Source organism: Oryza glaberrima, chromosome 1, assembly GCF_000147395.1.
Source record: "Oryza glaberrima chromosome 1, OglaRS2, whole genome shotgun sequence".
Classification (NCBI taxonomy): Eukaryota; Viridiplantae; Streptophyta; class Magnoliopsida; order Poales; family Poaceae; genus Oryza; species Oryza glaberrima.
This window is the reverse complement of record NC_068326.1, coordinates 15,148,196-15,220,284: the sequence shown is the minus strand read 5'-3', so window position 1 is coordinate 15,220,284 and position 72,089 is coordinate 15,148,196. Positions and strand designations below refer to the sequence as shown.

General features: G+C 45.1%; 1 protein-coding gene and 3 long non-coding RNA genes across 6 annotated transcripts; 2 read left to right on the top strand and 2 right to left on the bottom strand.

Moving 5' to 3' along the window:
* The first annotated feature begins 3,234 nt into the window (after window positions 1–3,234).
* Window positions 3,235–6,770, top strand: LOC127762168 (cytochrome P450 734A6). Its single transcript, XM_052286553.1, has 4 exons — window positions 3,235–3,690; window positions 4,315–4,789; window positions 4,974–5,373; window positions 5,454–6,770. The coding sequence occupies exons 1-4, from the start codon at window positions 3,414–3,416 to the stop codon at window positions 5,928–5,930; spliced, it is 1,629 nt and encodes a 542-aa protein (XP_052142513.1). The 5' UTR covers window positions 3,235–3,413; the 3' UTR covers window positions 5,931–6,770.
* Window positions 6,771–14,695: 7,925 nt separating this feature from the next.
* Window positions 14,696–16,064, bottom strand: LOC127760488 (uncharacterized). The gene is made up of 3 exons (XR_008015086.1): window positions 15,794–16,064; window positions 15,632–15,740; window positions 14,696–14,755 (listed from the first exon to the last, which is right to left on the bottom strand). It is a non-coding gene; the product is annotated as an uncharacterized LOC127760488 (long non-coding RNA).
* A 10,912-nt stretch (window positions 16,065–26,976) lies between these two features.
* Window positions 26,977–31,966, top strand: LOC127766402 (uncharacterized). Of its 2 annotated transcripts, none has more exons than XR_008016238.1 (4): window positions 26,977–27,497; window positions 27,575–27,687; window positions 29,522–29,577; window positions 30,925–31,966. It is a non-coding gene; the product is annotated as an uncharacterized LOC127766402 (long non-coding RNA). The 2 variants fall into 2 exon arrangements; XR_008016237.1 differs by having other exon boundaries at window positions 26,978–27,497; window positions 27,572–27,687; window positions 30,925–31,963.
* Window positions 31,967–34,483: 2,517 nt separating this feature from the next.
* Window positions 34,484–48,997, bottom strand: LOC127769880 (uncharacterized). 2 transcript variants are annotated; one of them, XR_008016855.1, is made up of 4 exons: window positions 48,514–48,997; window positions 48,064–48,145; window positions 35,398–35,462; window positions 34,484–35,002 (listed from the first exon to the last, which is right to left on the bottom strand). It is a non-coding gene; the product is annotated as an uncharacterized LOC127769880 (long non-coding RNA). The 2 variants fall into 2 exon arrangements; XR_008016854.1 differs by lacking the exon at window positions 35,398–35,462.
* Window positions 48,998–72,089: the final 23,092 nt, after the last annotated feature.

Here is a 72,089-nt window from a genome sequence, read left to right as displayed (position 1 = left end):
TGATGATACTATTATTTTTTTAGAGCATGACTTACAGAAAGCTAAAAACATGAAATTGATTTTAACTTCTTTTGAAAAATTATCAGGTCTGAAGATAAAATTTCATAATAGTGAATTATTTTGCTTTGGCCAGGCAAAGAAATGTGATGAGCAATATTCAAATATTTTTTGGTGCAAACTAGAAAATTTTCATGTTAGATATCTTGGCATTCCTATGCATTTTAGAAAGCTTAGTAATAAAGATTGGTGAACAATTGAACAAAGAATTGAGAAAAAACTTAGTAGTTGGAAGGGTAAACAAATGTGTGTATGTGGGAGATTGGTTTTGATTAACTCTATGTTATCAAGTTTAGTTATGTTTATGATTTTGTTTTTTGATATTCCTCAAGGGATTCTTCAAAAAATGATTATTATATATCCCATTTCTTTTGGCAAGGTGATGAACATAAAAAGAATATACAAATTGACAAGATGGGATATTATTTGTCAGCCTAAAGATCAAGTTAGACTTGGTGTTCATAATTTAGAAATCCAAAACCATTGTCTATTAAGTGGTTGTTTAAGTTAATAAATGAACAAGGTATGTGACAAGATCTTTTGAAAAGAAAATATCTTGGTACTAAATCTATAACTTAAGTTGAGAGGAAATAAGGAGATTCCCATTTTTTGTCGGGTTTGATAAAGGTTAAAAGTTCTTTTCCAAATATGGGCTCCTGGATTGTTAGTAATGGTGAACAAGTTAGATTCTGGGAAGATAAGTAGTTAGGTAATTCTCCTTTAAAGGACAAACACCCAATGCTATATTCTATAGTTAGAAGGAAAAACTCCTCGACTGCAAGTGTTATGAGTATAGTTCCACTTAATGTCTCTTTTAGGAGAGCATTAGTTGGTCAGAACTTGATTAGATGGAATAATTTGTGTGCTTCAATTGTGCATGTTAACATAACTGTGGAGGATGATATATTTAGATGGAATCTTCATCAAAGTGGTGCACAGAGAGAAATAAGTTTATTTGAAAACTTAAGATGCCTCTTAAGATTAAGATTTTTATGTGGTATCTTTTTAAGGGGATTGTTTTAACAAAAGACAATTTCGCTAGGAGGAATTGGAATGGTAGTTTGAGATGTTGTTTTTGTATGAAAAATGAAACAATTTACCATCTTTTTCTAGATTGCCATTTTGCCAGATTTCTTTAAAGATTTATACAGTTCTCATTTTGATTATACCCTTCTCATTTGGATTACACCGTTCACATAGTATATCTCATATATTTGGGAATTGGTTTGTGGGTGTTAATAAAAAAAATTAAGGAACTTATTCTTGTTGGAGCTTCTGCTATATGTTGGGCTCTCTGACTTGGTAGAAATGAAATGGTTTTTGATAGATCACCTTCAAAATCTTATTTGCATGTTCTTTTCAGGGTAACATATTGGCTCCGGGAATAGGCTCAAGTACAAAGGCATGATGATTATATCAAGCTAATAAAATATGTATGTCGTAAACTTGAATCGACGATCATGCAGCTCTTTGCCTACTTTGGGTGGAAATTTACCAATAGAATTCAGTAGTTGAGGATATTTATCTTGTTTGATTTTTATTAGTTTGTTGCTGCTTTTGGTTTTGTTTACTTTGGCTTTATACTCACTGTGTGAGTTTGCTATTGTTTAAACCTCGTAATAATTGGTTATAGCTAGTTGAGCAAATGCTAGGATGTTTTATTTCATTTTCTTAAAAAATAAGCCTAATTTTATTAGCAGTGATTGTGCACTAGGTAAAAAAAATGATAACAGACATTTATTTGATATTGTAATGATATGAAAAATTTTATTTGAAAGTAAAAAAAAATTATGCGTTTCTCGGAATACATCCGAACGAAGGAATATCTAAATACATTTTCAAAAAATACGTAAAAAAACCCTATTTTAAAATGGACAGGGTAAGCATCACCGTTAAACCAGTGCTTTAAATTTCTAAAGATCCGATCCGGCGATCCCCTTGTCTCTTGTGAGCTAAAGTCTCAAGGGCCCCACCCACAGGCCGGAAGCCCTTTCATTTCACTTCCATTCAATCCATCGATCCCAAAAATGGGGCAAAGCAAATCTGGCACCGTGAAATACGGGCACGTTTAGTTCGCGAAATGAAAATGTTTGGGTGTCACATCGAATGTTTGACCGGATGTCGGAAAAGATTTTCGGACACGAATAAGAAAACTAATTTCATAACTCGCATGTAAACCACGAGATGAATCTTTTGAGCCTAATTAATCCGCCATTAGCACATGTGGATTACTGTAGCACTTATGGCTAATCATGGATTAATTAGGCTCTTTGTGATGCTGCGGTGCTAATGGCGGATTAATTAGGCTCAAAAGATTCATCTCATGATTTCCTCTCTAACTGTGCAATTAGTTTTTTTAATCTACATTTAATACTTCATACATATATTCAAAGATTCGATGTGATGTTTTTGGAAAAAAAATTTTAGGAACTAAACATGCCCTACATCCAACACATAACTCGCAAGGATCTCTTCTCAATCTCGTTGTCGTCATCATCAGCCGGCGCCATGGGCGCATGACACGACACGGTCGACTCGATGGTCGATGACATGAGCCCATGACACGTCGATGCGAGACGAACGATTATGCAAAAGAAAAAAAAAATAGATCTGATCTGATCTGATCGTGAGATGGATCATACATGCATCAGGCAAAGGCATGGAACCCTCCGCCCAACAAAGGCCACTGTAACAAAAAGGCCTTCCTCCTTCGCGGGCGGCGGCTTCTCCTACGCTACAGTCTACAGCTAGGCGCTAGCTTACCTGTAGCTAGGCCCGAGAACCCGGCGCGTTGGCTGCACGTTACTATAGCCCCTACATGGCGCCGCGGGGCCCACACGCAGCACAGCATTGGGAAGCTAGGATGGCGCCAAACGGCCAAAGCAACAACAGAGGCCAATTAAAAACAGAGGAAAAAGGTTTTGGAAATTTTGGGTTGACCCGCGTCCTCCATTACACCCCCGCGACGGCGCTGCTTTTCTCTGGCTTTTTCTGGCTCGCTCTGGCTTCTCTTCTGGACAAGATAACGCATATTTACCATTTTGCCCTGTTCCACTTGCGCGTGATTTGGTGCCTAAGCGATTGATTAGTGTTATAGGCTAGGATTAGTAGTACTAATGCTTTGCCTCTTCATACACATGATGACATGCTAGTGCAGTACTGCTGGCTGGCGCCTGCCTTCCTATATAAACCAACACCCTCACCTTGATCCTTCCTCCCACCTCACCAGTCACCACACCACGTCTCTCATCCTCTCTTCTGCTTCTCACTGCCACCTCACTCACTGCAGTGCAGGCTGAGCACACACTGGTTGGCAGGAGGCACAGATTATATTGTTCTCGGCTTCCGTGGAGGTGATGGGGTGGTGGGGGTGGGCGGCGGCGGCGGCCGCGGCGGCGGCGTGGGTAGCTGTGAAGGTATTGGAGGTGCTGTGGTGGCGGCCGCGGCGGGTGGAGGAGCACTTCGCGCGGCAGGGGATCACGGGGCCGAGATACCGGTTCCTGGTGGGTTGCGTGCGCGAGATGGTGGCGCTCATGGTGGCCGCCTCCGCCAAGCCAATGTCGCCCCCCTACCGCTCCCACAACGTCCTCCCCCGTGTGCTCGCCTTCTACCACCACTGGAAGAAAATCTACGGTAATCCTCCTCCACCTCCTCTGCTTCTTAATTCAATCCTATCTCAAAAACAACAACCAAGAACAAGACGTTGGCAAGTGGCGGTGGTGGGCGAGCGATTTGCTCCCGGGAGATATGATATCGATATGATGGCGGCTTTAGGTGACATGCAGCATTAAGTGGCATGTCGAGCGGCTGGTGTTGTCTGTCGGAGTGGTTTGCCGTAGTTGTCTCTCGTTTTCGCTGTCCCCTGGTTGCAGCTTGGTTAGGTAGCCAGGGTCTATTCCCTACCCCAGACCAGACACACCTCCCTTTCTGCTCCCCCTCGCCACCCCCCGACTCCGACCTCTCTTGCAATTGCATACATCCCCCTCACCATTTACTCTAGCTCTCCCTGCGCCCGGCCCCGCCCGGCCGGTCCCCTATCTCTATGTGCGAATGATTAATTGTACTAGTATCAATATACGTATACTAATTGTAGTACTCATAGAAATACGTATGATGCCGTACGTCTTCTCCAGCAGCGGTTGTTGGGTGCTGAATTGCTGATGTGGTGGGGTGACATGACGCCCGGCGTCCCAATCATTGGGCGCTTTGTTTGCTTGCGAATTTGCGTTCGACCTCACACTAGGACTCTGTCCACAGGTTCCACGTTCCTGATATGGTTCGGCCCGACGCCGCGGCTGGCCATCGCCGACCCGGAGCTGATCCGGGAGGTGCTCCTGGCGCGCGCCGACCGCTTCGACCGCTACGAGTCGCACCCCATGGTACGGCAGCTGGAGGGCGAGGGCCTCGTCAGCCTCCGCGGCGACAAGTGGGCCCACCACCGCAGGGTGCTCACGCCGGCCTTCCACATGGACAACCTCCGCCTCCTCCTCCCCTGCGTCGGGATGACGGTCCTCGACATGGCCGACAAGTGGCGCGCCCTGGCCGAGGCCGACAAGTCCGGCGAGGTCGAGATCGACGTGTCCGACTGGTTCCAGGTTGTCACGGAGGACGCCATCACGCGAACGGCGTTCGGCCGGAGCTACGAGGACGGCAAGGTCGTCTTCAAGCTCCAGGCGCAGCTCATGGCCTTCGCCTCCGAGGCTTTCCGCAAGGTCTTCATCCCCGGATACAGGTAATTAACCATTTCTCTCTCTCTCTCTATCTCTTTTTAATTTATGATTTACCTCTGCTCTGCATGATTGATCAGGCTGATAATTAGTATTAGTATTCAGTATGCATCGATGCTGGTTGTTGGTTTCACTGTGCAATGTACTAATTAATGGAAGCAAATTGATCCCGTGTCTGCCATTGTACAGATTCTTGCCGACCAAGAAGAACAAGAGCTCGTGGAAGCTGGACAAGGAGATCAGGAAGAACCTGGTGACGCTGATTGGTCGGCGGCAAGAGGCGGGTGACGACGAGAAGCTCGACGGCTGCGCCAAGGACCTCCTCGGTCTAATGATCAACGCCGCCGCCAGCAGCAACGGCGGGAAGAGATCGGCGCTACCGGTGAGCCCCATCACAGTAAACGACATCGTCGAGGAGTGCAAGACATTCTTCTTCGCCGGCAAACAGACGACGTCGAACCTCCTGACATGGGCCATCGTCGTACTCGCCATGCACCCGGAGTGGCAGGAGCGCGCTCGCCAAGAGGTCCTCGACGTCTGCGGCGCTGACGGCGTCCCCTCTCGCGAGCAGCTTGCCAAGCTCAAAACGGTAAGCCACCTGATCACCTTGCATTTTGACATCGAATATTTTCTCAGCGTCCGGCGAGCTGACGCTGACTTGCATTGCAGCTCGGGATGATCCTGAACGAGACGCTGCGGCTGTACCCGCCGGCGGTGGCGACGGTGCGGCGCGCCAAGGCGGACGTGGAGCTCGGCGGTTACCTGCGGATCCCACGCGACACGGAGCTGCTGATCCCAATCATGGCCGTGCACCACGACGCGCGGCTGTGGGGGCCCGACGCGGCGCAGTTCAACCCGGCGCGGTTCGCCGGAGGCGTGGCCCGGGCGGCGAGGCACCCGGCGGCGTTCATACCGTTCGGCCTTGGGGCACGGATGTGCATCGGGCAGAACCTCGCCATCCTGGAGGCGAAGCTGACCGTCGCCGTCATCCTGCATCGGTTCGAGTTCCGGTTGTCGGCCAGCTACGTCCACGCGCCGACGGTGCTGATGCTCCTCCACCCGCAGTACGGGGCGCCCATCGTCTTCCGGCCCCGCTCATCATCCCAACCAACCTGTGAAAAGATGAACCCGCTAACCAGCAGCTAGCCGTGTCAGTGTCAGGATGTCGTTGCTCTCACACTCTCTCTATCCATCCGAAGAGGGAAGCAGAGAGATCGTAGGACCAAGTTGTAGCGAGAGAATGACTCACAATTAAAGAAACGAAGAAGAAGAAGCATCTTTTACTGTACTAACAATAATTAACCTGCCTGCAGACGATGAGGATCCATGCATCAGCAGCAGCAGCAGCAGCTTAGATTAGGATAGGAGTTTAGAGGCCTTGAGCTGGCTGTATGACTGTATCTCCCAATTTTTTTTTGTCTGCATTCTAGTTTGATGATTTCTTCCTTGGATTGGAGGGAGGGTTTTGGTGATCAGTTTGGTGTATGAAATGAAAGATTGCAAAGTGTACACATGCCATGTCCCCATTTGTTCCTGAATTTCGAGTACATGCTGAAGAGAGGCTCGATCGATCTGCCTCTCTATGTATGTATAGATGTGGTCCTCGTGCTTGCAGAGCAGAGGCCATTAAAGGAAGAAGAGATGGGGGCACTGGACACTGGTTAGTGGGTACTCGTATTTAAGAGTGCCTTGGAAGGGGAACAAATGGTGTGCCACAGATGGGCAAGCGGACAGGTTTGATCATCGATCCATTCATTCATTCATTGGCACTCACACACAGCATCATCTATGCTCTAGTAGTGCTCTGGCCTGCCTGGATCACAATGTCCAACATGCAGTTGCAGGCTTGCAGCACATGGATGTCCGCATACAAGGCGTGATCCGTGATGTACGGTTTCCGGGCAAGCTGTCTACTGTCACCGGCCAAGCGGCCGACCGAGGACCATAACTGTAGCTGCGATGAGCTGAGCTGAGCGGAGATGAACCGGGCCTCGATCGTCTCGTCATAAAAGCGTGGAGGAGGAGGGCTGGGGTCCTACGCTTGGCCATGCCAGTGCCACACTATTCATCTCCTTTGTCAGACTGCGCTGGCTGGCTGGCTGGCTGCCACATTGTAATCGTATTAGCAAACAGAGAGATAGGCTGTGTTTAGTTCAGCGCAAAGTTTGGATTTTAGTTGAAATTGGAGATGATGTGACTGAAAAGTTGTGTGTATATGACAGGTTGATGTGATGGAAAAGGACTGAAAGTTTGGATCCAAACTTTGGATCTAAGGCTGTGTTTAGATCCAAAGTTTGGATCCAAACTTCAGTCCTTTTGCATCACATCAACCTGTCATACACATATAACTTTTCAGTCACATCATCTCTAATTTTAACCAAAATTCAAACTTTGCGCTGAACTACACACAGCCTAAACACAGCCATGGATAAGCAGCCACACTCCCGCTGCTGGAATACTATGGCCTGGCTTGCAATGGACTCCACTGTGGGTGCTGTGCTGCTCTTGGGATCTGGATCATACAAACAACAGCTCAGAGATTCATTTCATCCCGAGCACACAAGGACTCGCTCCTCTGCAGGCTGGATTCTGCCGGCTTCCTGGTTCCATGAAGCCGGCGCTGCACTGCCCTTGTACAGGGGAATGTCTTTCATTGCCTGTCAGAATTGTACAGGGGAATACTAGTGCTGCTAGGAAAACTGTAATTTCCCGGACGAATCCCAGCAAGTATGAGTGTAAACAAACAATCATGTGGTGCACACAACGACACAAGCTAGCTAGCTGCTGCAGAATCCAGCTAGTAGTAGTAAGCAGTAGCACACTGCAAGTACTACTCCCTCCGTCTCAAAATGTAAGCATTTTTAGCTATGAATCTAGACAACCATGTGTCTAGATTCGTAGCTAAAAGTGGTTATATTTTGGGACGGATGTAGTAGTACATACACCAGCCTCAGGGTAAAATAACTCCACTAAAGATACCCTCAAGTACCTATCTGGTCTTGTTTAGTTCCAAATTTTTTCTTCAAACTTTCAACTTTTTCATCACATCAAAACTTTCCTATACACATAAACTTCTAACTTTCCATCACATCATTTCAATTTCAACCAAACTTTTAATTTTTGTGTGAACTAAACACACCCTTAAAAACTCCAAATGATTGATCAGCAGAAAGAGAAAGGAGACGGCACATACTGCTCTTTGTGCCGTTGTACAGACTGCATCTGCATGACTGCATACTGTTCCTGCATCACAAGCTGCATGATGCCGGCATGTACTAAAATGTACTCCCTCCGTCCCAAAAACCAAAAACGAAAAGACAAACCCTGGGTTTTCATGTCCAACGTTTGACCGTTCATCTTACTTGAAAAAAATATGAAAAAGTTTAAAAAGACAAGTCACGCATAAAGTATTAATCATGTTATCATCTAACAACAATAAAAATACTAATTATAAAAAAATTTCATATAAGACGGACAGTCAAACATTGGACATGTAAACCCAGGGTTTGTTTTTTTTTTTTTTTGAGGGAGGGAGTATATGCATGCTGCCAGCATCAAAGTTTCAACTGCATGCCATGCAATGCATTGCATAGATCCTTTTTTTACCTCTATCGTGAGAAAAAGGCAAAGGCGTGGACAGAGCACAGAGCAGCAGCCACTACAGCACTGACCAGGTGGTAGTGGAGCGCCGGTCTCTTCTCCCCACCTCAAGGGCTCGCCTCCATCAAACACCTTTCTCTTCATCCCAAAGCCAAGCTCGATTGGCCTAAAGGAATACCTAAGTCTAAACTAGTGCTCCTTCATAAGGATTCAACTTTTGCTAATTTACAGTAAAGCCTCTTTGTAACAAGTAATTTTTAAGGTTTTTATGCATAGAATATGTGAAAAATGACATTGATAGATTTGTCATGAAAAATATTGGTTATATTTTTAATAATTTTATGAAAATATAATTAGAAAACGTAATGATGAGACGTGTGTTGTTGACTCTGTCAATGTCCAAAATAACAAGTAAGATTGAACATATGTTGAACATATGCAGTACTTTCTACGAATTTCTTTTGTCTCAGACAGAACCTAAAGCACATATATTCAATATATTATTCTGATGTAATGGACTGTAATATATATAATGTGACACTTCATAGTTTTATACTTTTATCCATAGTGGTAAAAGTGTAGGATGTCACATATAAAAACTGAAAGTTAAAGATACATGCCACACAGTGCGGATCGAGCTACCACTTCAATGTTCTATATACGCTTGCAATTTATCATGGAATTTGGACAGGGAGAGGGAGGAGGGATGGTGATGTTATGGGCAAACAAGGCCGCACCCTTGTTTCTCTTTGAGGAGCTGAGCTCTACATGTGTAGCTCCCATGTGTTTCTGGTCCCCATAAGGGAAGGCATGTGCCCAGAGGGCATCCATCCTTGATCCTTGCCCTTAATCCTAGTAAGATGGCATAGATGATTAGATGTAGGAGTATTCTTCTTGTACACAATCCAAACAATGTGCCATAAAGAGCATGTGACACCCAATGCACCTCATGATTACCTTCACGATTAGAATAAACCAACAAAATATAGGGGTTAAGCCCTTCTGACTGTTTTTAAGAGTAGGCTATTTAGGGTTAAGTACTGCCCAGCAGAACAGTCGCTAGTGATCATAGGGCTTCTCTACACCTTCCCTCTGGCTAGGTAACCGACATACAAAGCATGCTTTATTTATGGAAATCTGGGAGGGCTAGAAACACCTTTACCATCACGATGGCTGCCTCAAATGTCGTGACAAATGAAAACAAATTGAGCAATTTGTGGACGCTTTCAGGAGAAATTAGTGCTGGGCAGCCTCAGTGCTACATTAGCTAGCTAGGGTATTTGTGCAAATCTCTTATGCAAAACATGGGGTTGAATAATGGTGGACCACACTGCTGGCATTTGCAAATGACTCCTCTGTTTTCTTGGCATATATATTCACAACATACTGCAAAAGTACACATCAAGGTTACTAGATTTCTGCATGCAATGATCATGGCAGAGCTATATAGCTTTCTTTTCCGGACTCATCATCATTCATGTGATTGAAGCATGTGTGTAAAGATGAGAGGGAACTTTGCAGAAGCTAATGATAAGAGCAAGGGAGAGATTTGGACTTTACAATGGTTGGATGCATGTTGGAGGCGGGTGATATAGATTCAATGATGGATTTTGTGAGCAGAAATGGCCATGGGGATGGGGAGAAACAGAAGCTAGTGGTGTCTTGATACCAGAAATCATCCATTGTCCTTTCTCTACTGTAGTCCCTTTTGTTTGTTAATTTGTGCAATATATCTGGTTCCCCTCCTAGGGGCAATATACACACCTTATTATGCACTCACCTATAATCAAATCAGTGACGTAGCACACCCAAAAATTTAGGTGGATTAGACACACAAGATATTTATATTAAAATCATGTGAATTATGATACACATGATATATTATATATATATATATATATATATATATATATATATATATATATATATATATATATATATATATATATATATATATATATATATATATATATATATAACAGTACGACGATTAATACGACAAGTAAACAATGGTTCCACCATATATTATGAGAAGTTGAGAACACATACGGACATCAAAGCATATAGCCCACAAATACACTTTAAATTTAGAAAAACATAAAATAAGCAAATGCATGTGTTTTCGATACATCCCATTAGCTAATATGTCTAGTCAGCAAGGTGGCAAAGGTTGGTCAGCTGACCCAATCTATCGTGTGGGCCCTCCGCCTCTGCAAATAATCTCCTATGTTGAAATTAAAGATCACCGATAATCTTTTCATTGTTGTATAGTGCGCTGTACTGCTTCCGCCTAAAAAAAGAACTTCATTTCTGACTATGCATCTAGACAGTTCTCCATATGCATAGTTAGAAATAACTTTTTTTTTGATAAAGGTAGTACTCCGTCCCTAAATATTTTGATGCTGTTGATTTTTTTAAATATATTTGATCGTTTGTCTTATTAAAAAACTTTTATAAATTATGTAAAACTATATGTATACATAAAAGTATATTTAACAATGAATCAAATGATAGAAAAAAGTTAATACTAATTACTTGAATTTTTTGAATAAGATAAACGGTCAAACATATTTAAAACAGTCAACGGCGTCAAATATTTAGAAACGGAGGGTGTAGTCAATTAAATGTCTAAATGTTTCTTCAGGAACCTTCATTTCTTGCTCAATCAATCTGAAAGATATAAAAAATATTTATTCAGTTAGCCTTGGGGAATTTAAAAATGTATCTCTAGCCTCAGTGTTGAATTGTCACTACAAAAATGGAGATCACAGGATCACTATTCTATATTAAATCAACAGTAGCTCATATAGAATTGGAATTGCCAGATAAAGCCAAAAATGTGTAAATAAGACGATGTTCCCGTACAGTCATGAAAACAATTTGGTGCAGAAGGCCTGCTGCTTTCATTTGCTAATTAAATGAAATCTCCATTATATAAAACAGTCATGAAGACAGTAGTGTACACAACACACAATTGCAGATTTTAACCTTGATTCTAAATGACAAAATGCTTAACAAGAACATTGTTTTGTATGCTGAGAAATCTATGCTTATATCCTAAAACTTCTAAAATCGAAACCGTTGCTTTTATAAAATTCTAAAGCAATACATCACGTTTGATTCTTAATTTGGGGGATTGAGTACAGAAATATATTGTCGGGTAGTATCAGCCGGGTTAACATATATAGGTTTTCCCCTTGTCATTCACTACAAGAAGAATGACTTTTGCAAACGGCCAAAACAAATTTTTATAGGAGGCCATCCATCACGTCTGCACTTAAAGGCCTGTGAAAATCGTGTATTTTTACAGGCGATGGCCGCCTGTGAAAAAGATTTTCGCAGGCGGCCTCTCCATTTTAAGCACTGGTCATGCGTCCTCTAGGCGGAAAAAAAAATCCCTCACCACCCCACCATCGGGTTTAGATCCCTTACTACTATAATCCAATAACAAATTACAAATTCTTTATCCATTAGACAAATCCAATCACTGGCATGCAGATATCCATACATCATACTCAAATCCATAGCACTGACATGCAGACAAACATAAGTCAATACGTAAACAACAAACAAAAACATTTGCTGTCATCGCAGCGTGTGCCGATGAGAGGGTCATCATCGCAGTGCCGCCCACTTGGGCCCTCTTCTGCCACCACGTGCCTCCTCTCTACCACCCTTTACTGCTGTAGCCGCCACCCCCGCCCTACCCCTCTGGCCGAATCTAGGAGGGAGAGGAAGGGAGGGAGGGGAGAGCCGTGCCGCCGCACCCTCTTCCGCTGTGGCCACCACCCTCCCCCTTTGGCTGGATCTGGGAGGGAGAGGGATGGAGGGAAGAAGGGAGGGGAATGCTATGCCACCTTCTGCTGTGGCCATTGCCGCTTCCCTGCCCCGTCCGGCCAGATCTCAGATTGATAAGGAGGGGAGGGGAGGGCCGCGCCACTACCATCTTATGTTGGGGCCACTGCTGCCGTCCTCCCTCTCCGGCCGGATCTTGGAGGAAGAGGGAGGGTAGGGGAGGGCCATGTCGCCGCCACTACCCTGCCCCTTTGGCCAGATCAAGGAGGGAGACAGAGAGAAGGTTGTTGGTATTTCTTACGTTCACAGATAAAATCTGCAAGTGCACGGATATACCGCTGTAGCACTTCACCCAGAAGTTTTCCAAGGTATCGAATTTCTACAGGGAACATGTGTGTTTAGCTATTCTTCAGGCTCATCCAAGGATACAAGATAAATGTAGATCAAAGGGTGGATAGGATCTTTTAATGTGGTGCAGGGTCGATTAGAAAGCTTAACTTTAATCCTATTGCTATGCTTCAGGCACTGGCTTGCTCATTGCTACCAGAACGCGCTCTACTCCGTACCCGGACAGGGAGGACTACGGTGATCTCAAGAGCTGTGGACACCCCGAGTATTATACCATCCAGTGTCCAACGCGACCACCACATACTATTGGAGAAGTGGGATCCATACACGCATAATAGCCACTCGTCCTCAATGTGTCCATGATCACGGTTGACAACCTTCTGTTATAATAACCGAAATGTCGAGTAGTGAGCGCAAGACATTACCGTAAGATAGCTTGCCAGTCCACTCTGTCATATGCCCGTCAACCACTTGAAGGTGGTGACCAAAAGCATACCCCAGTGACTCGATCCAAAGCGCTATCCCCGATTATCTCAAGCGATCAAAACCCGTTACTCATGCTTAGCTAGTCCCCAGGAATGCGACTAGCCTCACACTTTCATCGCAAGCAATTAATAAACATAGCAAGTACCATAATAGGGTTAAAGTGCAGCGAGGTACATGACACAAAATAGGGTCCGAGGTCCCAACATACAACACATAAATATTGCAGCGGAAGTCTCATCTAGATTTCATAAGCAAAAGATAAAACCGGTGGTGCCAAACTCCACTAGGGCAACCGACCGGGCAAGAGCCAAGCTGCAAGAACTAGTCACTGCCCTCACTGCCCTCGGGAGCACAGTGACCACACAAGAAACGCAGCTCAACGTCGGGATCCTCACCTGAAAATGCAGCCAACGGGTTAAGTATAAGATTGTACTTGCAAGTCTTACCCAAACTAATAAATATACAAGAGGAGAGAGAGGTATGCATGATTCTACCTTAAAGTGTGGCTCTAGGTTCAATATTTACATAAAGCTAATTTTAGTTGGCAAATAACAAGTTAAACACAACTGGAAAAGCACAAATAGTAACATTTTAATTTATGGACAGCAAGCATATAAATCTGAAACTGACAAGTAAATGAGCACAACCGGTGCTCTCATCATCAACAATGGGCAACCATTGCCCAAACCAATATGGCACAACATGCCAACATCACCATCAAACATAAACCCATCCATATTAATCCACATTTGATGCTAACATGAGTGAGATACACATCAAGCAATGTTCATAACCGAGGACGCGGCTATTCGAATAGATTATACTCTGATCAGAGGTGTACAACTGGACTCACACGAAATGAACAAGGATCAAAGCTACACACCCTGTCGAGTGCGTTACGCGAGTGATACAAGCTCATTACATGCCTTTCCTAATCCCACCCCAACCACCTATACCACGCCGGGGTTCCCGACGACTCAGTCACGTGCGTGCGTGGTGTAACCAAGGCGTGCGCGCCACGCGGGAGGCACCCTCGGCCAACATAGGCACCCGAGGCCCTCCAAAGGGCTACCTGCTCTCACGTCTCTCCAACGTGGTATAAATGATCACAGTAGAACTAGTAAAGGACAAGCCGGTCCCAAATAAGGCATGTGGTAAGTACCAAGGGTGCTTGAATAGATGTCAAAATGTTCGGTCCTTAACGACCTAGACGGAGCTACTTGCATCAGAGGAAAACCAACCTCCCTTCATCACCCTATCACCCGTCCAAGTCCAACAAATTTCATCAACCATTGTTTAGTGTAAGTGCTCAAGTTTTATGCCCATCACTACAAGTTTTCTATATTTCACAAATAATAGTACTGTCCATCCTTATAGTTCTATTAGCACTAAGCATGGCTAAGCATGAATGAAGTAAACATCCCAAATATTCCCATCCAGGGGTAATGAACTATAAGGGCAGCAATATGCAAGGAAATAAATGCATAACCAGGATCTACCTACATACCCAAATCCAACAATATTAATAAGTAGCCAACCCATGCATATATATATATATATATATATATATATATATATATATATATATATATATATATATATATATATATATATGTATAGATTGCAAACAAAACATTTTTAGAGAAAGCATAGGTTCTATATGCTTAGGTGCTTGCCTTGCTGCTGAGATGGATCACCCTCAACCTCAGGGTACTGCTCGTCACACTCTGGAACATCCTAATCTATCGAAAAGAAGCAATATGCAAATAAGAACCAAATAAATATGTGCATGCAACATGATCAGCAACTCAAGGCAAAAATACAGCGGGTAGGAGGTGTACTAAAGCTAATTTTGGTTAAAGAATTATCTCACTTTCAGCCATGGTTTAGGAGCTACAAAAATGACAAGCTATACAAGCTGAAAAATGGCAGCTCTGAAAATAATTCAGACCTTCCCTAGGGCATTAATAGCAACCTGCATTTCAAATCAAGATTTTACTAATGTGATTATTCTTAGCTGAAAGAGCACACAACAATGTTTTTTTTAGAAAAATTTCACATTGGATTTTACGATAGGAATAATTTATTATGGAATTTCTAGTAGCTAGGTGATCAAAAGGCACAAATAAATTATTCGCAGTTTTAGAGCCAAAACCAGCACATAAGTGCTAACTTTTTACCTTGAAACAATAAAGAGCACACTTCTATGGGTTCATAGAAATTTTTGATCAATCAAAAAGGATTATATAAAAATTTTCTACATGGTTCTGAAGTTAACACAAGAGGAGGTCATTTGCTAATAAAATTCTGAACGGGTAGTGAGAATATTGCTGAAATCAGCAACACTTGAGATTGCTTAAGATGGTGCTACCCCACAACTGAGCATGCAAGTGGAACTACAACACAAGGATACAACTGACCAAGGTGATGCACAGTAGGATTAGAGCAAACACCCATATAGAAGGAGATTGATTGTTCAAGAAAAATTGGTGCTAGGTTGATAGGAATAAACTAAACACAATTCAAGTAGGGGCTGCTGGTAGATCAAGGTAGAACATGCCACGGCCTTGTTGCTAAACTAAGAACATATTGCAGGCAATGGCAAGGTTAAAACTCACCTATAGATACAATTAAATGGAGATTGGGGCTGCTTCCACCGAAATCAAAAGAGATTAACACCGGATGAGCTGCAGCCACCTCCTAGCTGCAATAATGGAGGTGGACGACCTGTTGATTGTTGCTATAGATGTTCAACATGAAGGGAACTAAAAAATATGCACCATGGATGGCAAGGAAGCTCAGCAAATGGAGGGAAACAAAATCATGTTGCTGCTGCATGTTGCAGCAGGCTGAAACCACCACTCTCTTCTCCTATTTCGATCTCCCACAACTCTCCATGCATGTGCAAGATGTTGGTATGGATGAAAAGCTTGGATGATGGGGATTGCTGTGGTCTAACATGCAGAGCTTGAGTTTGGGTTCTTAGATGGGATTTGGGGAGGAGAAGTGAGCTGGGAGCTCAGCTTGAGGAGGAAAAGAAAGAACAAGCAAGGGAAGTGAAAGGGGAGGAAGAAGAAGGGGTTTTCCTCTGCCCACCTTATGTCCTGAGGTGGGAAGAACGCCCAAGGGTGGGTTTTGGGCTAAAGAGGCACCCAAGGTCAGTGACAAGTGGGCCCAACTTGGGGTGAAAACGGAGCGGATTCGGACGGATAATAGCTAATACCATATCCTAAACCATATTTTCTAAGCGGATGCGGAGCGGGTGCGGAAGGCGTGCGGATGCGGATGCGGATGCGGAGCGGATTATTTCGGACATCGGATTCGGTGCGGAGTCGGTGCAGAAACAGACAAAAAATTGTCGGATGTCAAGTTTGTATTCAATCCATACAACAAGAGGGCGGCAATACAATTAGCCCCAATACGATAGCAAAACATCATTAGTTCACTATGTTCAGTTCAATAGTAATAGTATAACTATAAGTGTTCAGTTCAATAGTTCACTAGTCAAAATAATCCAAGATACATCCATGATCCATCAAAAACATAATATAAGTGTTCAGTTTAATAGTTCACTAGTCACTGCGTTGCTTAAAATGTAAAAATAAAAGTCATCGGCATGAGGCAAGCCATACAGGCATACAGCAAGCATAGAGTAGTAGAGCACGCTACAGTGCTACACGCAGCCTGCACTGCTGAGGAGGAGCGGCGGCGGCGCTTGTAGCCTGCAGTTGGCGGCGGCGCTAGCAGCCTGCAGCCGAGCAGCGGCGGCGGCGCTAGCCGAGGAGGAGCAACTGGTGCGTGTTGGGAAGGAGGAGCGGCCGGCGCGTGTTGGGGAGGAGCGGCCACCGCGCAGGATAGCCATCGCAACGCGCTACTCCAACTCCTCGACTGGCAAGTGGCGGCTGAGGGACGGCACAGAGAGAGAGCCAGAGAAGATAGGGATCTGGGGGAGGAGGAGAGGATTAGGTTAGGCCGGGTTGGGCTATTGGGCTAGCTAGGTGGGCCTGAAAGTTGTTGTGTGGCCTGAGATTTGCGGATTATCCGTCAAACAGTACATCGGATAATCCGATTAAAATATCGGATAATCCGCATCCGTTGGATATCGTTCATACCACATCCGCATCCGCATCCGCATGATAAAATCCGCATCCGCATCCGTATCCGGCCGGATATCTAAAAACCTTACCATATCCTCACATCGGACGGATTCGGAGCGGATCGGATCGGATAATATCCGCTCCGTTTTCACCCCTAGGCCCAAGTCATGGTGGTCTAAGAGGTAAGGGCTGGAATAGAGGTGGAACAAGAATTTGGGCAGATTTCAGGAATTTTTAGCAATTTTACACCTCTTCCACTATGACACCCAGTTAGTTCAAGAAATAATAGTGATAGAATTTTATCCTTTGGTGTGGAGATAGACCTGGACACCTAGTTTCCATTTTTCAAAGTTTCACTCAAAAATTCGAAATATTTTAATTCTGGTGAAAAGATGAAATTGGTTAGGCTGAAAGTTGGTTTGAATTTTTAGGAGGCCTAAACAGAGAGTAAAAATTCCACAAAATTTATATTTGTTGGTGATAAATAAACCAATATTTGAATAAATTATTACACATGTACACTTCTGTTCAAGTTATTGTTCAAATAGAAGTGGTTTCAATTTTACCAATTAGAGTTAATTTTGTTATCGCCTATCATCAAATTGCAATATAGTAAATATGAAATCTAAAGGACAACAAATGCACTTCTAAATACCTGGTTATGAATCTAGGGCTGTTACAAGGGCTGTCACTACCTCTACACCAACCTCTAACATACTGTGTAATACGCAGCAAACACTAGTAATTAACTATCTAGACATCATGTCTATGCAATTATGTACTACTCTAACGTTAACTAAACACTAAAGTAATCACTATTTCTTAATGAACAATAGTGAACAATGATCTAGTAAGCTAAATAGGAACTAACCAACAAATATACCACACAAGATAAATCTCAATTACTTAAATAAAATATTCTTAACTACAGCAAAGTAATTGCTAAGGCAAAATAAATAGAGAGAGTTACCGACAACTCTGGAACTCCTCCAACTCTTTCGTCCCTTATTCTAAGCATACATGAATGCAAAGAGCCTCTTATTATCATGGCTACGGATAAGGCTTACCTCTTATCCTATGGCTTACGGAACATACGAGTATGGTATATGTTGGTATTTCTTACGGTCACAGATAAAATCCGCAAGCGCACGGATATACCGATGTAGCACTTCCCCTACGGAGTATTCCAAGGGTATCGAATTCAAGGAAACGTGTGTGACAGGCTAGGATAGAGAGGATTTATGTTGGCAGTATGGCATGAGGCCCTTCGACCAAACCTGCCGAAACCGTGCGACCAGTAAGGATTCAAGCCTGAGACATCAAGATTAGTTGGGGCGAAGCCCCCATGGCGAAGACTATGGAGCAAAGGCGGCGAAGAGCGGAGAATCGCGCGGGTACCTCGCAGAGCCAAAGACCTCTTGGGCGAAGGGTGTAAGACAACTTCGCCATAGCAAGTTTGACCTCACAAAGGCCCATGAGGCCATCCTAGACTATCAAGCCCAGTGGCCATTGGGCCAACGATCGCCTGACGGCCCGTTAGGAGCCCATGTACCTCAATTACACTGTATACCCATGTAAATGTCCCTTTCATAAGGGCAACCATGTAAATTCCCCTGTATAACCTAAACCCTAGTAGTAAGAACCTGTAATGGGGCCATAAATAACCTCCTAGGGCCATGTAACAGGGGGATCCAAGGAAAAAATTCTCAATTCAATACACTTTACTTCCTTTCCAACCACTGTTGAGTAACCACGTCTTTCGACGTATGCAGTTGTCGTTTCGACAACAATTTACTAGTGAGAAACAATGTCTAGGGAAAGCTTAACTTCAATCCTAACGCAATACTTCAGGCACTGGCAACCCGCTGTTCCCAGATGTCGCTCTACTATGTACCCGGACAGGAAGGACTTAAGTGCTCTTGAGGGCTGTCACCACCTCTACACCTACGTCAAGCGTGCTGTGAGATACGCAGCAACCACTGTAGATTAATTACCCAGACACGGCGTCTACGCAATTAATAACTACTCTAGTGCCAATCAAACACTAAAGCAATCACTATAAATGGATGGACTATAGTGAACAATGATCCCGTATGCTATTTAGGAACTAACTAAGAGATAATTCTCACGAGGTAAATCTAAATTACTCAGGAAGAATATATATTGAATTCAGAGTAATAAACAAAATAAAGGAAATGAGAGAAGATTACCGACAACTCCGGAATTTTTCCGACTCCTACTCTACTCTTTTCCTATTCTAGTATACAATATAGTACAATAGAGCTTCTTATAATTTAGCTCAAGCTTGGAAGTGTGTGTTGAAGTGAGTGAAGTGAGGTCCTTATTTAGATTGTGAGAAGGGGAAATGTCCGAATTGCCCCGCAACCGTCATCAGGGAGTGATCTGGAGCGTCCATGCCAAAACCTGGATCCAACGGCGCTCACCAGGGTTTGGCCGAACCTGGGCTAGGCCCCCCTGGCCTGGCCTTTGGCCTGGCTCCTCTCTTGATCCTCCTCTACCCATTCCTCGGAGTTTTGGGCTGATTTTTCGATATTTTGATGAAGTTCACAACCCATCCTTGTATGGATACGTAATTCTCCTCACTTTAGTCTAGATTTCCTCCCAACCTTGGGGTTTATCTCCTGCATACAAATATACACCAAACTTGTGGAATTTGTGAGATTAAGCACCTATCACTATGTTGGGTGTTTTGTTATCTGAACTTTATGCAGATGTTGGTAGTATAGAATTGTTATTTAACAGCCGCCAATAGTATACCATCATCCATACGATATACTTCCGTATGTGATAAGGAAATCTACAAGATATGAAGGAAAATATCTTCACAGGCAGGTGATTAACAGAGTACTACTCGGAGATGATTGGGTTTATTCTATATCATGCAGTGTTCATTGTCTCCGGGTTCTAGTTGGAGACTAAGGTAACTCATGGTATAGAAGACCAACATAGCGCCAACACACCCACCATAGTTTACGAAGCCGGTGGACGCGAAACCAGATTCGCTAGGCGATCTCATCGAACCATCTCGACAAGGGTCTCACCGGTAACGCCGGATTCATCTATTCTCTTTGTACTATGTGGTTTTCCATATCAATCTCATATAAACTGGACTAGGGCTATTATCTCACGAGGGGCCTAAACCTATATAATCTTTGTCTCTATCTGTCTTGATATCGTATCGTGTAGATCCTCGTACCAACGTATTTCAATACCCTATTTATCAGGTCTACGTGTATCCCCCGTCGACAGTTATAATTCAACTCTACATTTTGGTGCGTTGGGAATGAGGGAGGAGAGGAGTATTTATAGGAGGAGGTTTCTTGGAAGGATGGAGATGCTCCACGGAATTCAAAGGGCATCTTCCTTCTCTTCTTGCCATGTGTCCTTCCAGATGACGGTTGCAGCGCAGAAAACGGTCACAGCTGTCTAAGGTTGGTAATTACCAATTGGTGGAGTTTGAGGGCCAGTTGGGCTGGGCCTAGGTCAGCCAACCCCAGGCTGCCCCCCTGACCTACTTCTTCCTTCTAGGCCCTGGCATGTTGGTCCTCTTTAATATTTCTCTTGAATTGACCCATTTAATTATGATCATGTTGGGCTTGTGGGCTCAAAACTCCATGAGCTTGGATATAGAAGTAATATTTCCCTCCTTCATGTATAGTTCATCTCAACTTTGGTAGTTTGTCACATGCATTTAAATATACACCAAGAATCATGGAAATTGTTAGAAATAAACCCTACCACTATGTTGGATATTTTATATTTTCAGATTTATGCAAGTATTGATGGCATTAATTTGGTATTTAACAACCGTCAACAAAGGGCCGAGCCACATTAATCAACATGTAAACAACAAACAAAAAACAATCGTCATCGTCACAGCGCCATGCCAATGAAGGGGTCATCGTCGTAGCACCGCTTTGTTGGGACCACTACCATCACCGCCCTCTACTGATGTAGCCGCCACCGCCGCCCTCCCTCCTCCGGCGAAATCTGGGAGGGAGGGAGGGGAGGGTTGCGCTGCTACACCCTCTTCTGTTGACGCTGCCTTCCTCCCAACTCTGACCTGATCTTGGAGTGAGGGATGGGACGGTCGTGTCGCCGCACCCTCTTCTTCTGACGCCACCTTCCTCCCAACTCCGGCCAGATCAGGGGAGGGCCGCGCCACTACCGCCTTATGTTTTGCCCGCCGCCGATGCCGCCTTCCCCTCTTCGGCCAGATCTGGGAGGGAGAGGGAAGGAGGGAGGGGAGGGCCACGCCTTTGCACCCTCTTCCTGCCGTCGTTGCTGCCTTGCCACTCCAGTCGGATCTGGGAGGAGAGGAAGGGGAGGGCTAGGCCACACCGCCGCCGCCTTCTACTGTTGCTGAGGGAGAGGGAGAGGAGGAGGATAGACAGAGGAAGAAGGAGAGGGGAGGAGGAGAAGCAGAGGGACTTAGGCTATGCGGGGCTAACTCTGTGTTTTCTGGTTTTTAATACCGTGAACCAATTTTGCATGTAGGCCTCATAAGGCTATACCTAAAAAGTTGATTTTTTGCGTGCAGAACCTTAGGAGGTCTGTCTGTGATAATATGTACATCTTGGTAAGCGAACGTCTTAAGGATTCATCCGCGAAGATATATTTTCATAGGCGGAGCCATAAGTCGTCCGCCTGACAAATTTATTTTTGCGACATTTTCACGGGTGGAAGGCCATCGTATCTCCCTGCCCACGACAATGCAGGCGGCTATTTGGAGGTGAAAATTTGGCCTGCTTGCGAAGTACAATGAGTCTCGCCTTCAAAAATCATTTCTCTAGTAGTGATTTCTCTGTAGCGGCTAGAGGGCTGGCTGTAGTTAACTAATTACCCAATAGGTACTCGCTCAGTCCTAAAATAAGTGCAGTTTTTACGGTTCATGTCCAACGTTTGACCGTTCGTCTTATTTTTTTTATGATTAGTATTTTTCTTGTTATTAGATGATAAAACATAAATATTACTTTATGTGTGACTAATTTTTTTAATTTTTTTTATAAATTTTTCAATTAAGACAAACGGTAAAACGTTGGATACGAATATCCACAGCTGCACTTATTTTGGGACGGAGGTAGTACTGATTAGCTAGCTCAAGGGGGAATTAAATAAATCAATGATCAGCTCGCAACAGCCCAAAAATAAAAACAATTACCAATACCGTACGGAAACATAGAGGAGCACATGCAGAGCTAATGTAATGGAGTAATCCTGCAGAAAAAAGGACTCAAAAGTAGCTGGTCTATGGTAAATTGGGGAGCGAACATTGAGCTTGGCAAAGCGTACATACATATAGAAGTTGTCCTCGACCGGGCCGTACCTTCGATCGGGCACAAATTAACGAAATGACAGGATCGACATGAGGGTCTACCAGCACATGGCAGAAGAGATGAGACCGATCGAAAGGCCGCCTCACCTCAGTACCTCACATCGCATCGCAGGCATCTGTTAACAAACACTGTACTGTACCCTGCCCCGACAGCCGTCCGACCAATGTCTGCACAGCTGTGTGTGATCGGGATGTGGAAACTCCGTACCATTTCATTTCAGCATAGATAAAAGCAGCCTCCAGTCCAAGCCAGCCAACCCAAGCTTCATACATTTTTCACCTTTAGGCTATTTTAAAAAACTTATTATACAAATAGATATATTTTTTTTAAAAAAATCTTATTTTAGGAATATATTTTGTTCACAGCACCAACGTCATTGGCACAGTACTCACGGCGCTAATAATGTTAGGGCCATCCCCCTCACCTCTTAGTGAAAGTTGTCACTCATGTCGTTTGATTTTTTTTTAAAATGACCTATTTGTAATAAAAAAATTATTTGGAATAAAATATATTTACAGATAGGTCCTTGGCGACAATGACACTGTCACCGAAGATCTATCTATAAATATTTTTTATTACGAATAGGTACTTTTAAAAAAAATACAAATAGGTTCTTAACATCAACGGCATTGGTGTTGTTATCTTTACATCGGTGACTTAGCTTCTGCCGGGGTTAAGAGAACGGTGCCAATGCTATTGACGTCGTTGTGTTGGACACGTTGTCAATAGTGTTGGCGGCATAAAAATGGTCTATTTCTAAAATAAGATTTTTTTAGGGATCTGTTCGTAGAATAAATATTATAAAAGACGAAAAGGCGAAAATTTTCTCCCTGATTCCAAATTTCATGGTGAACTGACGAACCATTCACACCTTCCAACAATTAAAGATATTATGGATAGTGGGCTCACCATGCTCAGAGGAGTGTACACTCTACAATTGATGGATTCCAGCACAATTTATTTTTCTTGACTTAGAACTCCCAGTAAGGTCACTCAGATCTGTGGTCCTAATAATGGCTGTCTTATTTCTTTTTTTTTTAGGTTAATTTGGGTCTGGGGTTATATATAACTAGGTGAAACCCTTTCACCTAGCACACTGTTGTGAAAGTTTAGTAGAATAATAAGTATAAATAATAAGATGGCCAGATGACATAAGTTTTTATAAGTTGTTGTAGTTTATAATAATTTAAATAATATATAGAATGATGATCCAAACATAAAAATATGGTGACGTGGCTTTATGAGAGAATAAAATGAGAGATAATTTGGATCATAGATTAGTTATCTAACAGCTACAAACAATTAATGTGATATGGCTTAATAGGAAATTAAAGAGAGAAATAACTATTAACTAAATAACAATGAACAATATAGTTATATAGAATATTGTAAAAGATGATGGAGATATATCTTGAAATAATATGTGAATCAGGTAGGATGATGCTTTAAATTCTTGCATTTTAAAGCTTTAAAATTTAATAAATTATATAGATAATATAATATGCTTATTATATGAGGTCTAAGCTGTAATAGTTGTTAGTCAATAATGATGTGTGGCATTTTTACATGTTGAGTTTTAGGGTGCAGTGGGTTATAATTTATTGATAGGATTTAGTACAAAACTTTGTGGCTCTTAGCATCCTTGAACGATGCCGATCTGACGGATAGTAGTAGACAACCACAGCGTGCCAAGCTGATTATGGGGGGTCCTTTTCGAGGCTGTTCAGATTGTAGTCAAAATAAACCTTACTAAATTTTAGCAAGTTGGTCATATTACCGAAATTTTGGCTGGATTTCTTATGTTTTTACCGAAGTTTGGCAACAAAATAATTGTAGATATTTTTTTATAACTTTATCAAAAATTAGTATGGTTGAAAATGGCTTCAATGTAAACAGCCTGCCTTATAGTAAACCAGCCTCCTCCTCTTCCTTCTTTTCGATTACAGAAAACAAATGAAAGGTCGGCTGCATCCAGTATTAGCATGCAGCGCTCTGGCAGAAAAAAAAAAGAGAAGGCCAGGACAGGTTTCTCATTGCCATAATTTCCAGTGAGGCTAATTTAATTAATTTGTCCCCCAAGAACGTAGTCCAATTCAATACGGGTGGATTGAGCACATATGTCACAGAGAATGCGGAAAAGCTATCGCGCGAACGTTCGTGGAAATTGGTTCACGCGAACGCCCCTTTTCCGGATCGCTTCTGTATACTAACTGATTAGATTGTTGTAATTTCAGATCACCCACTAATTAGATTCTGGAGATATAAAACATGGGTCTTGTAGGCCATAGTAGTTTAAGTTGACATCTTTATCTTATTTTTACTTTTTTGTTTCTTTTGTGAAATTATTTTTTATTCTAGTTTGTTATTTATTTTGTGATCACAAAATATGTATTCATTTTTAAAACATAACACAACAGCAAAATTTATCTTTGAATATTTTTTTCACTATTATTTAGGGAAGGAATTTTAAATCATATATAAACTTTACATGTGGAAAGTTTACATGTGTAAAGTTTACATATAAAATGTTACTGAAAATTACTATGCATAAAGTTAGTACATGTAAACTTTATGCGAATAAAGTTACATGTATAAAATAGAATTGTTTATGTTAGATTTTAGTCTAAATGAGAAAAGAAAAGGCCCGGATATGCTTTAGCTAGCTAGTGGGCCCGGGAAGATTTTGCATATGCATAGGCTATTTGTGGGCTAGAGCAACTTGTGAGCAAGAGGAGACACGCATTCGCTCGACGCGAACAGTCGCTTAGTAGACTCACCCTACAGAGTGTGTCTGATCAATCTGCCTATTCCCTACTTATACTGTTAACACCCATATTTCATATCTAAATTTAGAAAAGACCGGATTCCCTTCACGGGCCGATCAAACCGCCACCAATGGGCTGGTCGGTCAGATTAGCAGTGTAGAGCCGGTCTGACCGGCTGAGTACGAGTCGATTTCTGCCAGGTCTTGGGTTTTGATTCTTGCATGAGGAGGTATTTTTTGAGTTCTAATTGGTCTCTACCCTGAGCTTGATATGGAGGAGGTCCAGTAAGAGGCAAGACCAAGCCCTTTATAAGGATCAAGGCCAGTTCAATTGGACAAATGATGTATTTTTAGCGCAATTAGCCAATTAAATTGTTTTTTCAATATCACATCTACTTTTTTTTGCCTAATTCTATCTTTGTTTCATCGTTCGCCCACGAGATGGGGTGTTTATTCTTTGTTCCATCTAAATCGGCTCCGCTAGTCGGTTTAGTTCTAGAAAACCCATTGTAACATACCCGAATTTTAGGATGAAGAAATTTTCGTCAAAACTAGTTGAAAGGAAAGTTCTCCAATTTTGTGAACCAAAAAATTCCATTTTAAACCTAGGGGAAGTTGACCTAACTCACGTAAGTAAATAAAATTTGAGAGCAAATTAAAACTTTTTCATTTATAACCTAGGACAAAAAAAATGTAAACTTATGTGTAAGCATGCATATTCTAGATAAACAACTAAACCATTAGGGCTTAGTGCTAGCTAGAGGAAGTTAAAATAGGAACCATACACGTTAAAATAAATCAATATGGCTAATGTCAATTCCCACAAAACTATTTTGGCCACCCATCTGAAGACAAGTCATGAACATGGAAGTGAACAAATAAATTAACTCGATAAGTATTCTCTTAATTTAATACTAAAGTAAACTTATACATAAATAGGTAAGGAGCCTGTGACATATGTAAGGTAAACTGTAATTCTAAAATATCAACATCACCTCAGGTTAAGTAGAGTCCAAATAAAACTTTCATAAATATTTACATTCATTTAGGAAAGGGAAACACATATACAAAGATAAGTCTTGCTAATTATCTAAAATAATTTGAGCAAGACAAAAATCATGGAAAAATTCATGTAGGCTCTACTTAACATATACAACTCACTGTATTTTTGGTGCAATTTAATAACTAAATTTGATACCTCAAATGAATCAGTCAAACCAGTCAAATAATAGACTGAATATAGTTCTTAATCGGTTAAAACCATACCTAACTAAAATGTGCATTTAACTGCATGTAAGTGTATAGCGAAAATAATTTATCCAAATACTAGGTTAATTAACATGAATAAATATAATTTTTCCAGAATTTATCTTCTCTGTTTAGGTCTCCTAAAAATCCAATCTAGCATTTAAATAGCCCATATTTGTCTAATTTCTGTGAGCAGTCTACCCATTATTTTTGAGTGCAACCAAATAAAATAGAATCTAGGTGTAATCATCTACCTCCAGTAAAATCAACACTAGATAATTTGGTCTACTTATGAAGCTACAAAGTTAGAGGAGAAAATAATTCCAAAAATTAATCTAAAAATCAAATTTACCCAGTCTTCTACCCATCTCTCTCTCCCTAGCCTAGTTTCCATCGAGTTAGCCCCACTTGTCAGTGCCTTAGGCTAGCTTCAGCCTTGTCCATCACTTCCTCCACCGTCCACCCGAGAGAGGGAGATATTGAGCGAGCCGATGCATGGCCACAACGTGTCGTCGACCTCGGTTTCCCTTGTCTCGCTCTCTTCTCCGCCAGTCTGAGTCGCCATTCTTCACTGTCCACCCCTAAGCCGAAGAAACCCAGGGAGAGAGCTCCAACTCTCCCTCTCCACCTCTCTTTCGTTGTCGGCCGCCGAAAAGGGGGACGCCGCCGATCGCCAACGAGTCGTCTCCATCCCTATCTGATTCACGTTCTATTATCTTCTCTCCATGCCGAGCAAATCCTCTTTTGACTTCATCTTGTTTCGTCCACTGCAGCGACGGGAACGCGACCTCGTCTACGGGAGCTCTGGAGCGCGCTCCAAGCGCCGCCGCAGCCGACATCGTCGCCGTTCCGACCGCTGTAGACCGAGCCAAGCCGAGCCGTCACGCCAACGCCTTCTCCTTGAAGCCCTCCTCAAAACCCCTCAATAATCCCAGGCAATGGCGCAGCAAGTGCGGAGATCGGCCACCGTCTTCTTCACCTCCGGTTGCCGTCGCCATTGTCGTTTCCGCCTCCTCCGGTGAGCCATTGTTGGATTACTCACGCACAAACCATCCCTGTGACCTCACAACCCTCGTGCATGCCTTCCTATAGCAGCTCGTCGTCCCGTTCGAGCCGTCGCCGTTCACCCGCAGAAGGACGCCGTCGCCGGGAGGATGCGCGAGCCGTTGCTGTCACCAAGACCCCGGAAAACTTCAACCTAACCCGCGGTGAGCACCCTAGAGCCTGGAAGACCACATGCATGCATCCCTTTGAGTACATCCAGTCTATAGCACGACATGCACCACCACCCGAAAACTTCCTCTGCTCGGACTCGCCGCTGGCGCTACTCCGATGTCTGCTGTCTGAGAAATGTATAGGAATGGAATCGCAATAGCATGCCCTTCATTTTCTATTTTGGTCGCAACCCCAACGGAGTCACCGTTTGTCGCCGACACCGGCGAGCAGAGATGCCGCCCATGGCTGCTCTGCTGCTTATCGAATGGGAAAAGGAGACAGGGACCTCGTTTGGAGAATTTAAACAACTATAAGGTTCATTATGTAATGTTTCCACTCAATGGCATATGGGTCTAGGACTGCGGGTTGATTTCCTGAAACACTAGGGGCCTTTTTGCATATTGGCCTGAGACTGACAGTGCACCCCTAGTAACAAAATCTGAAATTATAAAAGAACAGTAACTAAAACTTGTAAAATCCATATAAAATTAAATATAGCTCATTTTAAGATGATTAAAATTTCTGTGAACTCAACAAATTGGGAACTTTGATGGGAATAAAAACTTGCACTCACAGTACAAATTTAGCCTCTAAAATTTATCCAAGTTAAATCACACATAAAGCATGCACAAACTTATAAAATGCATACAAAATTCATTTCAACTCATTTCAGAGCAAACTTAATTTCTACAGATCCACCAACATGTTCTCTAAAAAAAGTAAAATAAAACATATACACATTTTACATCAAATGCCTCTAAAACTATTATCTTTAAAATAACTAGTTTTATATAAGCTGAACTTTAGAAGTTCATATAAAATTCATCTTAGATCCTTTTTGAGTAAACCCAAGTTCTGTAGAATCACCAAAACATATACTTCCGTGTTATAAAATAAAATTATACACCTACTGTGTAATAAAAGCCTTTAAGTATTTATGTAAGTAATAACCAACATCGAGCAACCTTTAATTTGTAAAATTTGTAGAAAATTCATCTTTAGTCCAAATGGAGTGAACTAAGTTTCTATGAAACCAGCAAAGATTGAACTTTTACCTAGCAAAGTAAAATATGGCACCCTCTGTGCAGGTTACAGCTCAACTTTAAATTTATATAGGATAGGTGCTAATCACATAGTATTGATTAAGCAATACATATATACAAATGCATATAGAAACACACTCTAGCTATAATGAAACCCAAATAAAACTTTTTGGACCAATGAGGGCATAGATCCATCCCCTTCCACCAAAACTTAGCAAACTTAACTCATATAACAATTTCTAGGTTGGTGTGTTAAGTAACTAACATAGAACATCCCTAATTATAAAATGTGTAGTAAAATAATATAAACTCTAAAATTATGAACTAATATTAGATTAGTTAACTAAAATACTCATTTTATACATCACTAGCTAGATGAGGCAAGTTCTGGACCTAAACCTCTAAAGCCATGAACCTATATAACACTATACACCTATAACACGTTATAACTTGTAAAATACATAAAGAATTCATATTAACTCCAAAAATTGTGAAACCAAATGTGTTAGTCTTAGAAAACACATATGTTCACTCAGCAAACATAAACTTAATAAAAATCACCTTACAACAGCATTTCACAATAGTACCTAAATAAATCCTACACTATACCGATGAAACTTGTAAAATTCATAACTCTCAAATGAAATGATATAAAATAGAAATTCTTTCACCTAAATTCATTTTAGACCAGTACCTATCCACTGTGCATAAATCATACATTTTAGAGCATTTTGGATTTTTCGCATATTTCGGTGTTTAATTGCATAACGTGTACTTTGTATAGATGATTGCTTAATCGGTGAAGAAGTGATTTAGGTGCTGACTTTTTCCAGTTACAAGGTAAGTCCCACCTCCCTCTCTTTGATCACTTTAAACCTATGTTTTGGAGGTTATTGAAAATGTTTGCAAATCTTGCATGCCGATTGTACGCTAATAAATTAAAATTTTGTTAAACTTGTTAGACAAACTCCTATTATTTGCATTATCACCTTAACCCCACATATATCCTTATCCATCATTCCTAACCTTAGGAACAATATGACTATACCATTTCATATATGAGTTTTGGAGTCACTAGGTTACTATAATGCTTAGCCATGCTTAGAATGGTCTTCCTTATCATTATGGGCTCATTACGAACATGAAAATTGATTTTGAAATAATCTGGACAGAACTTTAATACTTGTAATTTTGATAAATAAAATGATGGAAAACATGGATTTTAGGTTTGGGCCTCAAGTGGTGCACATATGGTGATTACTTGTGTACCGATAGGGGGAGAGTGCGCCCAAACCGACCTAAGGACTTCACTCAATGTCAGTTCATTTCGTATACAGTACAACCACATGTGCTAGTATGGGATAGCCCAAGCTTAGTAAACTATTTATGGTTTAGCCTTACATTCTGGTAGGTCGGTGTGTATGAGTTCGGATAACTCAGAGGAACTTCCTATTTACCCCGGCGTGGTAGTTTAGGTGACTAAGTCTGTCCAATACAATGGTATTGTGCCACGTGGGTGGGTTCCCGTTGTGTCCGTCACCACGGCGTTAAGTTTAAGGCGTGGGCCCGCCACTTAACGGTTCTAGGTCATATAATGGGTATGGCTTAGGATGGAGTAACACGTATCGTGCTGGTGTAAGGCTAAATCATGAATTTTGGAAAAGCTTTGTTGTGAGTAATAAATCGGGTACTTATGTATCGCGTGCCATGCTCTTGCATGATTATTATTTCGCATCATGTGGGTAAAGTGTACAAACTCTGCAGAGTTAAAACTAATCGATTAGCCGTGCTCGCGGTCATGAGCGGTGTGTGGATATGTGTTGAGTATAGACTTGTGTTTATTCTTCTAAATGCTGAAATTTACCTTCAAATTGTGATGAAATTTAAGAATGAACTCCTTGCTGCCATGGATGGCAATGAGGTGTATATTTATACATGACTAATGACTACTTTGATGCCCATATATGTCAAGTACTAGCTTGCTGAAATTTATTTGAAAGCAAATCTGATTTGGAAATGTTTTATGCAAATAAAATTTGCTTTATGCTAAAAAGAACCATACTATGCCTTTCTTGATTATATGTGCAAGTAGGGTGTTAGGCTTGTCTTGGTGCTTGCCAGTACATTATTTTTAATAATGTACTAACTCTTATAACTCTTATTGTTGAATTAACCTTTTGCTTGCAGGTTTTAGATTTAGTCTTTGAGTGATGCGGGTAATCGACTGATTCTTCTAGGACTTGAACTTAATGGGGTAAACCCCTAGTCGGTGTGCTTGTGGATTGGGTAGACAAGCTTCCGTTGTTCTCTCATATATCTATTTGGCTGGTCGGCATATGTAATTATTAAGTTGTTGTAATTCTTAAGTTTCTTTCATCTTAGTTGTGTTTGCTATGTATAATCATGCTTAAGATGAAAGTGTGGATCTAGTGCACATCCTAGAAACTAGATTCACATGAGTATGAGTTAGGAATATTTGAGAGGTTGTAGATCTTTAGCCATTTTGTCAAGTCTAAATCTCCTGAATGTGTAACACATCTGGTCGCCACCTTCGAGTGGTTTGACGGGCACATCTCAGGCTGAAGTTGACTGGCAAGCTAAAGGTCCAGCAATGTCTCTAATATTCCTGTCTCGAGACGTCGGATGTTTCATTGTGATTGTTTGATGACTTAAATTATTCACATCATCCCTCAATTATAATGGAAGGTCCGGAGAGCCTACGACACCCATTCCATTTAGTTTTTACTAGATTGAGGTGGTTGGTTACTCCATATCACTACAAGACGTTTTGATGTCTTGCTCGTGATTATTTTCTTGCAAAAAAAAAGTTGCCAACAGATACAAACAAAAACCTAACCACTATCTAGTTTGTGAAGTAGTACTAATCACTAGATACACATAACCATGGAGGATTGAGTTTCAATAGCCAAGTAATAATCCATTTTGTTCGTATTCATTTTCAAGTGAGTCGGGAGTTCTAAAACTTGTTTATTGAATCGACCAGTAATCATGAAGTACTGTACATCCTTTTTTTTAAGGGTACGTACATCTTTTCGTTTAGTAGTTGGCATATATAGTTTGTATAAATTTACAAAAAGAATTCCAGGTCGATCAATATCAATGCCTGCAATTTTACTTCACCTAGGAAGATTTTCACACCACAAGTTATTGATCCCTATAAAACTGAAATTATAAAGCTTGAATATAGGCATCGGAGTTGTTTTGCTTCTGCGCCAGGTTTCTTCTAATACTAGCATGCAAAACTGAGGTTCAGTCGTCGTTGCCAATGGTAGTCTACCGATTTTTTTATATATAATAATTAATAACCCCGTAATTAAATATCTGGTAATTGCGTGCAAGTAATTAGTAAAGTAGGATGGACGTTGTTTTTGTTAGCGTCCAGATGTGGACGCTATTCTCTAGAGCGTGCAGGTCTGAACGTTATTGTGAACAGCGTCCACCATACGAGTGCAGTCGAACCGTGCCAAACCGGCCCGAACGTATCCACCTAAAACCAATCAGCGCCGAAATAACTGCCGTTCCCTAGCGACCGCATCCTGCCCTCCTCGGCAATCCCTCATCGCCACCGGCGGGCAGCAAAGGCGGCGCAGTATTCGTCACCAATCGCACGCGGCTAGCTGACGACACGCCTTGCCACGAAGGACTCCATCAGCATCGCCTTTGCCTGTGCGGCTGACCGGCTGTGCCGCCGGCAGCTAGCACACACTAGAGATTCATCACGCGAGTATGTATTCACTTTCATCTCCATTGATCATATTGTTGAACATATATTTGGCATTAAATTTCTTCCAATCACAAGTTTTCCCTCCTACGTGCTTGACTTTTCGCAGCCTACGGAGATCAGCCTCTCCATGTGGATGAGGTAGTAGAATCATTTGTTTTCTTTCAAATTGTCTCATTACCCTATTAGGATAATGGAAATCCACTACTCAGCCTTCTTCTTTGCAATTGAAAGAAATCCAATATTTTCTAGAGCTGATTGGTAAAGTGGGTGGTAAGGAATTCCATGGTGATGACGCCATATATTCATGGAACCACTAGGCTGTATGCATGAAAACATAGAACAATTACTTAAGGAGATTAGCATGAATAGATGAGAAAAAAAACAGATTTCAACAGGTACGGCAAACTGAAAAAATACTCAGATTTTCTTCAATGGTAGATATTTAGTGCTGGCCATGAGGCACCATAGTAAATCACTGAACTGATCACGCTATCAGCATTTTTTTTATAAGCTGTAATCAATGTGAATTGCTGAGAATTTATATTACCAATGAAAAGATATGGTGAATGTAAAAATGTAATGAGCAATTCAGTATTTTGGAAACAACTCCCATGACAAATCTAATATAACTAATTATGTATTTCTTTAATCCACATTATCACAACAATCAAGCATACTAACAAGATGGACATATATAGGATGGTATAATCACACATGTATTACGGAAAGAACTGACTATGCATGCAAACAAACGGCACTTACACTACACGTGGAGGCGTACGGCGGAGGAGACCACCTGGGAATGGGATGTGTGGGCAAGTGGCAGTGCCGGCGAACCCCCACAAGCGTCTGAGGCAGGCGGCGTTGGTGGACGGGTGGGCATCGCCCTCGCGCGTGGAGGAGAGCAGCGGCAGCGGATGGGCGGCGCTGCCGAGAACGAGGGCTGCGACGGCCGGCACCTTCGTGCGATTGGACGCGCAGCGGTGGCGGATGGATGGGCGACGCTGTTCCGCGCGTGGAGGACTTTCCGGGCAGTGGCGTCGCCAAGAACGGTTCCTCTTCCTGTTTTTCTTTTTTTTTCCTTTTTCATTTTGCTTCTGTTCATACTGGGACCGCCGGACCGACCTAGGCGACCGGTCATATGCTGGACGTAGTTAGCCAGAGCGTCCAGCTCTGGACGATTTTACAAACAGCGTCCAGATGTGGACGCTGTATTCTTCAGCGTCCATCCTATTATTAAAAATCCCAACTTTGATTTACCAGATATTTAATTATGGAGTTATTAATTATTATATTAAAAAAATTCGGGGTAGTCTAGCTAGGTTAATCTTGGTGGGAGAATGCAATATTACAATATACACTACTTATTTAGCAAATTAAGAGATGTATGTATGGCTAGTATACTAGTAAACTATACATATAGTAGTAGAATATACCAACATGGAAATACATGTTTCCTATCTGTCGTGTCTGATGCAAGAGCAGACACAACGACGCTAATACTGTTCGTCCAATAAGAATCCATGCCATGACGTACTGACATGATTCTGCTCCTCTGTCCAATGTGAATACCAAATGTTTAGGATTGAAGGACTGGCACTGTAGGAAAACTCAAAGAAAAAAAAAACATTGCGGAAATTATTAACTAATGCTGGTGGAAGATGACAGACGAGGAAACAGGAAGGTGGAAAACAGAGGAAGATGGGAAAAAGAAAAGGAGAAAGAAACAAAGAGGAGGAAAAAAAGAGGGTAGGTAGGGAGATTAAGAGAAGAGACCTTCTTAAAAAGTAATGAACAGATGGAAAATTTCCCAATGAATGAAATTGAAAATTTTAATTTTAAATTCTTAGTTATGGACTAAAGAAACTCCAAGGAAAATGCGAAAACTGAAGAAAACATGATAACACAAGAAGAAGAAGAAGAAGAAGAAAAAGCGGACAACTGAAAATCTATCTATCTATCTATCTTTCTATCTATCTATACCTATATTAATCGGGCACTTTCTACGAGTTCCCACGTTAATCAGAAAGATATGAGCATTGAATTAACACATCATAATGTCGGGACTGTTGATTTTAATCTGTGTTTAGGATATCATATCTCATGAGCTTCTTTTAGGAATCTAACACATGCGTGTTTTGAGAGCCCATTCAATAAGTGTTGAACTCCGATCCAATTCAGGGTTCTTTTAGTTGATCCGATCCAATTCTGTTACAATACGTGCTCGATCATATATCTTATCCGGCCTCTCCGATATACCGATCAACCACGACTCCATCTACCATCGACGTCCTATATACCCTGGCGTGGATTTCAGCCGGGTGTCGAATATAGCGGATGATTCTTTCTGATGTGCATGCAGGTCGACGACACAACTTGATCAGCTACATCAGCACGGCCATGAGGAGCGAGCCGCATGCGCGTGCCAGATTGTCTTGCACCGCACCTCCATCGTCTTCGTATTCTCGCCGGCCGGTTCGAGCTCCTGGCGACTTGGCAAGCTCCTACCCGCCACGCATGCTGAAACAGCAAAGAACGTATGTCTTTTTTATTAATATATAATATGCCACCAACCTTTTTCAGCCAGATCCACATGATTAAAATTAGTGTCTCCAGAGTTTAATAATTAAGAAGATTGCTTTGGGGGCACCTGTTTGACAGAGGGGAAAAAAGGGCCCATTATATCGATACGCGACACATGAAGTGCATATTTGAGTCACTCTATACGAGAGATTTCTTAATTTTCTAGCTGTGTGAAAGAGCATCCATATATATTTCTACTTGAACCACAGATATATAGCTAGCAGGTAATGTTATGTCATGTGATGCACTAATCCTGATTCGTTCGACCTAAGGATGTTCTGTCTTTTGGTCGATCTTAGGACATGTTCTTAACGAATCTTTTTGTGTTTTACCAGAAGTCACATGCATGCAGCCCACGCTTGCAGTGCTGCAGAAGCTGAGGAGCGGACGAGGCCATCTACATGTTAAGCAGATTAGCATGGTTCAGCGACAAGGTGATCATGCAAGGTTTTATTTAAAGAATATCATATGGTACGTAAAACCAGGTTAGGTGCTTTTCTTCCTTTTAGAAAAAATGAAATAGGCTTTTTCATCTGTGATTTTAGTTAACAAATTCAAGCATTAATGGTATGCGCTATTTTCTTTATCACACTTTAATTAATACAGCCGGCGGCCGGTGTTCTTATTGATATATATCAAATAAAAATATTTGTTACATGTTTTACTTGACAGGCCCAAATTATAAAAGATCATATTGGAAAAATAGTCGATTGGAGGTACAACTTGGTGATGATTAATTGTTCTGCGTAGTTTACATGCACATAACATTAATTAGTTTTCCTTAATGCAGTCCACATGTTTTTTTTTATATTGCCTTCAGAGTAGACCAAATCAGAGACAAGAGCTACCCTTCAATAAAGTTTAAATTTTTAGAATTTTTAAATTACAAATTACTAAACCACAAAGTATTACTAAACATAAAATAATTTGTTTTCAACTATAAAAGCGCTAATTTTGTGACTATAAATTTCAGGACTTCGTTTTGAATATGAATGCGTATGAAATGTACAACTAATTATTAGATTAAGTTATAATGTAACTTCTTGACAGCAGTAACTCGGTAACTAGACCAAGTGGGGTTCCAATTAATATATTAGCATCGACTACAAATGATTTAGTATTTACATACTCACTTTAGTAAATAGTTTCTGACAACCTGTTACTTACAACTAAACATTCAATAACAAATTAGTTTGGCCTCTATCTTAGTTGGTTAAAACTTAAAAGATGTGTATTCGTACGTATGTGCGTCCATGTAGCAAATAATAACAAATCCGTGCAACGCACAGGTTGACTACTAGTTCTATTAATTGGTTAGCAAGATTAAAGCTATTCTTTACTTCGAGAGATGTGCTTCAAATCCTTACCAACTAGATCTTGCTGCACCTGGTAACAAACATGCGTAAACTATTTCTCAAGATATGTGTTTGGAAAGCCCAAAGTACCGATAGCTAGCTCTTGGTCATCCAGTCAAAAAAAAAAGAGAGAGCTTGTGCCGTCTAAGATGCTACAACTGTGCCTGCCTCCTAACCATCCATAATCTTACTCACCTACTGCTAAAATCGTCAATTCTCTCCTCCTAGACCCATTTTCACTACCCTTCGATGGTTGATTGATGCCCCGGTTTCCCACTAAAATCATCCCAGGTATTCCTCCACGTTAGTATATAATCCTAAGTTATTTTCTTGGGGAGGGTACTTCTCCGTATTTAGCCCCGGTTGGATGGCCATGACAGGTTGTCATAAGGAACTTGGCAACCAGGGGTGGTCTCTCGAAACACCAGGAGGGCATCGTAAGGGGGTATTGGCTATATAATTATATAGTAGATAATATTGACCAAAGTTATATGTATGTATATTAGAAGTATAGGAAATAATTATTTTCTTATTCTTTTCCACTTATACTAGAATTAGTATGTATGAGAATATTGAGTGCTTCCGCTTTATGTCACTCTACCCTTGAATTGAATTAACCCCTGCTTAGACTTTGATTATTACAAGTAACATATAAATATTAGCTTGGTTCTCTCTATTATAATCTTCCCACGGGATTAAACAAATACGATACCCTTGGAATACTCTCGGGTGAAATGCTACAATGATATATCCGTGCGCTTGCGCATATGATCTGTAACCATAATATATCATGAATATTTCTGGCGCCATTGCTAGAAATTATATTTCTAGTAATGTCGTTAAGAAATAACAACAAGCATTTCTGGCGCCGTTACCGAGGATTATATTTCTAGTAACATCGTTAAGAAATAACAACAGACACTAAGTTTGTCCCTTCAGCACTCTCAAAAGATCGTTTGTCCCTTAAATCTTTATATCTTTATGCTATCTGAAGAACTTACAACTATTATATTCATCTCACAGCTAGCTACTCATCTTAAGCTTTTGAAAAGCCTCATAATCCTTTTCCACAATTGTCGAGGAGAGATCCTCTCTAGCGGGTGGTCGTGAGACGCCCCTTTGTGAGTTCGGCCGGGGGAGATGGCGCGATGGTCAAGAGCGTACTTCCACTTGCAATCTAGCTGCTAGACCGCTACCTAGCTTCTGTGAAAGACAAGGGATTATACAGGTTTGGGCCGCTATCGAGCGTAATACCCTACTCCTGTGTGTGCGATTATGATTAACTTTTATAAGAGGTATTGAGCTCTAAGGGAAACCTAGTTGTTCTTCCTCCCGAGCTCAAGTTGTCTAAGAGTCGTCCCTTTTCTCGGTGGGCGAGGTCCTCCTTTTATAGTTCAAGGGGATACCACATGCGCCATCTGTACCTACCCCTCCGCGGAAGGGGGACCCACCCTGCCTGGGTCAGACTGCCATACGTGCCTTCAACCGGAAGCAAGGTGGCCGTGCGTCCTTGGGTGGGACCCAACGCCATCCCCTGCGTGACACGGGGAGATCCCTGTCATTCGCCATTAAATGCATGGAGACTTTGGTGGCTCACCACGCGCGCAGCACTCTCCTGGGAACGTGCTGATAGGACGGGGCATATCTACCCCCATTCCGCCTGACACAGAGTGGAACATGGGGGTACTGCCACTCGTCCCATCGTCTGCGACCAGTCACAGACCGGTCGTGCTCGATTGATAGGGATCAATCGAGCGGCGCCGCACGCCCGCCCGCGCCGCATAATGCGGTGCGGGACAGTTGGGGCACCGTGCATTGAAGGCATGGAGCAGCGTCTCCTGCTCCGCCTGACCTCCCCGCCACGTGGTGGCCGGACGGGGGCCTCGGGGTGGCGCACGCTGAGGACCCGAGGGTTGCGATGTGGCACCCCGAGGCCACCTGGCCGCGTCAACGCTACCTGACTGCCTCCCCCAAGAAGGCGGGGGAAAGCCAGGCTGCACAGCCACATGGCCATATGGGAAGGTGGCTTCCCTCTACTTTGCGTACCCCCGGGCCCATATCACCGACAGTAGCCCCTGGCACCGCGTATGACTGCGACACCCTCGGGGTGGTCTAGCGTGGTGCCTCATAACTTCCGTCTCGTGATAACGGGTTGCACGGGGGTTCGAGGAGCCATCATTGGGGCGCTCAACTCAAGCGTCCATCGTGATGATTATTCAACCGCCGATAAACGCGCCACGCACGGGGGAGCGCAAGGCGGGAAAAACGAGGAGTCTCGTCCGACGCGCTCGGCGCCATTACTAGCTGTCTCGTCAACTGCCCGACCGCCAGGCGCGTGGGGACGCGGGATTGTCGGTGGGCCCGTCTGGACACAACCGCAATCATCGCGCGCTCTGCGCCGGCTGCGCTGGTGACAGGTGCACTAAGTGCAGGACGCACGTTTAGCGGGTCGAATGGGACGAGCGGGCGCGAAAACCGAGGAGGCAACCGTTGCGCCGAAAATCGAGGAGGCAACCGCAGAGGCGAGAATTGAGGAGGTGGACGCTGGTGAGGCAAGGATAAAAAGGGGGGAGGGCGGAGAATTCGTCTCCTTCCTTTCGCCATTTTCTCGCCCGCATACACGCTTCTCAGCCCCCAGCGTTCTTCTCTCCCTCCATCGTACTTTGCACGCCCAACTTCTCGCCCGCATCCGCCGGCTGCTATGGCCCAAGACGCCGGCAGCGCCATCCTTCCGGCATCGCGCATCACGGCAGAGAGGCACATGAGCCTCATCCGCAAGATTATGCCGGAGGACGCCGCCGTGAGAGCAGGGGAGACGCGGCCGCGGCCGCGGTACCCGAAGTAGTCCGTGCATCTCCTCTCCTTTGCTATGGCGGAGTTGATCCCGCCCTTCTCCAGCTTCTTTTACGAGGTCTTGGATTTCTACGAGATCCACGCCTTGCATGTCGCTCCCAATGCCGTGATGATCCTGGCCATCTTTGCGCATCTGTGTGAGATGTTCGTCGGGGTGCGGCCGTCGATGTGGCTGTTTCAGTGCTTCTTTGTCCATCAACTTCAGCAAGGCGCGGTGGTTTGGGGATGCTACTTCCAGCCCCGACCGGCGGTGACAGGGCAGTACATCGAAAGCCACCTCTGCAAGAAGTGGGAGGACTGAAAGAAGGACTGATTATACACCATGCTGCCCGACCACCAGCGCCTCCAGCTCCCCACCGGTCCTCCTGAGCGATCCGCGGGTTTGCAGGCGGTCGCAGAGCTGGGGGAGGAGTACGACGCGGTCCAGGATCGCCTCAGAGGCTTGCGGAGCCGGGGTCTGACGGCAGCGATGGTGTTCGGCGACTACTTCCCCCGTCGCATCGCGTCTCTCCAAGAGCAGTCCAGCGGCGCGTGAGAGTACACCGGGTATAACGACCCGATGCGTACTCACGTCGGCGAGCGGTGGGACTGGAGCGATGAAGACGCGAAGACGGTGGTCCGGCGGGTGTTGGGCTTGGACACCGTCGAGCAAACGTTAATCCTGGACGGGATCCTCCCCCTCTGCAGCGACCGTGATCGGGAGAGCATCCTGGCGGTGACGATGGCGGTGGGCACAGGGGGAGGTCGGCCCCGCCGGGGCGCTACCGGCGGCGGCGTTGGTGACGGCGCGGGGAGCAGCAGCAGAGCTGGCGGTTCCGGCGGCGGCGGCAGCTCCAGGGCGCCCGGCCCGAGCCGCGGGGCCGGTAGGAGCCCGACTGCCAACCCGAAAGGGAAGCGGAAGTTTTCTGAGTCCAGACCACCTTCTCCTCCGTGCGGTGGCGGCGCCGAGTGCGCAGCCGACCGGCCACCGATGAGTCACCAGCGCCCCGCCGCAGCAGAAGCCGGGCGGAAGAAGAAAAGGCTCCGGAAGATGGGCCAGATGGAGCCGTGCCGGGGGGAGCTTCATCGAGCCCCCAGAGTGGACCTTCAAGCGCCCCCCTCGCAGGTACGATCACCAAGGTCTGATCCCGTGCTCTCCATCCATCCTGGCTTTGTGCTTCTTCCTCTTTCTCTTTTTTTCTTTTTTTAAAAAAAATGCAACTGGGGTTCTCCTGCAGTGAGCTTCCCTCCCGAGGGGCCTCGGCAGCCGAACCCCCTAGGGTTCTAAGTCCGAGCGGCCGGGAGTCGGCCGAATAGGGGCCGTGGATCCTTCACAGCCCCCAGCGGGGCCCGCGGGCCACACGCCTGGTCCGACTCCGAGTCCACCACGGGCGAGACCGTCCCCTTGAGGGAGGAGAGGGCGCCATCCGCTGTCGGTGGTGGTGGCACCGAGGTCCCCCTCGGGGGTGGTCCCGAGGGCACAGCCGAAGGGAATGCGGCCTGGAGGCGGAGGCCGAGGCGGAACGCTGCCTGGACGCCGAGGCGAAACACGGCCCAGAGGCCAAGGTGGGGTGCGAGCCCGAACCCGAGGCCGAGGCTTTGCTGCGGGCCCGGGAGGAAGCGCTCGAGGCCGAGCGCTAAACCTTGGACGAGCGCACCCGCTTTGCACAGGAGTTCGAGGCCACGATTCGCCGGCGGATCAAGGTCCTCGACTGCAACCAGCGCGAGCAGGAGGGGCACAGTCAGGCACAGGCGCAGCGGGCCCAGGAGCTGGAGGAGTGGGCACACGTGTTGGACTAGAGCGAGGCCACCCTGGCCGCCCACGAGGTGACGGCGGCTGAGGCCGAATCCGCCCTTCGCCTCCGCGAGGAGGCCGCAGCTGAGCGCACCCGAACCACCGCCGCTGAGGCTGCAGTGGCTCGTCGCGCGGAGGAGCGATGGCGGCGCAGGCGTCCGAGCTGGAGGCTAGGGAGAAGGAACTAGCGTCGCGTGGGCAGCCCGGCGATACCAATCTGGCCAGCCAGCTCGCCACGGCCCAAGACACCCTCGCCGATATGGGACGGCTGGTGCAGGACCAGGCTGGAGAGATCGCGGCCCTCCGTCTCGCCAACAACATCGGGCCCGGCCAACTCCACGATGCCATCGAACAGCTGGAGCGTGCGGGGTGCCAGGTGGGCATCTCCATGCGCGGGGACAAGAAGCTCCCATCCACAAGGCCGGCACTCGCACGACGGTTGGACAAGATGGCGGCGGACCTGGAGAAGCTGGAGGAGGAGGTCGGCGAGGCCGTGAAGTCGTCATCGGCTTCCTTGGTGCGGGCGGAGATGGAGCTTGTCCTCGCGAGTCACCAGGCCCGCGACCCCGACTTCCTTCCCTGGCGCACGCTCAAAGATTTCTCCCCGGGGACTGAGGCGATGGCCCTTGAGCAGGTTCGAGATGTCGCCGACGCGATCGTCTCGGGCTTCGAGGGGACGGCCGCTCGGTTCAACCTCGCGCTTCCCTCGGACGAAGATAGCGGGAGCGATGACGGTGACGGCGGCGACGTCGGTGAGCATTGGGACGAGGTCGTCAGCGGTGCCGGACTTGGAGGCCCGAGCACCTCCATGACTGCCCCTACCCCTTCTTCTTTATTTTGCTATGTCCTTGTGGTGAACGCTTGAAACTCTAGGCCATCGTACCACCCTGGTTGCCAACTTGGATTGATCGGGCCCAGACGTGGCGCTAATGGTAGCACCGCAAGCTCTGTTGATAGCGAGCCACCCAAAGGGCGGCGCGCCTTCTTCGCTCTTCTAGATAGTCGAGGTCATCCCGTCGGAGCTCGTCCTGGTTTGCCTCGTTGTACAATGCAACACGGGGCGGACCCAAGGAGAGCTCTGAGGGAAGGACCACCTCGGCGCCGTACACCAGGAAGAAGGGTGTTTCTCCCGTTGCGTGACTCAGAGTGGTCCGATTGGCCCACAGCACTACGGGCAGTTCCTCAAGCCAAGAATCCCCGTGCTTCTTGAGGACATTGTACGTCCTGGTCTTGAGGCCTTTGACGATCTCAGCGTTGGCATGCTCGACTTGGCCGTTGCTCTTGGCATTGGTGGGTGAGGCAAAGCATAGTTTGATGCCCATGTCATCACATTAGTCACCAAACAGCTCACTGGTGAACTGGGTGCCGTTGTCCGTAATGATACGGTTTGGCACCCCGAATCGGGACGTGATTCCTCTGATGAACTTGAGGGCCGAATGCTTGTCGATCTTTACGATCGGGTAAGCCTCGGGCCACTTGGTGAACTTGTCGATGGCGACGTACAGGTGTTGGTACCCGCCGCGGGCCGCTTTGAAGGGGCCCAGGACAGGGGGCGCATCCTCTCTATCGCGCGTATCTTCTCGGGATTAGCTTCTATGCCTTGTGACGAGACTAGTAAACCGAGAAGCATGGCCGCCGGCACACCGAACACACACTTTTCGGGGTTCAATTTCATGCGCGTGGACCTGAGACTATCAAAAGTCTAAGCTAAGTCCGTCAACAATGTTTCTTGGTGGCGCGTCTTTACCACCAAGTCATCGACATAAGCCTCAACATTACGCCCTATTTGATTACTCAAAGTAATATGAGTCATGCGTTGAAAAGTAGGGCCTGCATTCTTTAAACCAAAAGGCATAGTTGTATAACAAAAAGTGCCTACAGGAGTAATGAAAGCAGTTTTTTCCACAACTTCCCTAGCCATGCGGATCTGATGATACCCTGAGTAAGCATCTAGAAAACACGAAAGGTCACACCCTGCGGTGGAGTCGACTATTTGATCTATGTGTGGTAAAGGGAGGGATCCTTAGGGCATGCCTTGTTGAGGTCCGTGTAGTCGATGCACATCCGGAGCTTGCCGTTGGCCTTTGGGACGACCGCCGGGTTCACAAGCCACTCTGGGTGGATGACCTCTCGGATGAAGCCGGCCTCCAGTAGCTGCGTCATCTCCTCGCGGATGTAGGCTTGCCGCTCCGGGGCCTGCCGCCGTACCTTCTGCCCGATGGGTCGCGTATCCGGCCGCACGGCGAGGCGGTGCTCGATCACCTCCCTGGGGACGCCGGGCATGTCCGACGGCTTCCAAGCGAAGACGTTGGAGTTTGCCCGCAGGAAGGAGACGAGCGCGCTTTCCAATTTGGCATCCAAGTTACCGCCGATCTTGGCGGTCTTGGACGGATCATCGCCAAGGGGATCTCCTTGACGGGCACCTCATCGCCCGAGGTGATGCGCTTCTTGGATGCGCTGGATGCGGAGGCTTCCGAGGCTCCGCCGGCCTCCTCCGGCTCGGTGGTCACAGCCAAGCTGTCGGCGCACTGCTCCGCACAAGCCAGGGCAATCTTGACATCGCCAGAGACGGTGATGGGGCCATTGGGGCCCGGCATCTTCATCTGGAGGTAGGTGTAGTGGGTGGCGGCCATAAACTTCACCAACGCGGGCCTTCCCAGGACCGTGTTGTAGGGCAAATTGAGATTCGCCACATCGAAGTCGATCCGCTCGGTGACTAGGAGCTCGATGTGGCCCAAAGGCCACGTGTGCCCTGGCGTCACGCCAATAATGGGCAGCGACGGCTGAAGCCTCATCCCCAGGGCCTTGAGGGCATGGAAGGCCGCCAGGGAGATGATGTTGAGGCTGCCCTCCCCCCCCCCCCCCCCCCCCCCGCGCCGATCAAGACGCGCTTCATCTTGACGTTTGTTGGTATTTCTTAACGACATTACTAGAAATATAATTCCCAGCAATGGCGCAGAAATACTCCTGGTATATTATGGTTACAAAGTTCATCCGCAAGCGCACGGATATACCATTGAAGCATTTCACCCGAGAGTATTCCAAGGGTATCATATTTATTTTATCCCGTGGGAAGATCATGTAGAGAGAACTCAACTAATAATTTATATATTACTTGTGATAATCATATTCTAAGCAGGGGTTAAGATAATCCAAGGGTAGAGTGACACACAAGCATTACTACTCATTCTCATAATCTATTATCTAAGCTAAGTGGAAAGAAAAAAGAAAGAGAATCTATTCCTATACATCTAATATACATAGTATACATACATTCTAGTTGACTGATATACTAGCTAATACCCTCTATCCGATGCCCTCCTGGTACTTCGAGAAGCCACCCCTGACTGCCAAGTTCCTTATGACAGCCCGTCATGACCATATAACCGGGGCTAAATACGGAGGAATACCCTCCCCAGGGAATTAACTGTAACGTCTCGGCCTAGGGCTTAATAGGATTAATAGAATACTCATGTCAACAAGTTGCAACTTTTTTTGGAAGCCAATCTCGAAAGAACTCTAAGGTTAAGCGTGCCACGAGTGAGGACAAAGTGTGCAGGAGCAATTTGGGATGAGTGACCGATCGGGAAATTCTTCCCGGGTGCGCACGAGTGAGGACAAAGTATGCAGAAAAGACTTCTGTTGGTCTATGAGGGCAGTCTATGACCTATGAAAGCTATCAGATGTAAGCGGGCCCGGCCTGGGGGAAGGCGGAACGTTATAAAGTGGTATCAGAGCCGACTCTCGCGGTTTCACGGGAGCAATTTGGGATGGGTGACCGACTGGAAAATTCTTCCCGGGTGCGCACGAGTGAGGACAAAGTGTACAGAAAAGACTTGTGTTGGTCTATGAGGGCAGTCTATGACCTATGAAAGCTATCAGATGTAAGCGGGCCCGGCCTGGGGGAAGGCGGAACGTTATAAAGTGGTATCAGAGCCGACTCTCGCGGTTTCACGGGCGCATGTGTCGTAGTTGCGCAGGCATAAAGTTATCAGATGTAAGCGGGCCCGGCCTGGGGGAAGGCGGAACGTTACAAAGTGGTATCAGAGCCGACTCTCGTGGTTTCACGGGCGCGTGTGTCGCAGTTGCGCAGGCATGGTGCGCATGGCTGGTGTGGATCTGGAGTGGTCACACAGCATGGCACATGCGCTGGCACTGGACACACGGACGTGGCCAAGAGAGGACGTTCCTGGCCTGGGGGGTTGATCGACGGGGGCGTCGATCTCTTTTAAGGGGGTGAGGGTGTAACATCTCGGCCTAGGGCTTAATAGGATTAATAGAATACTCATGTCAACAAATTGCAACTTCTTTTCCAGAAGCCGATCTCGAAAGAACTTGTGCGCACGAGTGAGGACAAAATGTGCAAAAAAAATACTTGTGTTGGTCTATGAGGGCAGTCTATGACCTATGAATACTTGTGTTGGTCTATGAGAGCAGTCTATGACCTATGAAAACCATAAGATGTAAGCGGGGCTGGCCTGGGGAAGGCGGAACGTTACATTAACTTAGGATTATATACCGGCGCGGAGGAATACCTGGATTATATACCGGCGCGGAGGAATACCCGTACAGTTCATTCGCAAGCGCACGGATATACCATTGTAGCATTTTACCTGAGAGTATTCTAAGGGTATCGTATTTACTTTATCCCGTGGGAAGATCATGTAGAGAGAACTCAACTAATAATTTATATATTACTTGTGATAATCATATTCTAAGCAGGGGTTAAGATAATCCAAGGGTAGAGTGACACACAAGCCACTCCTGATTGCCGAGTTCCTTACGACAGCCCGTCATGACCATCCAACCGGGGCTAAATATGGAGGAATACCCTCCCCAGAAAATTAACTTAGAATTATACTAGAAAATGAGTGCGCCTTTGGCGCACCAACTTAAAAATAACCTGTGAATATTTAAAATTTCCGTTTAGGATATAAATAATGTTGTAGAGTTATTTAGAATTAGTTTGATTTCTTAGATATATATGAGATGGAGTAAAAATGAACCAAGCGACAATAATCGATGGTATTTGTGATATTTCTATTTGGAAAAAAATCTGGAATATTTCTAGTTGGAAAAACAAAATGGAAATGTTTATTTCCGGACAAACATATTACACATAGATAAACGGAAACTTGGCAAAAAAGAAAAATCTAAACTCAAAATAATATATCAATCAAGTTTAAAAATCTAGGACCGATAGATCTATGCTATACGTGAAAGGCCCCTCGGCAAATTTAATGGTTATCTATAATCAGTTAAGCATGATTTTGTTCTAATAGACTAAATAAAAAACAAATAAAAAAATAGTGAATTCTATTTCCTTCCGTAATCATTATATCAGGAGTTTGTGAAAGTAAAAAATAATTATATTGAAAGTAGAAAATAAATTTCCAAATAAAAGTTTCTTTAAAATATCAAATGAACCTATTTTTCAAAGTTTGTAATAACTAAAATAGAACTAATCATACGCTAATCATACGCTAATGACTTTATGTTTTGTGTTTCCTCTTCAACTTTATTAATTTCAAACACCATCCTAGTTGTATAAATGTCAAGGATGCACCAACCAGCTATTTTGGAGTTTGATCTTAGTTTTACGTATCTAATCGGACTCCGAGCCAAATTGTTTCTCTTATAATTATGCTTATAAGCAAAATTTGAATTTCAAAATTAATTTTGGAGTTAATTTTTATTTTTATTATCGTAGTTTATTTTATAGCATTTGCTTTTGAACACATGCTTTACTAATAAATATAGTAATGAAGGATTTGAAAAAGCATGTGGACAATCGAAAGGATGATTGAAAGCATGCATTTTCAGATTATTGTTAAGACAAACAAAGGCGTAAAGTAATTATGGACTTGTGGTTAATAGTTTGGCCGGTCAGGCGTCACGCTTCCAGAGCCAACTTGGTGCAAGGTCACTCACCGGTCCCCTTTTTTTTTGCACTATGATGCAAGGTGCTGCTACACAGTTGGGTCACTTTTCGAAAAAGAAAAATTTTAGGTTCTGGAAGTAAATATGCGGGTTGTATGTGTATGGATCAGCATACAGGGGCGCTTTTGTAAATATTTTTTCATTTAGTGGGAGCATGTAATAAGAAATCATAGAGGGGGTTCAAATGTAAATTGGATCCAGGTATTCAGCGGTACGCTTGTCTTTTTCCCTTCCCGAGCAAATTTCTCCGCGTGGCGAGTCACGCACTATTCTCCGACTCCATCCTTCGACTTCCTCTCAGCTCGCCCCCAGTCTCCCTCTCGGCTTCTTCATTCACCACCCTCCACAACTACAACCATGCGAGCACGGAGAGCAGGGTGCTAGCGAACATGGCTGCAGTGACGGCGACCATCGATTAGGAGCGGCCTCCGGCGATTTAGGATGGCGGCGAGGATGGCATCGAAATAAGGACCAAATCCCATCGACGAGCAAACCCGCTGCTTGATTGCTCCATCCGTCACTGGCCATCAGCTCAGCCCCCTCTCTGCCTCGCCCCCTCCCTCTCTCACCCTCCACATCCAGCCACTGCAGAGCTCTGAGACATCCCCTGAAGCCGAGAGATGGCCGGCTCGAGCGGAGGCGCAAGGGGGCATCCATCTCCCTCCACTGGCGTCGCTTCTCGCCTCCCCCTCCTCATCTTCCATTGGGCGCCGCATGTCCAGGCAGAGCAGGTCGGTAGATCACGCCATCACCCCCTCCTCATCCCCTGAAGGAGGCGCCGTTGGCGTGGATCAAGGCAGGGCGACGGCACGGTTAGTAGGAGGTTTTTTCCTCATCCCCTGAAGCAGGCGCCGTTGGCGTGGATCAAGGCAGGGCGACGGCACGGTGAGTAGGAGGTTTTTTCTTGTGATTTTTTTGTTGGATTTTTCTCCAATAATAGCAGCCCGGATTCTTCTGGATAAGATCACATGTTTTGTGTAAAAAAACACACTCAAAATTTGTGTTTTATATTTAGATCACCAGATGATTTTTCACGGTTGATATATCATCTAACGGCAGAGGGAGGGTGCGGATACCTGGCAAATTCTCCAGCCGAGACTCCCGATGGAGCACAACGCATGATGCCACGTGGTCCAATGAGGAGCCTGGGATCAGACCCTGAAATCGGTTATAGAGATATAAGCGCGGAGGAATATACTGAGCTGTCACCATCAGCGGCCTACCTCTCATCCGTAATATATAACCCCAAATAATGATATTCCGTAATCTAGACACCACGTCTAAACTACCAGATACTACTCTAATATCATCGTCATGACATAGAGTAATTGCATAAGCAAACACTATACCCGCACCAAAGCATCTCCCAGATAAGCTAGTAGTATATTCTGTATAACATGAACATAATGTAAAGTTGGTACTCATATACTCGGAAAGTATTTCAATACCAGAAATGTATTTAGAAGAATATTCTAATAAAAGTACAAAGCTTACAAAAGAGGAAAGAAAAGCTACTAGAGCCATACCCGAACTCTTCCGAAGACTTCCGGACTCCTGATTCCTATTCTAATTCTATTCCACCAGTTAGATACTACTAAACTAAACTTGAGATGAATGAGAGAGCTCTTGCTTGAGGTGTGTGTTGAAGTGAAGAGAGTGAGCTCCTTATATAGAGGTAGGTATGACGGTTGTGGAAGGGGAATTGTCCGAAATACCCTCCAACTGTCATTGGGGTGCAATCTTGGACGTCCATGCCAAACCCTGGCCTCAACGGTGGAGATGGGGGTTCGGCCGAACCATGGGCTGGCCCAAACCAGCCCATCTTCGGCTGGCGACTTTCTCTATTGCTCCACTCCGCAGACTTGTGAATTTTGGCCCAATTCATCGTGTCAATTCTGGGTTCTTGGCCCATTCATACATAAGTCTGATTCTCGACATCGTCTGATTGATTTATCGTTTGTGTTGATGTCGATTCTCCTCTACTTTATTGTTATTCTCTGCAAAAGGTTAGTAGACCTAATACTAGTGGAATATTATTATTCGAACAAAAATATGCATTGCAAGCATCACTAGTTCTCCTCTATTTTGGTAATATTGACGGTCGAAACTGATCGATAACGACCGTCAACAAAGCCCCCCAAGCTTGAACCTTTGCTCGTCCCAAGTGAAGGACAAAAGGGAATAAAGACTTGGTTGTTGATCAGGAGTTGCTACAATGCTACATATCTCAAAGAGCTACATATCTCAAAGATATAGGTGCAAGGTATATGTACTCTCTCTTAGATTAAATAATCTTTGGCACGGTGGCTTACCCTTACTCCTGATTCCCACGAGACACTACTTCTCTGTCACGCTAGGAAATTCACTAGTAATTTCCGAACTTATTTGTGCATAAAAATCCTCGTCCAGGAATCAGCCGAGGTACACAAACAGACAATTTAATGTACAAATCCATCTTAATAATAACGTTACATATTTACAAAAGAAAAGAAAACAGCAACGGAATTAACGGTCTAGCGATGGCTTCAGCTCCACTCCCACAGGCAGCTCAACTGGGGTATAAGCCAAACGTCTTCTCCTTCTGGATCCTTTTTATTCAACTGAGGTTGATTGATTATTGCAAGGCATATGACATACTCAACAAGCCACACAGCAAATATTCAAGTGTACAAGGATACCAAAGGATGGCATAATATAGGCTCATTTGCAAAAGCAGCATTTAGCAACTATTTAAGAATAGTAAAACAATAGAGTAATCATCAATTTTAATCAACACTGAACAACACGCCCATGCTGCTCAGGCCCAACCATCCTGAACAACCATACCCGGCTGTACAGATCTAACTCCAAACTAGGAGGTAAACAAATTATTACCAGTTATAGCATCAATAATTATTTGTGAGAGGTGTGAGACTAATCACGAAAAACATTGCTCAACCCGCCCATGACTGCGGGCACGGCTATTCGAATAGTTTTACTCTGGCCAGAGGTGTACCACTGTACCCACAAGACACAGCCTCAACATCATGTCTACCATGCGTCGTGATACTGGAAAGTGCCCGAATAGAGGCTGTGACAATACCCTCTGCACAACACAACTCACCACAGTGCACCATTCTTGGATCATAATCACCCCCTCTATAAATATAACCAGAGGCATGGAGTCCCCAGCGACCCCAACGGACTTCTCGTCGCTTCTCAGTCTGGCACCCCGCAATGAATCATGTTATACAAAAGGTAAAGCCGTTGCCCACGCTGGCTTGTGGTTGGTACGGTCAATGTTTCATAATAGTAGCTCGCGAACCGGTCCTTAATTGTCATGAGCACGACCATCAAAACCACATGCTCACAACCCACCATTAATCAGGTTTTATGTATCAATTAATTATCATAACACGATCAACCATCGTGAGCTACCATTAAATTAACCATAAGTAATAATGTAATATGATTCATCTCATTAACGAGCTAATGTTTCTAAGCATGGCTAAGCAATTATATATATAGCATTTAGCTGAACCAAACCAATATATAAGGTTCAAGCTAATCAATTTATTACCTATAGGAAAATAAAGGCATTGTTGGCCATAATTAAATGGGAAAGGCTCACCACCCGATGACATTCGAAAATAATGCATAAGTTGAAATAAAACATTAGCTTTAAACGGGTTCAACATGCTCAAAGGGTTGTTTGAGATCTGTGTGACTTGCCTTGAGCTTCCTCAAACGCTTCTGAACCTTCCTCAACGTAAACGCTCTCCTCCGGAACGTCGGAAACTAAAGCAAATAAACACAATCAACAAAACAGTAAAAAACAAGCATAAAAGTATATGTGGATATTTTTAACATGTAGATCTCCATTTTAGATGAATTTAGCAACTTGAACCACTTGAATCCGAGTTACAATGATTTTGTTATGAATTTCCGAAGTTTAATCAGATTTCATCTAATACAGAAAAACTAATAAAAGGATTTATGACGTCATTGATGACATCATCGCTGGCCATGGCTCTGAACCATGAGGTCGACGGAGCTGGAGGACTTGGCCGGGTCTTCTGAGGACACCTATGCGAAGAGGACGACGATGCGAACTCACCGGTGTGAAAAACAACGACGGACGACGACGAACGAAGGCCGGCGACGAACTCCAACGGCGGCTCGGCACGCGTCAACGTTGGCGACGGTGCTCCGGCGGTCTTCGGCGGCTGAAAAGGGGCGGCCGAGGTGCTCCTACTCCGCGCGAACCCGACGGCGACGACGCTAAGCGGCGACGGCGACCACAACCCCGGCGCGGCGCGGCTGGAACGACGACGACAACGGTGGCGGCTAGGGCTACGCGGTGGCGGCGCTACGGGCAACGGTAGAGCTCGGTATTTGGGGCAAACGGAAGAGGACCACTAGGGGATGTTTTATATAGGCTTGGATTAGAGAGATCGGACTACAAACGAGAGGATTTTAACCGGAAAATCCGTGGGTTAGTTGGAGAGATACACTCGAAAACAAGTTTGATTCGGATAAAATACAAGGAATTAGGTTCCGATTCTTAGGGAAAACGAGAGAGGAAGATAAAGGAAATATTTCCCCTCAACTAATTTTCGGAATACACGAGAGATAAGGCCGGATTTGGTGGAGAAAACCGAGCCAACTCGGTCTCAGTTCGGCAGCCAGAGGTTGAAGATGAACAGTACCAGGGAGGTGAAGTAGACTTTCTCTGTGAGCTACCTTTACTAGACCGGATTGATGGAGGGACCTGAAATGGACTTTGGAGGAGGGATCAGGCCAGCCGAAAGGAAGGGAGAATGGGTCGAGGACTAAAGGTGAACTTTTCCAGTTTCAGCCCGAAAAGGAAAAGGGGATTTAATTTACTTTTCCAATTAAATTAATCACTGAAATGATCTTTGAATTGTTAAAAATACTTCCAATGCTCGAATAATTTGAAGAAAAATCCTGAAAGTACTTGAACACTATAAGTATTTAACAAAATTAAAAGCAGACAATTTATTGAATAATTTAATACGTGATTAATTACTGAAATGTTCTTTGTATGATTAAAATTAGGAATTGAGCTCCGAAAAATCCGAGAAAATTCCAGAGAGTATAATTAACCATAGAGAATTTAATAAAAATTAAATCCATCCATGCTTTATATTTAGGAAATTTTATTTCCCACATTTAACTTCACTTGTAAATTAATGAACATTTAATATAAATTCTAATAATAATTTATTAAATAATTTATAAATCCGAAAACAAAAATCAGGATGTGACATTCTCCTTGCCTTGGGCGGTTGAAAGACAGAACAACAATTAGAGCACCAATTCACCCATTCTTTGTTCAACTCTTAATCCGGAAGTTTTCAAATGATTTTGGAAAAGAAAACCAAGTTCCTCAAATGATTCACTCAGTCTCTCTAAGTGTATCATTTTGAATTCCTCACCAAATGATGCCTTGTTGATTCCTACTCTAAGGTTTATATGTGGAGCTCGATAAGGATCAAACATGGCATACTTGCATTCACATTTATCACTAAATCAAAATCTTAGACTAAAGCAGATAACTAAACATACTCAAGATCAAGATCATGCATAATGTGTGTGTGGTATATGGTGGAAATGGTGCATGAAGAAAATAGAAGAAAAGTGCTTCTCCTTTGTGCTTACTTTCTTCTCCCAAAAATTCCTTCTTTTATTGATTAGGAGAGGGCATGATTACATTTTCTTATTTTATTATTATTTTTTTTCAATCATGCTCATGCTTGATGGAGCATAACCTCTTTTTTCATAACCATGCCTTTCCCTCCTCTCTTTTTTTTTTCAAAAGGATTTTTTTTTCTTTTTAGGAGAAGAAAACACATGAAAGCATGGAGATTTATTTTGGTAGAAATATGGAAATGGATAGGAATATTTCTTAGCTCCCAGTGTAGGAGTTTAGCATGTGCATATATGTGGGTGTATGATCTTGATCATAGAGCATGAGAAGTATCTACACAAGTCACAAGAGTTTGACAAAGTTCAATGGAATAGCAAATAACCAAAATGTATATGGTTTAATCATGATAGAACATTTTTGGCTCTGGTAGGAATTTATATCAAATGAGGGACTTTCAATTTTATCATTTTGAAAAACAAATCATCCGGAATTTAAGCCAAACTAGTATCAGGATCATAGCCACTCATATTTACTATCTCATATCTCGTAACAATCTAGACTTAGATTAGCAAGTGCAGCCCATTTACCTCAGGTTCCCGGATAATTGTTGGCTACTTATATTCAATCTTTGAGAGAGTATCTACCAAGAACCCATATATAAGCGATATAAAACAGAGCAACTATTCATCATTTCAACAAAGAGAACTAGCTTGTCTTACCTAGCATGACTCAAACCTATCCTATCTTTTTGGTATTTTCTATTTTGCAAATTTTTATGTTGTTTTCAAGTTTTATAAGATGCAATTGGAAAGCAAATATGCAATTGGAAAGGGAAATATGCAATGTGAAACAAGTTACCTCAGTGGGGGGGAGCGATGTCTCCCCCCAAGCTTGGCTTTCGCTCAGGGTCCTCGATAAGGATTGAACCCCTGAAATCGAAAGTACGCTTGAAGGTCATCATGCTGTTGCTGCATCATGTTGTTGATGTTGGTGAATTGAGCATCAGCAAATTGTTGCCATTCTTGTGTCTGAGCTATGTGTTCCACGAGGTCGTACCGGATCTCCCCCGTCTGCATATCAAGGGTGTCCATCCTCCTAGTGATTTCACCCAAGTCCCAACGAGAGGAACTCGAGCGCCATTCACTTGGAGTTGAAGGCACACCACTTGATCTAGAGGGTTGGTTGTTCCCCCAGTGGATGTCATGAGGCGCATGCCACCGGTCCTCATTGGTGCTTGACCAGGTTGAGACTCCGATGCTATGGCGTGGAGCTTGAGTCCATCCGGGTGCATCCCCAGTTGGTGCCCAACCTACCTCATACATCTGCATGGGTGTCGAGGATGATGAACTTCCTTGTTCGTTCCTTGTCATGTTGCGCGTCTCCCTGTATGTTCCACCTGCACGAGATTCTTCTATGGTCTACAGGGGAATGGTTAGTTCATGGCAGTTGTACAAATGATACCCCGCATTTGGCAACGAGATTTCATTTGTACAACCGGGGAAAAAGTATATCAAAGATCCATTTACTCCATGTTTCAAAATATGCCCTTGCACTGATAGACCTCATCAATACGCGGACGAGCGGCTGAGATAAAAGCAATTTGGTCGCAAACGACCCCTAGCCCTTTTGCTATCCAAGTAATCAGAGAAGAGCACTCAACAGGAGCAGAGAACTTTATACTTTCTAACCATTGTCTTATCATATATTTCAATGGAGAAATTTTGTTTTTTCTAACCATGGCAAATATGATAATTAATTCATCTCCCCTGATGGGTCTCAGATCACTTCTAGGAAACAAAGTCATAGCAATCTAAGTGTAGGATTATGGATATCATTCGTTCTAGGTTTCTTGCAAATTGGAGCACCAGAAATATCTTCCGAAAACCTATTTTTCTCGAACCTAGAAATTCCTTTCAGGAGATCGATTTTACAGGAATCGTGAATACCAAGAAGTGTACTCAAGCTTTTCCATGTAAGCGTGAACTCCTTACGGAAAAAGCAAAAATAAATATCATCCTCTACTTCTTTCAAAGTGCACAGAAATTGCAAAGTAAGCAAACGAGAACCAGGCTCATCTACCACAGCAAATCTCTGCCAACCAACAGCTTTCCAAATAGAACGAAATTCAACATCCATACTTATCTTTTTCAGCAACTCCGGTGAGTATTCTCGCATGTGAGCATACTCCCAGTCGCTCAGCATGTAGTAGGCTTGTCTCTCCCGATCACTGACAAGGTCAAGGTCATCGTCGCTCAGGAGTTGTTGCGGAGCATCGGCGTCTTCCATCGAGACATCAGCTGATGAACGAGTGCTAGACTCGTCATGACGACTTGATGGAGAGCTCGACCCCTTGAACAGACGAGACAGTCGCCTCCTCATACTGCACAATGGAGCAAGAACAGGCTAACCCGGCGGGGGTTAGAAATGACAAGAGTTTCACCCGCCGGTTAGTTTCACCAAAGCAACTTGTATGTATGCAACTAAAGATTTGGACTTGAGGAAAACTATCAAAGCATGAATGAACTTGAGAGCAAACTTTGGAGAGGGAATGAAAATGTGTTGAAATGGGGTGGAATTACCTCTCTCGGCCGGCTGGCTTTTCTAGGGTACCCACAACGGTCAGAAATGACATGTGGGACCCACTAGCCGTTACCCTGCCAAAAATGGCAGGTAACCGTTGCCTGGCTGGTTCGACCAAACCCCTGGTGGGCTCAACCAGCCCCACTTTCGGCCGTTCGAATCCAACGGTCAATGTGGTCGCGGCGCAGTGAATTTTTGTTGAAAATTTAATTTTGGTTTGCTTTGAAAAATTCATTTGAAGAATTTCCTCAAAATTCAAAAGTCCTATATGCAATTTTGAAATTCAAATATGTGATGTTGCAAAAATCCAAATTGTTGAAAGTCCGGATACATAACAATTTACCTGTTGGCGAAGGTTGCGTCATTTAAAGTCCGATGTGCAAGACCGTACCTCCTTTCGATTCAGTTCACGGATCTTCCACCCGTCTCCGGAGGTGATGGAGCGGGCATCTTTGGCTTCTTCCTCCACACCTTCTTTGATTTCGGTGCGGGAGACGGCTTCTTCTGAGCCGGCTGCTCTGACTTCTTGGCCGGTGCAGGTGATTTTACCGGCGTCCTCCAATAACAGTTCCTGGGCATTGTTGTTTCCTTTTCTAGGAAGTTCTGCATGAATTTTACCAGGCTATCCGTCTTGGGTGGCACCACTCAGACACTTGGATATTCTGTGGGTTTGGCCCGTACTTGATTCTGACCATGGAGCATTGTTCCGTCCTTGGTTGAAACTCAAACTTTTCCTCCTTCCCGTTGATATGGAAATAGATACTCCTCGTTCCCACGTCAATGTTGGCTCCTACGGTGCTAAGGAACGGATGGCCCAGGATGAGCGGCGTCTCTTTCCCTGTGTCCATGTCTAGCACCACGAAATCGACCGGGATAAAGAAATCCTGTATCTTGACTGGCAGATCCTCCGCTATCCCCGCCGGGTAACGGACTAATAGCCAGTTGGAGGCGCATCGGTGTTGGTGCCAACACCGTGAAGTTGAGCTTGTCAAAGACGTCAATTTTAGCATGACGCTGATGCTGGCTCCAAGGTCGCACAAGGCCTGGTCGAATTGTTGTGCCCCGATCGAGCAGGTGATTGTGGGACACCCTGGATCTTTCTTCTTTTTCGGGAGCTTGTGGAGTATCAGGTTGCTACAGTGTTCCGTCAGCTTGACCACCTCCGTTGTTGGGAGCGATCTCTTGTTGTTGAGTATGTCCTTGAGATTATGGGCGTATGTTGGCACTTGCATAGCGTCCAACAATGGTATGCTGATGTGGATCTTTTGGATTACTTCAACAAAGCGAGCGAACTGCTCGTCCACTAACGGTTTCCTACTCCGTTGAGGTAATGGCAGTAGCCGTGTGTCGTAGTACTCCTGCGGCACTATCTTCTCTGGCTGAATCTCCTTGTCAGCCGAGTCAGTAGATGACGTTTCTTTTGACATCCCATTAGTTCCTGCAGGGTTAGGATACGGCGGATCACGAGTGGACTTACCTCCCCTCGTCGTGATCGCCTTAAAATTTTCAATGGAGGAGTCAGGTTGCCCCAGAATCCTCTCGGATTCATTTGCAGTGACTAAAGATGCCAACTGAGCTAACTGGGTTTCTATCATCTTATTAAAGCTCAGCTGGTTTTGAAATGCGGAAGCAAAGCCATCTTGGTTGACATTTATGTTCTCTAAGATCTTATCATTAGCAGCAAGCATTTTGCTTAGCGCATCAGTGGTTTTAGCTTGCGCAAAAACAAGATCCTTCAAGGAGGGCTAGTTAGAGAAGTGTCACGCCCGGAATTTCTATCCAAAATTCCAAACGCTTACATGTGCGCGAACCCTCGTCCAGGAATCAGCCGAGGCACACAATAACAAATTGATAATAGAGTACAATTATTACTCTAATTAATAAGCGAATAAAATGTCATTACAGAGGTAGATAGTTCCTCTCAATCAATAAAGATCTAAGCAGCGGAAAATAAGATAAACGGCGCAGACGATTCCACTCCACAGGCAGCTTGACCAGGGCTACACCTAATCCTCCACACCATCAGCATCACTGTAGAACTCCTCCTCTGATGAATGATTGCAAGGTGAGTATATGACATACTCAGCAAGCCACGCAGCAAATATGCAAGTGCACAGGATAACAAAGGATGGCATAATAGGGTTTCATTTGCATAAACAGCATTTAATAAACATTTCAGAATTTAGTAAAACAGTTGAGTAATAATTAAACAATGTTAATCCAACGCTATACAACATACCCTGTTGCATAGGCCCAACCATTCTGAATAACCAATCCCGGCTGCACAGTTCTATCTCCAAACCAGGAATATTCCATTCCAAACCAGGAGCTAATCAAATTATTACTAGTCATAGTATCTTTTATTATGATGAGAGGTGTGAGACTAATCACGAAAGACATTGTTTGACCCGCCCATAACCACGGGCACGGCTATTCGAATAGTTTTACTCTGACCAGAGGTGTACCACTGTACCCACAAGACACAGCCCCACGACATGTCACCATGCGCCTTGATACCACCACGGTACCTCAGAAAGGAGCTGTGACAGTACCCCTCGCACAACACAATCCACCACAGCGCACCGTTCCTGGATCATAATCACCCCCTTATAAACAAGGCATGGACTCCCCAGCGACCCCCGTGGGCTTATCTCCGCCACTTCTCAGTCTGGTGCCCCGCAATGAACTATGCTATACAAAAGGTAAAGCCGTTGCCCACGCTGGCTTGTGGTTGGCACGGTTAATGTTTCACAACCGAAACTCGTGAACCGGTCCTTAATTGTCATGAGCACGACCATCAAAACCATGTGCTCACAACCCACCATTAACAGGTTTTAGTTGGCAAATTAATTAATTAACCAATCATGATTAACCCTCATGAGTTATCATTAAGCCATCATTAAATAATAGTGAGTCATAAGTTATCCCAATAGTGTGCTAATGTTTCTAAGCATGGCTAAGCGATCACATCTAATATCTAGCTGAACCAATATATAAAGCTCAACTAGTCAATTTATAATAACCCAAGGTATCAAGGAATAAAGTAATCAAGAACAAAAGGGCTATAACAAACAATAGGTTAATTCCACCCAATGACATTCGAAAATAAATGCAATAGTTGAATAGAAACAATAGCTTTAAACGGGATCAACATGTTCAAAGGGTTATTTGGGATCTGTGTGACTTGCCTTGCTGGCCTTGGAACTCTTCAAATTCTTCTCCTGCGAAAACGGACTCTCCGGAAACGTCGGAATCTAAACAGAAAGGAGCAAAACACCAAAACAGCACATAAACAAGCATGAACAGTACATGTGGATATTTTTAACATGTAGATCTCAATTTTAGAAAAATTTAGAGACTTGAACCAACTAAATCCGAGCTAAGATGAATTAGTTATGAATTTTTAAAGATTAAAACGGATTAAAACACTTATATGGATTTTAATTGAATTATGACGCAATAATGAATTATTTTTGAAAAGGAAAAGAGGATTTATTGCGTCAGCGGCTAGGGTTTGCGGTGGACCGGGTGCACAGCGACAGTTCACGAGAACGGACGGCCGAGATCGATCCATCCAAAACGAACGGCCGAGATCGACCGGTCCACGGCCGGACCACGGCGGACGGTATCGATGGCGTCAGCGGTGACGTCACCTCCGGCGGCGACCGAACCGCGCGAGATCGCCGGCGAACGACGGCGTGGCGGCGCGAACGGAGAGCACCTACGGGTAGCGGACGGCACGGCGAACTCACCGGCGACCAAAGCGACGGCGGACGATGACCGGACGACGTCGGCGACGAGGAAGAAGCGGCGGCAACCTTCGGCTTGACGACGGCGACGGAGTTCCGGCGGTCGACAGCGAGGACGGAGGGGCGGACGAGGACGGCGACGCGACGGCGACCACGACGGCGGCCTTCCCGAGCGACGGCAACGACTGGAGCGACGGCGGCGCACGGCTGGAGCGGCGGCGACGACGGCGGCGTGAGGACTCACGGCGCTAGGGCTCTACGGACGACGAGAGGCGAAGGCGAGGGTGGCGACGGGTAGCGGAGACACCGGGGATCCTTTTATAGGGGCAAGAACACGGCGGCGAAGGCCCACGGCGGCCGGCGACAAGAAGGAAAGTCTAGGGTTCGGAGGAGAGAGACCGATCCGATTCGAGATCGAATCCACGGATTTCCAAAGCGATTTAGACGATGATTCCAAAAGAGAAAAGATAGAGGAGATCGAGAAGATCATTTCCCCTCTATCGATTTCATCGGAAATGGAAAGGATCGGCCGGATTTGGAAAGAGACGGCGGCGGCGCGGCGCTAGGGTTTCGGGCGGCGGCGGCGCGAGGAAGACGACGACCCTGACAGGCGGGCCCCACCTGTCAGCGAGCGGACGCACGCGTGAGCGGCGCTGCGGACTGGGCCGACTTGGGCCGAGGAGGAGAGAGAGGGTTTGGGCCGACTTTCGGCCCAAAGCCAAAAGAGACTTTTTAAAACTTTTTCCAATTTAAATTATTCATGAAATGCAATTCCATTTATTAAAAACACTTCCTTAGCTCAAATAAATCCCAGAAAAATCTAGGAATTATAGAATTAAGCAAAGTATTTAATAAAATTTTATCTAGCCCCATTTTATATTGGAATTTATTATTTAAAATTAGATCTTCTCTTCTAGGCTTTTAAAATCAATTCTAATAATTCCAATTAAACAACAATTTATATATTTGAAATTTTTAGGGTGTGACAAACCTACCCCCCTTAAACAGAATCTCGTCCTCGAGATTCGGAAGAACTGGCGAACAGATGCGGATGAGCTGACTTCAATTCATCTTCTCGTTCCCAAGTTGATTCTTCTTCCGAGTGATTACTCCATTGAACTTTACAAAAACGGATCACTCGATTCCTGGTTCTTCTCTCATCTGTTTCCAAGATACGGATTGGTTTCTCAATATAGGTCAGATCCTCTTGGACTTCTATCTGTTCAAGATTAGCTTCTTCGGTAGGTACCCTTAAACACTTTTTCAATTGCGACACATGGAACACATTATGGACTCCTGTTAAAGATTGAGGTAACTCCAACTGATAAGCGACCTCTCCTCTTCTACTGACAATCTTGTAAGGTCCCACGAAACGCGGTGCCAATTTTCCTTTAGTGTGGAAGCGATGAACTCCTCGAAGAGGCGTGACACGAAGGTACACATAATCTCCTTCGTCAAAACTTAGATCTCTACGACGATTGTCGGTATAACTCTTATGACAAGTCTGGGCCACACGCAATCTTTCTTGAATGATTTTTACCTTTTCTTCTGCTTCCCTTAGGATATCAGTCCCGAAAACCTGACGTTCTCCCGTTTGATCCTACAAAAGCGGAGTGCGGCACTTCCGACCATACAGCGCTTCGTAAGGAGCCATCTGAAGACTAGCTTGATAACTGTTGTTGTACGAGAATTCCGCATAAGGTAAATTCTTATCCCAACTTCCACCGAAGTCTAAAGCACAAGCTCTCAACATGTCCTCCAAAATCTGATTTACCCTTTCGGTTTGTCCGTCTGTCTGCGGATGATAAGCAGTACTAAAGTTCAGCTTAGAACCCATCTCTTCTTGAAGCTTCTTCCAAAACTGTGAAGTAAACTGACTACCTCGATCAGACACTATTTTCTTAGGGACACCATGCAAGCACACAATCCTTGCCATATGCAATTCAGCCAACCGACTTCCGGAATATGTTGTCTTTACTGGGATGAAATGAGCCACTTTGGTAAGTCTGTCGACTATCACCCAAATAGAGTCGTGGCCTGATGATGTTCTGGGTAGACCAGTGATGAAATCCATACCGATTTCCTCCCACTTCCATTCAGGAATCTTCAAAGGCTGCAGCAAACCTGCGGGCTTCTGATGTTCTGCCTTGACTCGCTGACAAACATCACATACTGCTACGTATTCTGCGATTTCATGCTTCATACTTACCCACCAAAATTTTTCCTTGAGATCCTGGTACATCTTGGTACTACCAGGGTGAATGGAGTATAAAGTATCATGAGCTTCTTTCAGAATTGCATCTTTTAAATCTTTGTTGTCTGGGACACAGATTCTTTCGCCCAACCATACAGTTCCTTGCTTATCTTCCAAGAAACCGATAGCTTTTCCTCTTCTCATATTCTTCTTAATTTCTTGAATATCGGGGTCATTAATTTGGGCTTTTCTAACCTGATCGATTAGCGTGGGCTTTGCTTCTAAGGCTGCAACAAAACCTCTACTAACAATTCCCAAATTTAATCTTTCAAATTCCTTGCATAACTCCAATGGCAACTGTCGTCCTTCCGTAGCATTGCAATAGCCTTTCCTGCTAAGAGCATCTGCTACAACATTAGCCTTTCCCGGGTGATAATGAATTCCCATATCAAAATCCTTAATTAATTCCAACCATCTCCGTTGTCTCATGTTCAGATCTGGCTGAGTAAAGATATACTTCAAGCTCTTGTGATCGGTGTACACCTCTGTACGAGTACCGAAAAGATAATGACGCCAAATTTTCAACGCATGAACCACTGCAGCTAACTCAAGATCATGAGTAGGGTAGTTCTTCTCATGCGGGCGTAACTGACGAGATGCATAGGCAACCACCTTCCTTTCTTGCATCAGAACACAACCTAAGCCAAGTTTAGATGCATCGCAATACACTTGGAAACCCTTCTTTGGATCAGGTAAAATCAAAATAGGAGCTGATGTTAAGCGATTCTTCAACTCTTGAAAACTCTGCTCACATTCGTCTGACCACTTGTACTTTACATCCTTTTGAAGCAGTCGAGTCATGGACTTAGCAATCTTGGAGAAATTCTCTATGAACCTCCGGTAATAACCTGCAAGACCTAGAAAACTACGAATCTCTGAAACCGTCTTCGATTGTTTCCAGTTGGTTACGGATTCCACATTACTGGGATCAACGGCAACTCCTCCGGCTGAGATGACGTGACCAAGGAACTTCACTTCAGACAACCAAAATTCACATTTGCTAAACTTGGCATACAACTGATGTTCTCGCAGCTTCTCTAGCGCAAGACGAAGATGTTCTTCATGCTCTTCTTTTGTTTGGGAGTAGATAAGAATGTCATCAATAAAGACCACCACGAACTTGTCTAGGTATTCCATAAACACCTTATTCATTAAGTTCATGAAGAAAGCGGGGGCATTGGTAAGTCCAAAAGACATAACAGTACATTCGAACAATCCATACCTAGTGGTAAAAGCCGTCTTAGGTATATCCTCTTCTTTAATCCTCAACTGGTGATACCCTGATCGAAGATCTATCTTGGAGAAAACGGTGGCACCTTTGAGCTGATCAAACAAATCATCAATTCTGGGCAGCGGGTACTTATTCTTGATAGTCACATCATTTAATGCACGATAGTCCACACACATCCTCTGGGTATGATCTTTCTTTTCCACAAAAATAACTGGAGCTCCCCATGGAGATGAACTTGGTCTGATGTATCCCTTTTGAAGCAAATCGCCGACTTGCCTTTTGACTTCTGCCAACTCATTGGCTGCCATTCTGTAAGGTCTCTTATGGATCGGAGTTGTTCCGGGTATCAAATCTATTCTGAATTCAATATCTCTCTTAGGCGGCATACCAGGTAAATCGTCCGGGAACACGTCCGGGTATTCCTGTACTACGAGAATCTCTTCCAAAGCTATTTGGTTCAGACTTGACCTTAAAGACTCAGAGGACAGTGCATGAACTGTTACAACTCGACCATCATTGCTGGTGAGAGTTACTTTTCTGTTGGCACAGTCTATCACACCTTTATACCTGACTAACCAGTCCATCCCTAGGATGACATCAAGATCTTTGGATTCTAACAAGATAAGATTGGCCAGGAATGGCACTTCTTGAATTTCTATTCTGACAGAGGGGCTACGTTGCAAAGAGAGTACTTGATTACTCGGGGTATTAACCATCAAAGGACGTCTAAGATCTTCTACTTCCATCCCATGATTTCCCGCAAAACTCATAGATAAAAATGAATGTGTAGCACCAGAATCAAAAAGCACTGTTGCAGGCACTGAGTTAACAAGAAACGTACCTAAAATCACATCTGGAGCACCTTGAGCTTCTGCAGCAGCAACATGATTGACACGAGCCTTTGGCGTAGGTGCGGTAAAGTTACTCTGGGTAGGGACAACCTTCCGCGTCGGGGCTTCGGACACTTGTCAGAGTAATGTCCTGGTTCACCACAGTTGAAGCATACTCCGGGCTTGCTGCCTTGCTCCTTCTTGGCAGGCTGTTGTTGGGTTGGAGCTGCCACAGGACGTGGAGCTTGATTTCGGATGTTGTTGCCAGCATTGTTGTTGTAGAACTGACGCTGCGGACGAACAACAGACGAAGAACCTCCTTGTGGCATGGACTGGGGTCCTAAAGTAAGACGCGGCCTCTGACTATTCCCTTGTTGTGCCTTGAAGTGAGCAATCCGACGTTACTTCTGCTCCATGCGGTTGTACTTGTCCTCCTGACGAATAGCCTTATCCACTAACTTCTGGAAATCATGGTAATCCCCAGTCATGAGTGGGTAAGACAGCTCATCATTAAGTCCTTCCAAGAACCTCTCCTGGCGCTCTTCATCAGTGCGCACATCTTCTGGAGCATAACGAGCCAGACGATTGAACTCGTGCAGATACTCGGTGACCGTGCGAGATCCTTGGGTGAGCGACCTAAATTCTTTCTTCTTGAGAGACACCACTCCCGATGGTATATGCGTCTTCCGAAAAGCAGCGGTGAATTCAAGCCAAGTGATAGGTTCAGCAGTAGTCCTGTTAAGGCGGAAGTGATCCCACCACTCAGAGGCAGGGCCATGCAGTTGGTGTGATGCAAATGAGACCTTCTCCTGATCGGTGCACTGAAGCAAATCCAACTTCTTTTCTATGGCGTGCAGCCAATCACCAGCTTCCACAGGATTAGTGGTGCTAGAGAAAGTGGGCGGCCTCACACGAAGAAATTCTGCTAACTTGTTCTGGGGAGGTGCGTGGTTATTTCCCTGATTCTGCTGGTTCTGGAGTTGCTGCATCATCATGTTTATAAGCTGTGCCTGTTGAGCCAGGACTTGAGCAAGTGTGGGGTTCTCTCCATTGTTGTTGTTGTTGTTGTTGTTGTTGTTGGGGCCATTCCCGTTGCTGCGAGTGAGCACCATCTGGCATGGGCAAGGGCACGAGAAGAGAAACCGGGGAAAAACTACTTAGGACAGAGAATTAATTTTTCTTCTAACTTAACTTTTATTGATCTTAACTGAGTTTCATTATTACAAAACTGAAGACTCTCTCACACCACTAAACTCACCAACTACCTAACACTCGAAAGCAAACAAACGCATGCACTTACATCCCACCACTGATGTAAACCACATGCAGGACCCACACACACAACCAAACTTAAAACAAGCAAACTAACACAACGATCTAGGACAACGGCTTGACAAGGAACTCTAGGTCTTCCGGGCATCGGAGTTGATTGAAGGCTCGTTCGGCTCGTCTTCATCATCTTGAGTGGCTCCCCACTCGACCTTTGAATGGGTGCGCTTCGATTCTTCTCCTTCATCATCACTTATATTGACGACCGGAGGATCTGCTAGGGCTGGGGTAACTTCTTTCTCCACCACACGGACCTTTGGCGCCAATTGGTAGCGAGGGACGAATAGAGCTCTCTTCCTTGCGGTAAGACGAACCCTGGCCTTCTGCGGCGGTGCTTCCCCCTTCAATGCGGCTAGTTCTTTCTCCAAACGATCCACCTTGTCTTCTAGCTTGCAAATCTTTCCACGATTCCGGTCTTCACGATCTTGAGCTGCTAGCACAACCTCCGCGCGGGTCTCATCCATAGCCCACAGCATTTCAACCAAATGCCTTGTGGTAGCATCATTCTCAATCCCCTCAGTCTCAAGGTAGCTGCCACGGTCACTTCCCTGGGGTTGGCGAGGATGGTAGCGATACTCAGTGTCGGCCAACTGATCACTGTAGCGATCGCGGAGCTCTCCTATGGCGATCCTTGCCACCTCCTGACATGCATGAATATAATTTCCTCCTCCAGCTTCGAACACCACTGATGGGATATCTTCACTATTACTGTTCAAGGTGACTTTGACTCGACACTTCTCTTCATCCCGATCATGAGGAATCTGGGCATACATAGGGGCAGTCCCAAATCCTATGGCAAAGGACATCGTACGCAACTCCTGGACAAATCCCTCAACACCAAACAAGTACTCAGGCTTGTAGCGCGGCATCTAAAGACAAGTAAAAGGAGGGAGTTAAGACATTTGTCCAATTAATAGCACAAGTTTTTGGATTAATTTGAATAAATTTAGAAAATCCAGGTAAAAAGATAAGTAAATAAAGTAAACCCAGCTTGCAAGGTAAGTTGAAACAGGTGGAAACAAGATAACAAATTTTGCACTTTTGAACAACAGGTTTCAAAAGAAATAAAATAAAAGAAAAGTTATAAAATCAACATGCTAAATTTATTTCATTGCAGCAAGATTAAATAGAACAATGTTGTAAAACTTTTGCTGGCAAATGAGCCATTAGTACAGTAATAGATGTACGGTACTAATAACACAGGAATAATAATAAATAAATTTTTAAATGAGAACAATTAAAGGAATTATAAACTGCATGTGCCATTTGTTTGGTTTAATTCAAAGAGAAAGAGAGGAGAACAGTTCTATTTTTCCAATATTTTTAGAGGGCTTCTATGGGTAACTATTGGGCATAACCTAGGGTCAAGGAGGCTCTGATACCAACTTGTCACGCCCGGAATTTCTATCCAAAATTCCAAACGCTTACATGTGCGCGAACCCTCGTCCAGGAATCAGCCGAGGCACACAATAACAAATTGATAATAGAGTACAATTATTACTCTAATTAATAAGCGAATAAAATGTCATTACAGAGGTAGATAGTTCCTCTCAATCAATAAAGATCTAAGCAGCGGAAAATAAGATAAACGGCGCAGACGATTCCACTCCACAGGCAGCTTGACCAGGGCTACACCTAATCCTCCACACCATCAGCATCACTGTAGAACTCCTCCTCTGATGAATGATTGCAAGGTGAGTATATGACATACTCAGCAAGCCACGCAGCAAATATGCAAGTGCACAGGATAACAAAGGATGGCATAATAGGGTTTCATTTGCATAAACAGCATTTAATAAACATTTCAGAATTTAGTAAAACAGTTGAGTAATAATTAAACAATGTTAATCCAACGCTATACAACATACCCTGTTGCATAGGCCCAACCATTCCGAACAACCAATCCCGGCTGCACAGTTCTATCTCCAAACCAGGAATATTCCATTCCAAACCAGGAGCTAATCAAATTATTACTAGTCATAGTATCTTTTATTATGATGAGAGGTGTGAGACTAATCACGAAAGACATTGTTTGACCCGCCCATAACCGCGGGCACGGCTATTCGAATAGTTTTACTCTTACCAGAGGTGTACCACTGTACCCACAAGACACAGCCCCACGACATGTCACCATGCGCCTTGATACCACCACGGTACCTCAGAAAGGAGCTGTGACAGTACCCCTCGCACAACACAATCCACCACAGCGCACCGTTCCTGGATCATAATCACCCCCTTATAAACAAGGCATGGACTCCCCAGCGACCCCCGTGGGCTTATCTCCGCCACTTCTCAATCTGGTGCCCCGCAATGAACTATGCTATACAAAAGGTAAAGCCGTTGCCCACGCTGGCTTGTGGTTGGCACGGTTAATGTTTCACAACCGAAACTCGTGAGCCGGTCCTTAATTGTCATGAGCACGACCATCAAAACCATGTGCTCACAACCCACCATTAACAGGTTTTAGTTGGCAAATTAATTAATTAACCAATCATGATTAACCCTCATGAGTTATCATTAAGCCATCATTAAATAATAGTGAGTCATAAGTTATCCCAATAGTGTGCTAATGTTTCTAAGCATGGCTAAGCGATCACATCTAATATCTAGCTAAACCAATATATAAAGCTCAACTAGTCAATTTATAATAACCCAAGGTATCAAGGAATAAAGTAATCAAGAACAAAAGGGCTATAACAAACAATAGGTTAATTCCACCCAATGACATTCGAAAAGAAATGCAATAGTTGAATAGAAACAATAGCTTTAAACGGGATCAACATGTTCAAAGGGTTATTTGGGATCTGTGTGACTTGCCTTGCTGGCCTTGGAACTCTTCAAATTCTTCTCCTGCGAAAACGGACTCTCCGGAAACGTCGGAATCTAAACAGAAAGGAGCAAAACACCAAAACAGCACATAAACAAGCATGAACAGTACATGTGGATATTTTTAACATGTAGATCTCAATTTTAGAAAAATTTAGAGACTTGAACCAACTAAATCCGAGCTAAGATGAATTAGTTATGAATTTTTAAAGATTAAAACGGATTAAAACACTTATATGGATTTTAATTGAATTATGACGCAATAATGAATTATTTTTGAAAAGGAAAAGAGGATTTATTGCGTCAGCGGCTAGGGTTTGCGGTGGACCGGGTGCACAGTGACAGTTCACGAGAACGGACGGCCGAGATTGATTCATCCAAAACGAACGGCCGAGATCGACCGGTCCACGGCCGGACCACGGCGGACGGTATCGATGGCGTCAGCGGTGACGTCACCTCCGGCGGCGACCGAACCGCGCGAGCTCGCCGGCGAACGACGGCGTGGCGGCGCGAACGGAGAGCACCTACGGGTAGCGGACGGCACGGCGAACTCACCGGCGACCAAAGCGACGGCGGACGATGACCGGACGACGTCGGCGACGAGGAAGAAGCGGCGGCAACCTTCGGCTTGACGACGGCGACGGAGTTCCGGCGGTCGACAGCGACGACGGAGGGGCGGACGAGGACGGCGACGCGACGGCGACCACGACGGCGGCCTTCCCGAGCGACGGCGACGACTGGAGCGACGGCGGCGCACGGCTGGAGCGGCGGCGACGACGGCGGCGCGAGGACTCACGGCGCTAGGGCTCTACGGACGACGAGAGGCGAAGGCGAGGGTGGCGACGGGTAGCGGAGACACCGGGGATCCTTTTATAGGGGCAAGAACACGGCGGCGAAGGCCCACGGCGGCCGGCGACGAGAAGGAAAGTCTAGGGTTCGGAGGAGAGAGACCGATCCGATTCGAGATCGAATCCACGGATTTCCAAAGCGATTTAGACGATGATTCCAAAAGAGAAAAGATAGAGGAGATCGAGAAGATCATTTCCCCTCTATCGATTTCATCGGAAACGGAAAGGATCGGCCGGATTTGGAAAGAGACGGCGGCGGCGCGGCGCTAGGGTTTCGGGCGGCGGCGGCGCGAGGAAGACGACGACCCTGACAGGCGGGCCCCACCTGTCAGCGAGCGGACGCGCGCGCGAGCGGCGCTGCGGACTGGGCCGACTTGGGCCGAGGAGGAGAGAGAGGGTTTGGGCCGACTTTCGGCCCAAAGCCAAAAGAGACTTTTTAAAACTTTTTCCAATTTAAATTATTCATGAAATGCAATTCCATTTATTAAAAACACTTCCTTAGCTCAAATAAATCCCAGAAAAATCTAGGAATTATAGAATTAAGCAAAGTATTTAATAAAATTTTATCTAGCCCCATTTTATATTGGAATTTATTATTTAAAACTAGATCTTCTCTTCTAGGCTTTTAAAATCAATTCTAATAATTCCAATTAAACAACAATTTATATATTTGAAATTTTTAGGGTGTGACAAGAAGTTACCGTTATTGTTACCTCCTTGATAATATGGGTGTGGTTGGTTCCACCCCTGACCTCCTTGTGGACGATACCCGTTGTTGTTGTTGCCCATGTACATCGCCTCCTCACGGGTTTCCGGGCAGTCATTCCCAGAATGACCTATGCCGCCGCAGACCTCACACGTGACGTGTGAGTCTAAGGGCTTGACGGTGCCTTGTGGCCGTTTCTCGTGGTCGTCCAAGCGTTTCATGAGGAGGTCCAGCTTGGCAGCAAGTAACTCCATCTCCTTGACGGTGTGCATGCCTCGCTGACGGGTATGGAGTCGTTCCTCGCTCCAACCCATATTGGAGACCATCTTCTCTATGAGTTCAACGGCTCCTTGAACCATTTTAGAGAAGAAGGCTCCTCCAGCTGCCGTGTCCAGGTGATCGCGGGACATTGGGGTGAGCCCATTGTAAAAGTTCTGCAGGATGAGGACAGGCAGCCACGTACTCCTGCAGTCGTTCCCATGCTTCAGGAATGGACTTGTCCCTTGTCTGCTGGATACTGGAAATTCGTCCCGCACCAAAGCATCTCCCAGATAAGCTAGCAGTATATTCAGTATAACATGAACATAATATAAAGTTGGTACTCATATACTCGGAAAGTATTTCAATACCATAAATGTATATAGAAAAGTATTCTAATAAAAGTACAAAGCTTACAAAAGAGAAAAGGAAAGCTGCTAGAGCCATACCCGAACTCTTCCGACGGTTTCCGGACTCCTGATTTCTACTCTATTCCTATTACACCAGCTAGATACTACTAAACTAAACTTGAGAGAAATGAGAGAGCTATTGCTTGAGGTGTGTGTTGAAGTGAAGAGAGTGAGCTCCTTATATAGAGGTAGTTATGATGGTTGTGGAAGGAGAATTGTCCGAAGTACCCCGCAACCGCCATCAGGAGAAGATCTGGAGCGTCCCTGCCAAACCCCACATCCAACGGTGGAGAAATGGGTTCGGCCGAACCTAGGGCCGGCCCAACCAGCCCACAATTTGGCTGGTGGCCTCCTGGACTTCTCTTCTCCGCAGACTTGTGAATTTTGGCCCAATTCATCGTGCCAATTCTGAGTTCTTGGCCCATTCATACATAAGTATGATTGTCGACATCGTCCGATTGGTTTATCGTCTGAGTTGATGTCGATTCTCCTCCACTTTATTGTCATTCTCTGCAGAAAGGTTAGTATGCCTACTACTAATGGAATATTATTATTCTAACGTATTTATGCATTGCAAGCATCACTAGTTCTCCTCTATTTTGGTAATATTGACGGTCGAAACTGATCGATAATAACCGTCAACAACGTTGTGGATGGTCGGAGAGACAACGAGGGCCAGTTTCCCACCTCGAGCGAGCACGGTCGGGTGGTCGCTCTGATCGAAGGTGAGATTCACCTCCGACCAGCGCGCCCGCCGTGCCGCCTCGTGGGTTGGAACGGCGGCCAGAACTTTACGCCTCATGGCCTTGAAGCTGCGACGGGAGGCGTGAGCGCAAGCCCCTCCGTCGAGCGTGGCGACGGTTCTGTGAGGTACCTGGAACTCCAGATTATCGCTGTCGTCGTCGTCATCGGCGGGGGCCTTTTTCTTGGCCTCCTCTTGCCGGTCGCTAGCGGAGGTCGCGGGGGCCTTGCCCTCCCGGCGACTCTGCCGCCTCTCCCCATCGGTCTTTCTGTACCGCTCGACCAAGTTCTTGACCGTGCGGCAGTCAGCGAGGCTGTGCCGATAGGTGTTGTGCATCGAGCACCACTTATCCGCCGAACGGCTTTCACCGGGGGGGGAGGGGGGAGGGTGGTGGCGGTGCTCGGCTTGTTGCCGTTGGCCTTCTCCTTGCGCGGGGTCCGAGAGGGACCGTCCGCAGCAAGGACGTAGCCCTCGTCGTCGGAGTGGGCTGGCTTCCTGTTCCTCCTCTTGTCCCGCCGCCTGGAGCGGGAAGAGGATTCGGGGGCAGCTGCGGCCGCCGCACCAGAGCCGGAGGAGTTCTAGGCCCACGCCTCCTCCTTCCGAGCAACCTTGTCCGCCAGCTCGAAAAGCTCGGTGGTGGTCTTCGGCTCCTTAGAGGCGATCTTCTCAAGCATGCGGTTATCCCGCACGCCTAAACGGAATGCATAAATGACCGCATGGGCCGGTATGCAGGGGATGGTGTTGCGGACCTGGCAGAAACGTTGTATGTATGAGCGGAGGGACTCATCATCCTTCCGCTGCACAGCGTGCAGATCCGCCTCCTCTCCTGGGCAGGGATTCGTGCCTTGGAAGTTCGTAACGAACTGCTGGCAAAGGTCCTCCCAGGAGTAGATGGAGTCGGGGGGTTGGGTCATGAGCCAGCTGCATGCCTGACCCTTAAGGGCCATAGGAAAGTAATTCGCCATGACCCGGTCATCACCCCCCGCCGCCATGATGATCGTGGTATAGATCTGGAGGAACTCAGAGGGGTTGATGCTGCCATCATATTTCTCGGTGAGGTTGGGGCGGAACTTCGGGGGCCACCGGACATTCCGGAGACTCACCACGAAGGCCTTGCACCCGGTCCCACCGGGAATGGTCGCGGGGAGCGGGCGTCTCGCGCGGAGGGGCGCGACACTCCTGACGAGGAGGCGCCCTCCCCATGCGGGCAGCACGGCGCTTGTCCCTGCGGCGCTCGATGTTGATCCGAGCGTCTTGTTCCCCATACAGGTCGTCGCCGTGCCTTTGGCTGCCTGAGGGCCTTGACAACGTTGGTGCTGTCGATCGCCTCGATGTCAAGGCTGACCGACGGGCTCTCCTTTGTGCTGATGAGGAGAGGGTGGTGGGGGTACGCGAGGTACCAGTAGTCGTGGGCCGGCCGTCGGCGGCCAGCTGCTGCTGAGCGGTGGTGACCAGGTTGGCCACGTCGTCCAACCATCATTGGACGGGAGTCTCGGGCTCCGGGTTAACGAGGGGGTGCCATAGAAGAGCCCGCATCGCCTGAAGTGCGCCCTGGGGCGAGCCACCGTCGCCGTAGGTCAAGTGGCGCGGCACCCCGGCGCGGCGTGGCCTCCCCCCGCCAGGTGACGGGGAGAGGGCCGAGCCCCCAGACCGATTGGGGTCCTCCTGCCGTCGGGGGCTGCGGCGCAG

Bases quoted from the DNA above. Each gene is read 5' to 3' on its own strand.
- LOC127762168 (XM_052286553.1), top strand. From the start codon at position 3,414: ATGGGGTGGTGGGGGTGGGCGGCGGCGGCGGCCGCGGCGGCGGCGTGG. The intron at 3,691-4,314 runs GTAATCCTCCTC...CTCTGTCCACAG, and splicing joins CCACTGGAAGAAAATCTACG to GTTCCACGTTCCTGATATGG. The intron at 4,790-4,973 runs GTAATTAACCAT...GCCATTGTACAG, and splicing joins GTCTTCATCCCCGGATACAG to ATTCTTGCCGACCAAGAAGA.